Source organism: Cornus florida, unplaced genomic scaffold, assembly GCF_030987335.1.
Source record: "Cornus florida cultivar Cherokee Brave unplaced genomic scaffold, ASM3098733v1 CherokeeBrave_3.0.0_Hap2_Chr03, whole genome shotgun sequence".
Lineage (NCBI taxonomy): Eukaryota > Viridiplantae > Streptophyta > Magnoliopsida > Cornales > Cornaceae > Cornus > Cornus florida.
This window is the reverse complement of record NW_026775573.1, coordinates 45,387,043-45,459,131: the sequence shown is the minus strand read 5'-3', so window position 1 is coordinate 45,459,131 and position 72,089 is coordinate 45,387,043. Positions and strand designations below refer to the sequence as shown.

The 72,089-nt window shown below is 37.6% G+C and overlaps 1 pseudogene; it reads left to right on the top strand.

The window, feature by feature from the left end:
* The first annotated feature begins 49,243 nt into the window (after positions 1 to 49,243).
* On the top strand, positions 49,244 to 49,342 carry LOC132302072 (small nucleolar RNA R71; annotated as a pseudogene).
* Positions 49,343 to 72,089: the final 22,747 nt, after the last annotated feature.

Below are 72,089 nucleotides of genomic sequence, written 5' to 3'. Positions count from 1 at the left end.
TCACTCTCAATCTATTACAAAGCTAGAAACCCAAGTAGGGCATAGCTAGCACTCCCAATGCAAGAGAGAAGGGAAAGATGCCTATAAATGCCCCACCTAAGCAACAATGTGTTGTCAAAACCCATTCTTTATCGGAAGGCCACACCATTGAACATGTTAATGCGGTGACTACCTTGCGGAGTGGTAGGATTGTGGACAATCAAGTTGGAATGTCAGATGAAGAGAGTGAACCGGTGCAACCTCAAGTTGTCACCCGTCCCGTTTCATATCCCATTCCTCCTTCATTACATATACATGATCTTGTAAATGAGAAAGTTTTGAAAGATGTGTATGAAAAAGAAGTTTTGAAAAATGATGTTGAAAAGGTTTTATTGAAAAATGATTTGAAAACTTCTTGTGTTGAAGAGAGTTCAAAAGAAAATTTTGAAAAAGTGTCTGAACCAAAGGTTCCATTTCCGGATGCCCTAAAAGGATCCATTTCAAAAGACAAGCAAAAGTTTAAAACCAATGAAATTTTGGAAATGTTTAGGCAAGTAAAAGTTAATCTTCCACTATTGGATGCAATCAAGCAAATTCCGGCTTATGCCAAATTCTTGAAGGACTTGTGCACCCAAAAACGGAAGAACAAGAGCCAAGCACCAAGAAAAGTGGTTTTGACCGAGCAAGTAAGCTTAATTTTGCAACATAACACTCTTCCAAAGTTTAAGGACCCCAGTTCACCCACTACATCATGCATTATTGGCGATCATATCATTAATCGGGCGCTTCTTGACTTAGGAGCAAGTGTTAATCTTCTTCCATACTCAGTTTATGTCAAATTGGGCTTAGGTGAATTGAAACCGACGTCGGTAGTTTTACAACTTGCTAACCGATCCATTAAGAAGCCTAGGGGTGTCATTGAAGATGTTTTGATTAAGATTGACAAATTCTTTTCCCAGTTGATTTCGTTGTCATAGACACAGAACCGGTTCCCAATCCTAAGAGCCAAATTCCCGTTATCCTTGGCCGTCCTTTCTTGGCAACCGCAAATGCCAACATCAATTGTAGGACGGGGGTGATGAAGATCTCTTTTGGCCACATGAAGGTGAAGTTGAATATATTCAATCAACACCCAATTCATTTGATAAGTATGAAGGAGAGATCACTGTTGTGGAAAAATGTCATGAGTTCAATCGTGAAGGAGATGAGTTTTTATATGACTCAAGGGTTTCTAAAGCTTTATCTTCAACATTGCATTCTAATAGCATTGTTTCAAATTCTTGTTTTGAAAGGGTATGGAAGCCCAAAGATTGTTTGGACAAAGGATCAAAAGCTTCTTTTGAGCTTAATCCAACAAGTTCTTCAAAGAACCGTTTGGTTGAAAAAGTTCAAAGTATTTATCACCCCAACAAGGAGGGGATGCATAACAAGATCTTTGATCTGGGCTAAAAGAGCCCAATGTCTTGCTAGAGACGTTAAAGACTAGCAAAAGCATTCTTAGGGTGTCAAAACCCTATTCTCCCCCATTTCTATCTTACATTTCATTTCTTGCGAAGTCTAGATACTTGTTTTTGGTTCATATGCATTGAAAGGAACTTTGGTGAGGATTGCATAAGCTTTCATGTCATTATTGAGCATTCTGAAGTTCAATTGATCTCAAACTTGAGTTTGATTGATCGAACTTCATTCTGCATCCAACACTTACAAAATTTTTTGACCTACAGAAACCAGTATCCAAATCATCTCTCTGTCCCATCATTCGAACTAACTTTAGATTGATCAAGAGACATTCAATCGATCCAACTTCCAAGTTTGATCGATCTCATGACTCAACACTACATATTTCAGCTCTCTGTCTGATCATTCGAAACATTCCAAGATCGATCCGAAAGTTCTTCGATCGATCTAACTTCCCAGTTCGATTGATCTCACGTTCCAACACTTAGCCAATTTTCTGAGCCAAAAACTTGCATATTTTTGCTCTCTGTCTGATCGATCGAACTCTTGTTTCGATTGATCTCAATCTTTATTTCATTATTTTGACTTTGTTTTGACTTTTCAAATTTCCAAAAAAAAAAAAAAAAAAAAAAAAAAAAACTTTAAAGAGAGAAAGTTCGATCGATCGAACTAATCGGGGAATGTTTTTAAAAATAGAATCGAGGGTTCTCATAATCAATCATTTAGATCGATCTAACTCACCCTCATCCTCAAAACCCTAACCTCTCTTCGTCGCCGTCACTGTCCAACCACTTTACCACCTCCGGCGAGATCTCCGGCGAGATCCAGTGAGCATCACTCTCTCTCTCTTCTCGGATTTCACCCTCTTCACATCCACTTCTCTCCTTTCGTTTTGAGGTGAGATCCGAGAATCTCATGTTGATTTAACGCTTTGATCTCATGCATATATGCTTTATAGCTTGAATCCATGCTTTATATATGATGAATTTCCATTATTGATGAGCTTTGAAGCATATTTTGTATATGTGTATATATATGTATATATTTGTATATCTTCTTGATGTTTTTGTTCGATTTGGGAGTATGGGCCATGTTTGGGGGTTGATTGTTGTTGATTTGATGTGTTATAGGGCCCACGAACACGTTCGTGTGGGCCCCGTGCTTCCATCATCACAGATCTGTGACCTTTGAGTTTTCAAATGTCGCACAGTTCGATTGATCGAACTCTTATCTCAGATCGATCTTGAAAGATCGATCGAAGTTATGAGATCGATCTCACTTACTTTCGATCGATCCAACTTTTGTGATCGATCTCACTTATTTTCATGATCGATTGAACTTCACAGATCTCACACACACACACACTTCATTTATCATATCTTATATTCATGCTATCTTATTTATGCCCAATGCTTGTGATATTCCACATTGGATGCATTTTATACTTATATTGCTTAGCACAATTCATATCATGTCACCTGCATAGATTCATGTCATATCTATTTTGTCTGTCTTATTTGACATGCATGTTTCTATATTGTGCTTAAAATTTCTTATTTTGGCACTAACTCCCATTGCAAGTTTTTCTTTTTCTTTTTATAGGCATGGTTAAGAGCAAGACTATTGCCAACAGGCAACACGGGCCTCAGAGACATATCCGACCTTGGATACAAGAGCCAGCAGAGCCATTTTATGCACAGCGGGAGCCAGCACAGGCTACCCCGCCTCAGTCACCATCTTATGAGCCTGAGGATGACCACATACCATCCGCTTTTGCGGCTCATCCTACTTTCACTCCATCACCATCTCCACCGCATCATGGAGCTGAGCATTCACATATACCAGCTCAGCCAGCTCATCTAGAATATGATAGGTCCACACCTCGATATGCACACATGACGGTCGACCTTGAGTCAGTGTTCGACACAGCCTTCTTCTCTCAATCAGTGCTGACCCGATCTGCCAACCAGGATATTATTCAGATGGGCCTAGCCGCTATTCTTGCCCCCGTCATAGAGCCGATCTACCCACGGCTGGTACGGTTGTTCTACCAGAACCTCCGACCATCGCCGCGTACCACAGCCGAGATGGTCACTTTTGTAGATGGCCATCAGATCACCATCACAGTGGACTCATTAGCCCGTTCTTGTCACTGCCCATACCGCTGTCCACAAGAGCTTCAGGAGACCTATCCGAAGCTACGCAGGCCTTCTTATGCCGACATGGCAGTTTAGTTAACAGGTCACCATGCTACTGGTGAGACCTTCGCTACCTGCACATACTTTCCAGACGACTTATGGTTTACTGATTCTGTTCTCTATCAGAATATCTACATGGCGGGACACAAGATTCAGAGGAGGGGTGATTATTTGACAGCCATTTACTCTTTCTACACCGGGCACTGGGTGTCCATTCCTGCGCTCATCTGGAGCGTGATGAGGAAGCTGTAAGACGAGTACATCAGTAAGGAGACACCCGGATGGGCTAAGTCTCTTCCTTTTAGCCACTTTATCACCCAGATCCTCATCAACCAGCGCTACCCCATCCATCCTCAGGAGCATCCAGAGAAAGGTTCCTGTCACTTCCTCAGGAAGGATTGGAACAAGACCTACCACTCCCTTATTACCAGGTTGTAGGACCACACGGCACTGGCTGTAGCGGAGTTGGAGTTGGACGAAGCACAGGCCCAGGCCCAGGTAGAGGCAGAGACACCAGCAGAGGCAGCAACAGCACATCCCGCAATGGATGCCGCACCAGTCAATCCAACTGCCGAGCATCTAGACATAGACTTAGAGTGCCCTGTAGATGACGTAGAACAGGACTCTCCAGCTGGGTCACCCATTCACGAGTAGGAGCAGACTCAGGAGCTCTCTTTTGATTCATTTATGCCTGAGACTCTAGATATGAACCCCGGCTTTGGAGTACGCCTGTAGACTCTTGAGGATGCTGTTGTTGCTATACGAGATGATCTTATTGCCCATAGAGCTGATTTTGCCATCTTCTGCACGGATGTCATGACCATGTTCAGAGATCTATCTAGAGACATCCGCGGAGCCAGACCTGCCCGCCCTATCTCATCCTTCTGAGCTTCCAGTCCTTTTGATCCCATGATCCCTCTCTCCTATTGATACTTTACTATTGTTATCGTACATTATTATTTTTACAGCCGGTCTGTCGGCTTTGATATTTTTGTTGTACCTGCACTTTATCTATTTTATATATCTGTTTTATTATGGATGTCATATATTATATTCTCATATCTGTATGTTTGACTCCATCAGGTACATTACAGTGACTTCAGTGAGAGAGTGCTACCCAATTTTTTAAGACCACCCTTAAACCTCTTTCATTCCTTTATCTATTTATCCTATTTACACTTGCGTGTCCACTGTGCACTGATTATCCCATTTTGTTATCTGATGAATTTATCCAAGTGCCAAATTTCAGGACCATAGTTCATCCTAAGTTTGGGGGGGCCATACCACTCACTTCGGATACTTCAGTCCCGATCATTCTTGCTTAGTTGCACTGGTATACTCTTTCCTTTATTCTCTTTGCACATTGAGGACATTGTCCAATTTAAGTTTGGGGGCAATGGTACTTTACAGTGTTAGTTTTAAATTTAAATTTTGAGCATGACTTGTGTATTTGAGGGATATTTCTATGATTGTTCCATATCTAGTTATGATTTTGATCTTTCAAAAAATTTACTCCTAAGCAATATAGTCCTCAAGTCAAGCAATTTTTAAATTTTTCGAAAGATTGATATCTTGCTTGCATTCGTGGTCCACATCAGCTTGATTTTGTGATTATTTTGATATTCACTCTAGTCTTCTATACTAGCACCGGCGCACACTAGCATTCATTTGTGGGGTACATGCTTTGTTAATTATTGGATTGGTTATATCCCAATTGAGCTAGTATTGCATTGAAACCTTTCATTCTTGATAAAGGTGGATAACAACCCCTTTTCACTAAGTAGCCAAGATTTTAGCCTCATTAAGCACTGAACTTCTCGCGCCGAAATGTGGAGGGCCCAAATTCTAGGTTAACAATTGTTTGTTCAAAAAAAAAAAAAAAAAAGGTGAGGACTTCTCCCAAAAGGTGAGGAGTAGGAAATGATTAGATGGTTGTTATCTTGATTTGTAACATAGTTTATTTGAGTTTTTAATTCCGTAGGGGTATTTGAATACCTAATGCCCTAAAGCCATTTGGTTTGGGAGTCATTGACCTAACGCTCGACCTCATGAATCGCTAGAAAGCTTAATAGATCAACACATTACGCTATACTTCCATCTTTCATCCTCAATAAAAAAAAATAAAAAAAAATAAAAAAATAAAAATTCAAGTGAAAAGAATAAGCACACTTAGATGAATGAAGCTTTAATAAAAGGTCCACTTTTTGTCTTAATGATCGGTACTAGATTTGTGTGCTAGTTTGAGGGTAAGGATGTGATCAATTTTTTAGTTGGCTTAGATAGCAACACATTTGATGCCGGTCCACTCAAAAGGATTCTAGAGTTATTTTGATTTGCATGATCATTTTCTTGATGTGTGGAGGACCATACTTGCTTGCTTGATGTTGAAATTTTAAGAGGTTGCTTAGAAATGTTTGAAAAATTGCATGCTTGAGGTAGTTTTCTCCCAATGTCTGTTTGCAATATTGGTGCCTCTTTTAAAAGAATGAGCTTAATGTTTGTGGGTACCATTTCTGGAAACTCTCACGAGACTTCACTCGTCCACTAGGGGTAACCTAGGGGTTTAAAAGGCTTGTTGCATGTGCTAATTGCAATCGTGTTCCCTACGAAAGTGGTGTTATCCATTTATTACTTTCTAGTTCATAGTTGTATAGTTGTTCACTTCATTCCTTTACTTTCTAGTTCATTACTAGGGACTAGCAATATTTAAGTTTGGGGGTATGATGAGCGCTGAAAAGTGCGTATTTAAACCCTTTAAGCTTAGGCATTCTAGTACCTTTATCTATCTTACTTTACCGTTTTAGATTGATTTCGTATTATTTCCATTTTCAGGCACTTATCCCGAAAATAAGCTAACTCAGCCAAATAAGAGCTTAATTGAAGCAATTCTAGGATTAAACAAAGAAATGATCAAAGTGGAGAAAGAAGGAAGTAAATGAAGCCAAAGGAGGAAAGCAGCAAAGTTTGATCGATCCAAGACCAAAGTTCGATCGATCGAACAATCATCGATCTCAGCACTTCAAGATAGATCCAAACCTTGACCCAAAGCATGAAGTCCAAAGTTCGATTGATCCAACACCATCCTTCGATCGATCGAACACTTTTGTCCTTATTTAAATGATTGATCCGATCCACAGCTGTACCACCCACTAACCACTTTTGTCCTTTTCCCATAAATATCTCCCAAAATATCTCAGATTTATTTATTTTCCAAAAAGCTCAGCCAGTTGGATCGATCCAGCCTAAGTTCGATCGATCCAAGACTAAGGTTCAATCGATCGAACTTCCTCCAGTGCGAAAAAGTTAAATTTCCATCTCATTGAAAGTTTTCCTTTATCCAATCATTACGGAATATTGTGTGTACGACCCCAACTCATTTTGGGTGTCATTTTGACCTACCTATATAAGGATAAGGATTGCTTTTTATAAGGGGAGCCAACATTATTTTCATATGATCTATTGGAGAGGAAGTTGAGATGAGAGGAGGCTAGAGACACCATTGGAGTTCTTCATCAACAAGGAGCAGATTTCAACCATGGAATTATCCCTTGAGGGTTGGAGCATCATCACCATGAGTGGCTAGACATCCTCTTGGGGCTAGAGTTAGCCCCAAGCATGCTTTCTATATCTTAATCTTGTGTATCATTGGGGGATTAGTGTTGTAATTAATGTTTTAACTCTTTGATATACTTAGATCTTATTTATTCAATGATTTATGTAGTTTAATGCTTCCAATTGATCATTTCATTCTATCCATTTGTCTATGTATGCTAGAATAGATGTTCATGTGCTTGTCTCTAGATTTTGTGTAATTGATGCATGTCTATGTGTATTGATGCTAGAGATTTGGAGATTGTCAAAACATAATACTTTGCTTAAAGGAATGCTCTTGTGATTCTCTTGATGGTTCATAGTTATTCCTTGATGGATTGTGCCTCTCCCCTAGTTTATTTTCATGCTAGTAATGTAGATGTAGTGTAGTTGTAGTGTAGTGTTAAATGGGAGGACAATCTATGCTTGTTGTTTGATGATCCAAGCTTTTGAATGCAAGTAGCATATGTCTCTATCCTTGTGTTGTATTTGGATTATGAGCTTAATGAAAGGATTAATGACTTATTTTGATCTATTGTGCCTTTCACATATTATTTAGACAATATATGCTTCATTGCTTAGATATATTGTGCCTTTCACATGATGTTTAGACAATACATGTTGAACTAGTCATCCTTGTTTGTTGAATCAACCAAACACACACACATACCAATATTGCAACACACACTTTACCCTCATTAATCACTTGTTAAAGATATAGAAATGCATTGCTTGGTGGTGATCTCTAAACCCCAAGATCTCTCTCTCTTACTTACTCTTAATTACATTCTTTTGCTATCACTTAGTCTAATAGTCTAATTTAGTTGTTCTTCAATCAACCAACCAACCAATTATTTGATCACTCAACCTACTAACCCTAATAACCATTCCACGATATTGCTCGATCCTCACAATCCCTTAGGATGATCCCTACTCATTCTTGCTACGTTAGTAGTAGTGTTGGTAGTGGTTTTTATAAATTTAAATTTGACCTAAAAAAGGCTTTTCTTGAACTGCACCTTCATTACATCAATCTTGACGTATAGGAACTGCCAGTCGTCATATGCCCCCACAAAATGATCTTACACCAATCAACTCACGCTGAGCACTACAGCCGTCAACAACCACGGCAAAAACTCCCCAAAGGAAGACACGAAAGAAAGGGAACCACTAGTCCTAAAAAAGACAACACCACGACTCCATCTCTGTAACGAAAAACAACAAGGCCAAAGACTTCACCCCCTACACGGAAGTGAGTCGACCAAAATCCATCAAATCCTCACTAAGGACTCAAGACAACGATGGTGACCCTCATGGATCATTCAACCCCAAAACAGCGCACAACACAACGGAGAAAAGAGACTCACTCCTTGTAAAGTCCCTTACACGAACCAAACACGAAACCATTGTGGAAACCCGCATACATGCTATGTACAACCGGGGGAAAACAAAAGGGAATACCAAACCTGGAAGTCATGCATATGACAAGGAATACAACTACCAGAAAGAAAATCTACTCACGCAGATAAAAATTAAAAGTACATGCTGCACGTTGATCGGTTGGTCAATTAAACATCAACCTTCGCAATAGCACGAATCATTGTAAAATAGGGCTATTGGTCGGGTAAGTCGAACCACTGGGACTGCGCTAGTTTAAGGCAACCTAAGTGTCTAGAATCGTTTTGGAATGATAAGGGGGAATAGGGTGTTTGCTTGGTTTGTCACTAAAGCTATGAAATTAAGATGCATAAAATAAAACTTGCAAGAATTTAAAAGAGATAAAATGTCGGTAAAAGAGACTAGGGAAGTAACTTCACCACCTATAATATAAACATGCTAGAATATGATTCATTCGGGGAAAAACAACATAAATATGTGGCTATGATAAGTAGTTACTCATGGTTACTACATTACCTTCAAAGGATTCATGGAATCAATAGGCAAGAACAATTTATCAAAGATTTTACATGCTCAATTACCTAAACTAAAGTGTAATTTAAGACATGTTCACTAAGCTAGAAATTGTCAAACCATCAATCACATGATAAGAGCACATGAAGCTAAGAATTAAGAATAAGCCATCAAAGGAAGAACCTAAGCTATGGCCTATCAAATCTCTCAACAACATGCCATTAAAACCATTCCAAAAATCTCATCTTCATTGTCACCATGAAAATGTAAACCATACAACCATGAAAACATACATTCTAAGACAAGAAAGTAGGTCCAACATGATCATTAAATCAAAATCAATTCATTACATCAAGTAAGAGTTCTAGATTATGGAATCACCACAAAAATACATTATTTTTCCCAAACTAGAATCAAAAGTAAAGCATGCTTACAATGAGGGGTTCCATTACCTCCCTAGAGGAGGAGTTAGTTACGCATGGGAGCCTTAGAATGAAGAAGAACCATGGATCCTCCTTCCATTTTTGAGCTCCCCTTTCTTGCTCCAAGAACTCTCCTTCCTTTGCTCTATCCTCCTCCCCTCTCTTCTCAAAATGAAGCTTAAGAGATAATGAGTGGCTTTGCTTCCCTTATCTAGATCACTTATCCACCCCAAAAGCTACCAACCAACATCTCCAGCCACTTCATAAAGGAGGCAATCCAAAAGGGCTAAAATCTGAGCACAAGTGGGCTGAGTTGTGTAGAATTCTGCCCTAATTTCGAGTGCTAGAAATAGGGCCTCGAGCACTCAAAAATTGGGCAGAATGCCCTATGCTTGGTTTGCTCTGCCCGGACCTACTTTGGTAAAATGTCCATAACTTTGTACTCCAAACTCCGAATGATAAACCGTTTAAATATTTGGAAAGCTAATTCAGAGCGCTAAAAACTTTATGTTTTGGTGGAGATCCAATTCTCAGGTATGGTTGGTCGAAATTGAAGAACAAGGCAGACTTTCATTGCTGCCAGGCAGTTCTGAGCACCTCTAATAAGAAGATCATAACTCTCTGCTCCGAACTCCGAATGATGAACCACTTAAAGATTTAGAAAGCTGATTCAGAGCTCTAAATCTTTCATGTTATGATGGAAGTCCAGTTCTTGAGTTTTCTAGGTCGAAAATGGAGACAAAAGTCAGGTTCTACTTCTGCCAGAATTTCAGAATTGGCACCCTTTTTGTTCAAAATTCCACAAGGCATCATTTTTGCTACCTTTTTGCAATTTAACCTGAAAATGTACAAAAACATGCAAATGGAGATAATCTACATAAAATAATCAATTAATGGACTTTGTTAATGTAATTTAGGGTGCTTGAATATACAGTATTCGGCGCTTATCACACCCCCAAACTTACATTTTGCTAATCCCTTAGCAAAACCAAAATGCAAAGCTCAATGGAATGAAAAACATGGGACTGCTACTACAAAAATATTTACCATGGTAAAATAAAATAGATACATAGCTCAAATACAACTTGAAACAGACAAAAACTGGAGATGGGGTCATTGGGAAAACTACCTTGCATATATGAAGTATTGATACAAAAATTGGCCAAATACATTTCCACATACATGCATCAACATCAAAGTCTATATAAATAACTCAATTATCATCTCTTGAATGGAAATCAACTCTAGCTTCAGTGAAAGTGAATTGGATTCTCAACATGCGGCTTTTACTTTCTTTTCCAATTCCCAAGCACAAGTTTTCAAATCATTGAATTCCCCTTTAAATGAGGTCCCTAAGGCATGATTTTATTTACAAGACAACTTTTGTTGCTTGTTAACAATTTATTGCAACTCATAAGCGAAACATAGAATGGTTGTGCAATGCTGAAGTCCCTTAAGCTTCCTAACCAACCTATGTAGCAAGCGTTAGGCCAACAACTCCCAAACCAGATGGCTTTAGGGTGTTAAGTGTGAGACACTCCAAAGGGCTTAATAGCTCAAGTTGGAAAAGCTACGAACTCTAGCGAACCATGTTTATTATAATTTTTTTTTTAATGACCGTGTAATGTTTAAGTCCTTTAAGCTTTCTAAACAACCCTTGTAGCAAGCGTTAGGCCAACAACTCCCAAACCAGACGGCTTTAGGGTGCTAAGTGTAGAGACACTCCTAGGGTTTAATAGCTCGAGTTAGAAAGGCTACGAACGTCAACTGGTCATTTTTTTCTTTCTTTCTCAGTTTTTTTTTTTTTTTTTTTAGACAACTTAAATCATGCCAAAGATATTCATCTATCAGGTTCATTAAGTCAAATTAACTAGGCCAAGGTCAAGGTCAATCAAGTTGCATGCCTCACAGTTAAGTTTCCAATGTGCATCTGTGCATTGTGAAGCTTAAAAGAGTGTCAAATCCAGCGAGAATCTAATTGAGACATTTATATAGACTGATTTGAATCCACATGATCATTTCAACTCAAATTTTTCTTTATTTTCAAAAATGTCAATTGCTTCTATACACAAGGTATTAAACATATGCTTTATCCCCGACAAGTTCAAATCATACTATCATTGCTTAGCAAAAATGTGAAACAAAAAATGTCCTGTTGCACCCCCAAACTTGAATGTCACATTGTCCTCAATGTGTGAAGACAAGTGAAACAAAATAAGAGTAAAGAAGGTAAAAGAACAATATTACCGAGTAGAGTGACGAATGCAAAAATATCCATCGATGTAAATGCGCAAACGCGTCCCTCAAACTTGGACCCGAAGACCTGCCAAAACAGCACTAATATACACAGGTAAAAGCATAGGTTTTGGAATGAAAAACTAAAAGAGAATGAATAACACAAACATGAAGTCTAGTACAAATCCAAACAAAACATAAATTAGCACACATTAGTCATAAGGTTACAATGGATAACAAAACAATGCCAAGAATGGGGCCATTTAGTGAGATGAAGCTGGTTCAGGCATTGTGTCGAACAGGTAGTGTGCATGACAAAAAGGAAGAGGGCCAAAGGTTGATTAGAGTGATAAAAACCCAAAAAAAAATTTTAGACAAAAATGCTCTCTAGCATAGAGCATAACAACAATCACACTCAAACTCCACAATTTCCATGCCCATACTCCTCAAAAGGATAACAACAACATAAAAAAAAGAATAAAATAAAAAGGATGAGAAAGCATACCTTGAGAGAAGAATGGAGAGAAGGGAAAGATGGAATTAGGAAGGAGGATGGAGGTGCATGCATGAGGTGGTGGGTTGATTGGTGCCGAGGGTGGAGGGTGGTTGGTTTGGGGTTGAGGATGGTGGAAGCCGAGAGGAGGGTTGTGGTGAATGCCGAGAGGAATTGTGTTGGGGAAGGTGATGGTTAGGGAGTGAATTTGCCGAGAGGGGGGTTGAGTGTGGGAAGGTGGTGGAGGAGTGTGCATGGTGGTTCATGCAGGAGGGTGAGAGGTGTTTGGTTGGTTTGAAGGTTGGAGAGGAGGATGGTGGAGGATGGAGAGAATGCCGAGAGAGGGAAAGAAGAGTGAGGTGGGTTGGTTTTAAAAGAGAGGTGGCTTGGTTCGAGCACTCGGAGTGTGTCTTCGAGTGCTCTAAAATGGGGCAGTGGGCTCGGTTGGTTTGTTGTGTGAGGAGTGGGTGATTGCGAGCACTCGAAGTGTGTCTTCGAGTGCTCTAAAATGGGGCAGTGGGGTGAGAGGGGGGGTTGGCATGGAGTTGTAGGTTGTGGGGTGGCTTGGGGTTGGCATGGAGTGGGTTGTAAGATGCAGAGAGTTGGTTCTTGTGAGCATGGTGGTGATGGAGTGGGTTGCAGTGTGTTTGTGTTGAGGTGAGGGGTGGCATGGAGTGGGGTGGATGAAGGAGCTTGAAATTGCCGAGAGAGAGAGAGAGAAGGTGAGGTTGGTTTGGTTGGTATGGTTGGTGCATGGTTGGTGCATGGTTGGTGCGTGGTGAGGGGCATGCATGCATGCAAGGCGTGGGAGTTGGTGGTTTGCATGGTTTTTGGGTTGATGAGGTTGGGAGGAGGATGGTGAGGTAGGGTGGTGAAGTTTGTGGGAGGGGTGGTGGGATGCAGAGAGTTGGGGGCTGAGGGTGAGAGGGTGGTGGCTGGTTGAGTTCGAGCATGGTTTGTGAGGTGGTGGTTCGGGTGAGGGGTGGTTTGGTTGGTTCAAGCATGAGAGGGAAGTGGGTTTGCCGAGAGGGGTTGTGGTTTGCTTGGGTTGTTTTTAGCAAGTTGGTTGATTGAGTTGGTGGGTTGCTTGGGTGAGCAAGCTCGAGCACTCCAAATAAGAGCTTGGGGTGCTCGAGATTTTGGCAGAGGCATGCTATGGAATTGGTGAAGCTTCGAGCACTCGAAGCTTGGCCTTCGAGTGCTCGATTCTGAGGCAGTAGCTGCGGAAGTTGGGCTGAAAATTTGGAGCAATCCAAAAGGAATTTAGAGTGCTCTAAAAAGTGGGCAGTGGTGCATGCAAGATTGGTTCACAATTGGAGCACTCTAAAATGGAAGCTAGATTGCTCGAAATGAAGGCAGTGACTTCGGCAAGTTGGTGTGGTAATTTGGAGCAATCCAAATGGAAGCTAGAGTGCTCCAAAAATGGGCAGTGAGCTTGGGATTGATGGTGAAGACATTTGGAGCAATCCAAATGGAATTTAGGGTGCTCCAAAATGAGTAGTAGCTCATAGAATTTTGGTTAGATTATTCGAGCACTAGAATCTTGGCCCAGTGAGCATTTTGAATCGATGCAATTGCTAAAACAAATGTGTCAAACTTTGCAACATCTTGCTAATGCATGAATCAAATTGGCAAAATTTTCAAAATGCAACACATTTCCAATGCATGGATGAATGTAGGAAAATTTTTAAACCTTTGCAACATCACACAATGCATGAATTAAATTTCAGAAAATTTTTTAACACTTTGCAAATTCATTCCAATGTAACGCATGGATGGAAAATTTTGAAAACTTTTCAACTTCTTTCTAATGCATGGACAATTTTTAAACTTTTGAACTTCAATCCATTCTAATGCAAGGAGGGAAAATTGTCAAACTCTACACTTCATTGCAATGCATGGAAAATTTAGAAAAATTTTCAAACTGTGCAATTTTTTTTTTTTTTTTTCAATGAGTGCATGGATGATTTCAAGAAGATTTCCCAACTTTTGCAACCTCACACAATGCATAGATGATTTTGAGAAAATTTTCAAGCTTTGGAACATCTCTTCAATGCATGGATGAGATTAAGAACATTTCAACAATGCATTAAAAATGAGAGATTGCACATGAGTTGCATGCCAAAGATCCTATGAAATTGCTCGAAAGCGATGGAAATTTCCGGGAATGAAAATTAGAGCTGAGAAGGTCTAAGAGGCCAGTCTAAAATTGCGAAACACAACTGAAAACCATTTCAGAAAAATCAAATTTTTGGCTTATCGAAACCATTTCCCAGAAAATTTCAAGGCACGAGTAATTTAAGAAGGTAGAGAAGCTTGGAACATCGAAAGAATTTATTCCCTTACTTTGCTAAATTTAATGTCGATAGCTAGACAAAGTTAGAGCAGGTACTAATCCTCAAAAATCTCGATAGCTAGACACACCGAGATTAGGTTAGTCCTCCTTACCCTATACCATGTCTCTCAAGAGATTCAAGCTTCCCCAAATAGGATAATTCTTTTAAAAGCGAAGGAGGAAGAGCTTGAAGACAAAAGTGGAAAAGAGGTAGCGGAAAGAACTCAACCCACTCTTCATCCTCAATGAAGAACTTTGGATTATGGGGCTTATTTTGATTATGGGAAGATAGATTAGGTGAAGGTGCACCAAGCAACGACTTATGAAGGGTCATATTGAGCACGGGAATGCTCAACAAGTTATCCTTCAGACTTTCAACATCCTCCTCACACTTATCCGGCGGTTCGGGCTCAATAGCTTGAGATAACTCAGGAGAAGGAATGAGAGGAAGTGCAAGCTCCCAAGAGAGGGATACATTTGATGTTGCCCAAGGAAGAGAGAGAATAGGTGGAGGAATATCAAACAAAGAATTTACCTCCAAAATAGAATTGTCAACATCAAAATCCTCATAATTGAAATGAGCTAAGCAAGCTTTTAGAGGATCCTCCATTAAAGGAGGTGCATCAAGCAAAGGATTATGTAGGGGCTATTTTGGAGTAGGGTAGACAATCTCTATATCATTATTTTTCCCATTTTGAGCCACAATTGCTTCATTTTGATGTAGGGCAACAATTTAATCTTCAACCACCATTTCATCATTTTCACATGTAATAACCACTTGATCATTCTCATGATGAAAGTTACTAGGAGTAATCTCATCATTCATGGAATTTTCTTTTGGATTGGCCATAAATTCAAATGAAAATGTTTCCTCCTCTTCATGATTTTTAGCATTAATCCTTTGTTGAATTTGAGATATTTGGTTATCTATCATTGCACTAACTTGGGACTGGTGATATGGTACCACTTGATTGATAGACTCTACTGTGGATTGCATGCTAGCAAGGGAAGCCAATAGTTGATTGTTGGAGTCCATCATTTGCGTGTGCATAGACTCCATCATTTGTTTGTTAGCAACAATTAGCTCATCCAATGGAGACGGTGGAAAAGGAGAAGAGGGCTGGAAATAATGATCATTGGGTTGAAAATTGGCTTGAAAATGTTGCCCATGAGATTGTGGGGCTGAATTTTCCATGTCATGCCACAAGAAATTTTGGTGATCTCCCCTACCCGAGTCATAACCATTGAAGTATGGATCACTACCCAGTTCAGAGAAATTCTCATTTGGTTGCTCTAGATAAAAGTCTAAGAATTGTCTCCTTGGAAGACATTCTCTTGTATGATGTGTATGACTAGAGCAAAAGGCACAAAACTCATGTGGTGTGTAAAATTGAGTTGAAGGAAAATTACTCCCCATTAAGGACTAATTCAGCCACTTAATTAGATACATTAAGGTGAATTCACACAAAATATATACAACACAATTAAACTACACAGCAACCCTTCACCAAAACATCCACATGCAATGATCCCTTTCTCCTCAATTATCAAGACAAAAATGTAAATGGCCACGACAAGGACCGATGCTTGAACACGAAATATAAACAAGATAAGAGCCTCAACAAGGGCTTCACAACTAAATTAAACACATACAAAATATTCACAATGCGAAACTAGAAGTCAAGAGACTTACCTGGGGTCCTCTAGACTTACAATTTGCTAGCAATCCCACGGCGAGCTTCGAGTCCCTAGAATCTTACAACACGAAGATGATCAAAACACACAAGGAATATTCACAAGACAGAATATTAACAATCAAACTAAAATTAACCCTAGAACCTTGGTCGCTAAACCGTATGCAAGTCCCCGGCAACGACGCCAAAAATTGATCGGTTGGTCAATTAAACATCAACCTTCGCAATAGCACGAATCATTGTAAAATAGGGCTATTGGTCGGGTAAGTTGAACCACTGGGACTGCGCTAGTTTAAGGTAACCTAAGCGTCTAGAATCGTTTTAGAATGATAAGGGGGAATAGGGTGTTTGCTTGGTTTGTCACTAAAGCTATGAAATTAAGATGCATAAAATAGAACTTGCAAGAATTTAAAAGAGATAAAATGTCAGTAAAAGAGACTAGGGAAGTGACTTCACCACCTACAATATAAACATGCAAGAATATGATTTATTCGGGGAAAAACAACATAAATATATGGCTATGATAAGTAGTTACTCATGGTTACTACATTACCTTCAAAGGATTCATGGAATCAATAGGCAAGAACAATTTATCAAAGATTTTACATGCTCAATTACCTAAACTAAAGTGTAATTTAAGACATGTTCACTAAGCTAGAAATTGTCAAACCATCAATCACATGATAAGAGCACATGAAGCTAAGAATTAAGAATAAGCCATCAAAGGAAGAACCTAAGCTATGGCCTATCAAATCTCTCAACAACATGCCATTAAAACCATTCCAAAAATCTCATCTTCATTGTCACCATGAAAATGTAAACCATACAACCATGAAAACATACATTCTAAGACAAGAAAGTAGGTCCAACATGATCATTAAATCAAAATCAATTCATTACATCAAGTAAGAGTTCTAGATTATGAAATCACCACAAAAATACATTATTTTTCCCAAACTAGAATCAAAAGTAAAGCATGCTTACAATGAGGGGTTCCATTACCTCCCTAGAGGAGGAGTTAGGTACGCATGGGAGCCTTAGAATGAAGAAGAACCATGGATCCTCCTTCCATTTTCGAGCTCCCCTTTCTTGCTCCAAGAACTCTCCTTCCTTTGCTCTATCCTCCTCTCCTCTCTTCTCAAAATGAAGCGTAAGAGATAATGAGTGGCTTTGCTTCCCTTATCTAGATCACTTATCCACCCCAAAAGCTACCAACCAACATCTCCAGCCACTTCCTAAAGGAGGCAATCCAAAAGGGCTAAAATCTGAGCACAAGTGGGCTGAGTCGTGTAGAATTCTGCCCTAATTTCGAGTGCTCAAAATAGGGCCTCGAGCACTCGAAAATTGGGCAGAATGCCCTATACTTGGTTTGCTCCGCCCGGACCTACTTTGGTAAAATGGCTATAACTTTGTACTTCGAACTCTGAATGACAAACTGTTTGAATATTTGGAAAGATAATTCAGAGCTCTAAAAACTTTATGTTTTGGTGGAGATCCAATTCTCAGGTCTGGTTGGTCTAAATTGAAGAACAAGGCAGACTTTCATTGCTGCCAGGCAGTTCTGAGCACCTCTAATAAGAAGATCATAACTCTCTGCTCCAAACTCCGAATGATGAACTTCTTGAAGATTTGGAAAGCTGATTCAGAGCTCTAAATCTTTCATGTTATGATGGAAGTCCAGTTCTTGAGTTTTCTAGGTCGAAAATGGCGACAAAAGTCAGGTTCTACTGCTGCCAGAATTTTAGAATTGGCACCCTTTTTGTTCAAAATTCCACAAGGCATCATTTTTGCTTCCTTTTTGCAATTTAAGCTAAAAATGTACAAAAACATGCAAATGGAGATAATCTACATAAAATATTCAATTAATGGACTTTGTTAATGTAATTTAGGGTGCTTGAATATACAGTATTCGGCGCTTATCACACGTCTCCACATAAACACAAAATCATGTCAGTAAAGCACATAAACAACATGGCATCTCTATGCATATAAAGAAGGCGTGCTAATGCCACACAACAAAAAGGCAAATGTGGATACACCTCCACTTACTCATGCATCACAATATCATAAATCATACTACTAACATGGTAGTAAATGAAATTGCATAAGACAACATGATGCAACAATGAATCCTATGGACATTGTGTTTTAGAGTGTCTAAGAAAAGAAAGGACAATTCCTAGTCATACTGTCTCCAAAACCAATGCGACAACAACTTATCTCCAAACAAACGTGAGTCCTTACCACAACGGTAAGACTCTAACAATCTAACTCCGAATCTAGAGGTGACACTAACAGTGCAGTGCTCTCACTACCTATAACATCAATCAATCGACTTGATCCCAAAAGCGTCATCACACAAGAACTCTTTAAAGAAAATGGCAACTACAGCCATACCAATAACAACTAAATCAATTACCACGACTGATCCCCAAAACAACCATCATCATCATCGATCAAAGGACAACACCTATCAAAACAAAACCAACACTGATTCCATCTGAATTGCGCTTGTAGCTCGCCAGTATGGTAGCATGACAATGCCATGCACCCGCTCACAAACGTACCCGCCCACGAAAATGCAAGTTCCAGAGGAATCTTCTTGGACAATCAAGGATCCTAAGAGGTCCATAACCTCATAATGGCCCAAAACCAACAAATCCACCACTACGGTAACGCTAAATGACTCATCTCATAAGAGCCTAAACAAAAGGTGACCATCCACCTACCTCAAAACTAATGCTAGGTCGACAACAACCTACATCACCATGAGACTATGACTACAATCACCTCCACCCTAACTCGTGCTTCAATGACTAATCCCGTGTCATGCCAAAAATGCAACCCAATTATGCATATACAAATCTGATCTAGCATACATCATATGTCATGCTCTTTACAATAAATTTAAATTATGCTACACAAACGGCATACCTCATATACCACATAAGTACATAAACACATAAACATGTTATCAAACCAAAACATGTTATCATGAAGCATATAAGCATATAAAGCATGGCAACATAAGCATGATATGCACCCAAAACCCGTCTTCCAAGGTATTCAAACCAAGGAGCTCTGATACCACTTGTGACGGGCCAAGTTTTTCAACTCGGTGCGTCAGTGATGAACTGAAATATGACCCAATAATGGATCCAAAATGCGGAAGCAAAAGAAAAAAATGGTCTCTAGAGATACAACATGACTCTAAGACGCCAATGTGACCCTCAACGAGGTCACGGAACCCAAAGGAATAAAATGCGGAAGCAACGTTTTAAAAATGAACAAGAATGAACCTAGGGGTAAAAATGTCATTTCCAGCTTAATAGGGTGCTACTGAGCACACCATTGGAAAGACAACGAAAAATCAATGAACTTAGACTTAAAAATCACTTGATTCGGAGTCCGGATGAAAAAGATATGGCTAACGGAAGAAACAGAGGCAAAACGGTCAAAAAGTACCAACCCAAAAACATCTAACCGGTTATCACATCTTCCTAACCGGTTAGAATACCAAAAAACTCGACCAAAACACAACCCACACTCATCTAACCAGTTACGAAACCCCATCTAACCGTTTAGCTGTAAAGGAGGTAGAATGGGCAGCAAGAAACCCTAGCAGCATGGGTTTTTCCGAAACAAAATGGGATTTTGAGGCCCTAGATGACATTTTCTGGAAAAACACAAAGATGAAACTCCTTTCAAAATTGATTTTTCTACGTGACTCTCGAGACAAATTGAAAAATACACACTTTGAAATGCCCAAAATTCCCTCCCAAGAAATCTAGTCCAGAGGGTCGAAAAAGCTGCTAAATGGAAAAACAGAAGCTGAACTTCAGAAATGGTTTCTGATGCCAAGACGACATTTTCAGGAAAAACACGAAGAAGAAACCCCCCCTAAAATCACATTTTCTAAGTGACCATGTGAATAATGAAATTTATTTCCAAAGAAAATTCCCAAAATATCCTTAGGTCAGATTTTGCAATAAAAGTGTAAAATGAGTCCGTAGGAGGGTCATTTCACCAAAGAAAAAGCTTTGCCAGGAAACGACCATGCATGAAAACGTAACTTACCTAACAAGATATGCTACAATGATCCACAGCTTAAAAATACCGCTGATACAAAATATGACCCCCCAACGGCCAAAATGCCAAAAACGAAGTTTAGAACGAAAACTTGTAATTTAAAATCATGAGATGGTTTGAAAATACCATTTGGCCCTTGGCCACACTTCATACATGATTAATGAGACCCTATGGAAGAATCAAAATGGAATTCCCACACCCAATGCAAACATGGTGAAGCAAAAACTCAATATTTTTCAATAACTTCATAATATTCTATGAAGTCAAAAATTACATATGATACAAATTACATGTCATTGGCCTTCGGCCTCATCTCATACATGTCAAATACATTGTAAAGAGTGTACTCATGTACACATTACATATATGGAATCAAATGTACACATGTTAACATATAAGGCAACAATTGGCATTCCAAGCCAACCTTCACAAAAATGGAAGTCACCAAGTCCACAAACCATCCAAGCATAATGAGAATCTCAACTTTGATTCTTGTACCTGAAAATATGCCCCAGTAACTTTGGGGTGAGTAACATAAAGCTACTCATAGGAAATGAGCATGCATCGACCTACGTTTTACAATTCTGTCACCTTAAGGTGGAACATGTTAAAGAGGTTCATGCCACCTAACGTCTATATCAAAATGAGACTCAGGGAGCATCCTAGCTACCTAAGATCATTTCTAGCATCAATCACCTCATTCATGCAATTTTAACAATATAGGGTCATGCCTACCCAAAGCAACAACATATGAGCATGCTTACACAAAGCAACAACAAAGGAGCATGCTTACACAAAACAACATAGAGATTCTCAAGGTTATCAACTTGAAGTCTAAAATGCAACATCAACTAAATATAACAATTTAGTATAATTAGAATATCTAATACCACACATCAAGACATAGATTCTCTAGGTTATCAACTAGAAATCTAAAAGTGTGAAATCAACTAAGTATAGCAATTTAGTATGAATGTACTTAACAACATCAAAATCGCCAATAGCCAAAACCACAAGTCAACAAGGTAAACATGATTGTCAACTTGGAATTGAATGCGAAAGCAATTAGTGGAAGACTTGGACATCTATGCTCGAAATTCTGCGAAGACCGCAACGGTTATTCCAGGCATTAACCCGCAGGGAAGACCACCCTAAGTGCGCACTATCTCAATGTCTTAGAGGACTCATATCCCCGTACTAGAGCGAAACCCTAGCCATCTTAACTCAACAATGTCCCAAGATTCCAAAATAAGCCAAATAAGTTTACAACTTATACATATTACTACTACATAGTAACAAGTTAGCAATTTAACTCCCAATAGTGCATAATAAGCATTTCATATTCATAATGTTATGAAATCACAAGCCAACAACATATTCATATTAGAAACATACTCTCATGAATATAAATTTAACAACAATGCTCTTCAATGCATATAACACAATCAAGTAAATACATCACAAGTCTAAATCCATGCTCTTAAAATAGAAACAACTTCTAAAACATGACTAGATCCATGGATAAACAAGATAGAATTTAATTACATCATAATAATTAAACTCTCTAGATTTCAAATCATTTCCAAATGGACTCAATTTAATATATGATAAAAGACATATCATGGTCATTACATATATTCACACAAAAGCTTAATTAGGCCCATGAAACAACAAAATAGATTTTAATTAATTTTCTTAATTAAAGTCTCTAGATTTCCAAACTTAACCAAATGCTCTCAAATTATAGTATGTTAAAGAACATGCCATGACTTAATTTAAAAGCATATTACAACTCAATTTCATGTAGGGTACGGCCATGAACTTTAATCTTTCAAAAAAGATAAATATTAATTAAAAAGAGTGATTCTTATTTAATTGATCCCAATTTAATATATGTTAACCAACATATTAAAATAAGAGTTTCTACTATGCCACAATTCAAATCCAAATTTCTCATCATCATGAAAATTAAATCTTATACAAAGAATTAAATATTTCAAATTTCCTAAATTTGAAACAAGGCATGCGTATAGGTTGTATAAATATGGAAAACACATAATACAACACATATAAAATCCTAAAACATTCCCTACCTCCATTTGAGATGAAATCTTAAATCCCCACCAAAATAAATCGGCTCCGAATCCGACGAAACTCCTAGGTTTTGTCGGAGATAACACCACGAACATCAATCCCAAGGAAGCCCAATCAAAACACAACTTGACTTCAAACCCGAACTCAAGAAATAGCCAAAACGAGATTCCAATCAATTGGAATCTAAGGCCTCGCCAACACGAACATAAAACACTAAGGCATCACCACTTTTCATTGAAGGGAAAAAGCTCAAAAGAGGAGAGAGAAGATGGCAGCCATGGCTGCCATGAGATCCGTCCAAGAGAGGGGAGAGAGAGAGTGAAATCTGATTTTTCACTTAAAGACCCCCTATTTATAGAAAAACTCAAAAAGTGCCCCGAACGGGCCCTGCCGGGTCCGAAAAGTGAAATTTGAGCAGACGGGCTCAAACAGCAACCCTGAAACTGGAAAACATCGACCAGGAGAAAATTCTAAGAGTCCACGACTCGACGAAATGTCAAAATGAATCACATACGAGAATCCAGACCCAAAACAAGACAATTAGAAATAATTTTCATTAATTGCACAATGGCCCCTCCAAAAAGTAAAAACTGCAAAACTGTCCCAGAATGAAAATATCTTCCAAAAGATATTTTCTTAGATACCCCTGAAATAAAATATCTTCAAAAGATATTTACGAAAAACACCCCAAGAAAGGAAAATGTTTCCAAAGAAATATGCATTCGTGCCCTATGGGCACCGGGAGCAACCAGAGTGCTTTGTCACAAAAGTAAAGATACGTATCTCGTGGAAACCATTGAGAATGAAGATACGTGAAGTCAGAAACGAACTCCGAACACAAGAAGTGTGGTTACGCAAATAAAGTGACAAATGAGGAAAAGACGAAATAGGGAAAAAGACAAGATAGGGAAAAGACAAAAAGTGAATAGTGTCGAAAAACGAAAAATGTGGAAACGACTCGGTCCTCAAAGAAAGTTGTCAATCCACAGAAAAGAGTCTCAAAAATCACTCCAGGGCACTTAAGATGACACTAAGCGACATAAAACTGAACTCAGAAAGGAAAAAGATCAACGGAAAAAAATATATCCGTGAAAATCTGAGGAAAGGGAAAGGAATGAAAATGATCGGGTCATTACAATTCCTCCCTCATTTCTTTTTATTTTTCATTCTTGTGTATATTCTTCCATCCATTTTTCAATCTCCATTCTTGTTACCATCATTGGGGCTTAGCATTGGCTTTTCTGCGCTTTCATCTCGAAATTAGGCATTTAGTGCCCTGTTCGATCGATCACAGGAGATTTTCGATCGATCAAACACCAGCTTTGCATATTCTCATCGCTCGGTTCCATCATTTGAGATTCTCTACATATTTCAATTCTCTATCCACCGTTCGAACTTTATTGTTCGATCGATCTTAGTATCCTTCGATTTATCCAGTTGTCCCTGTGATCGATCTCACTTCTATATTTAGAAAAATTTTTGAAGCTCTGCAAATTTCATGCCTCTGTCCCATCGTGCGAGCATAGAGATCGATCATAGTATGATTGATCTAAGTTAAGATCGATCACAGCTTTGCCCCTTTGACTTTTTGACTTTTTCCTCTTTCTATTTTTTTTTATTTTTCATTTTTTTTTCTACAAAAAAAAAAAAAAAAAAAAAAAATTGCATTCTTTATTTCATTGTATTTTCATTTATTGCATCTTCATTTCTTTTCATTTTATTGTGTGTGTGTACATACTTGTTATGTCATAAAAAAAAAATGAAAAAAAAAGAGTTTTTATTTTTTTTTTCAATTTTTTTTCTTTCATCCTTTCTTACTTTTTGTTTTTCATTTCTTATATTACAAATATTTTTTCATTGCATTTTGCCTTCTTTATTTTTCTTTTTGCATTTTATACTTTATTTTTCTTACATTTTGTATACACTTGCTTTCATTAAATGAAAAATATAAAAAAATTCACCATTGTGCCCTTATATATAGTCATGCTACTTTCATATTTTCTATTGGGCTTGATCTCATATCTCTCTTTCATCTTGTATTATATTGCCTTAGAATGCTTGATTTACTATTCTTATCCCATTTGATATTTGATGTGAGTTTGCTAGTGTGGTTATTTAAGTAGGTTGTTGATTCCAAGTTTGGGGGTGCACTCTTTCCCAATAGATCCTTACCGGGCTTCATGTCTTTACCAACACGGTATATTCTTTCCATCTTTTTCATTTTTCTCATTGCACATTGAGGACAGTGTGCGGTTTAAGTTTGGGGGTAAGGTGTCTTTGTCGCATTCTACTTAAAGTTGAGTTTTAAATGTATGATTGAGAATTGAGATCGATGTTAGCGATGATTTTGATCTTTTGAGGACTATATGGCTTAAAATTTTAAAATTGCTTGACTTAAGAGTCCAATACTCCTTGTACGCCTTGTGGATACCATTTAAGAGTAAATTTTTTTGAAAGATTGATATCTTGCTTGCATTTGTGGTCCACATCATCTTGATTTTGTGATTGTTTTGACATTCACTCTAGAATCTACACTAGCATAGGCACACACTAGCATTCATTTGTGGGGTATATGCTTTGTTGATTATTGATTTGGTTATATCCCAATTGAGCTAGTAATGCATTGAAAGCTTTCATCTTGACAAAAGTGGATAACAATCCCTTTTCATTGAGTAGCTGGGATTCTAGTCTCATCAAGCATTGAATTTCTCGCGCCGAAAAGTGGAGGGCCCAAACTCTAAGTTAATAATTAAACATGCTAGAAAAAAAAAAAAAAAAAAAAGAAGAAGAAGAAGAAGAAGTGAGAAGTGGGAAATAATTAGATTGAGGTTATTTTGATTTGTAGCCAAGTTGATTTGAGCTTGTAAGTCCTTAGGGGTGTTTGAATACCTAATGCCCTAAAGACGTCTAGTTTAGGAGTCATTGACCTAATGCTCGACCTCATGGATCGCTAGAAAGGTTAATAGATCAACACATTGTACCATGCTTCCATCTTTGATCTTAGGGTTAGCAAAAGAAAAAAAAATCAAGTGAAAAAAATAAGCTTACCTAGATGAATAAAGTTTTAATAAAATGTTCATTCTTTGTCTTGATGATCAGTACTAGAATTGTGTGCTAGTTAGAGGATAAGGATGTGATTATTTCTTTAGTTGGCTGAGATAGCAACATATTTGATGCCGGTCCGCTCAAAAAGGATTCTAGTGTTGTTTTGATTTGCATGATCATTTTCTTGATGTGTGGAGGACCATATTTGTTTGCTTGATGTTGAAATTTTAGGAGATTGCTTAGAAATGGTCAAAAAATTGCATACTTGATGTAGTTTTCTCCCAATACTTGTTTGCATTATTGGTGTCTCTTTCGTGAGAATGAGCTTAACGTTTGTGGGTATCATTTTTGAAAACCCTCACGAGACTTCACTCGTCTACTAGGGGTGACAGAGCCGCTTGTATACCTCAAAATAATGTAGTGAATGTGCTGTTCAAGAAAAGCCTTTTAGTTCAAATTTTAATTTACAAAAATCACTACCACCACTACTACTAATGTAGCAAGAGTGAGTAGGGATCGTCACAAAGGATTATACGTATTGGAATTTAATTTCGACTCTAATGTACCAATTGATTGCAAAAGAGAGAGATTGATTGATTACTCTAGAAAACAATTAAAATGCAATTAAAATAAAACTAAGTAGAGATATGGATTTAAGAGATGAGAAGTGAGGTCTTGGGGTCTATTGGAATTGCCACCAAGCTTGTTCACCAAACCACACACTTTCAACTAATTTGGGGAAAACATTCTTGTGAGTTAAATGTGACTACCAATTGCAATATTAAGCATGGACTATCAAATTTAAGAATGAATTGTTTACCTAACCGACAAATAAACTAAGTGTAGCACAACCCATCAATTCTAAGCATGACCTATCAAACTGGTCACAATTGTAGCACATATCAATCTAGAGAATCATGGAATTTGCAATAATAAGCCATGAAAAATCAAAGCAAGTAAAGATTGTCTACCTACCTACAAACATGAATTAAATTGTAGAACAACCTATCAAGCATAAGTATAATCTATCAAATTAATTGACAAACCTATCTAAAAAACCATGTCTAGCCACCACTCGATTCTCAATCAACCACACATAGACATGCAATTAATATAGAAAAACTAGTGTAGAGATCAATTATCAAATAATCACATATAAGACAATATGTAATTAAAATAGAGAATCAATAGAAAGAATTAATCCATATGATTCATGTGAGACATAATTCCAAAATTTAATCGCACATAGACATGTAAATAAACTATAGAATTCATAGGAAGAATTAAACTATAAAAATATACCAAGATTAATTAAATTCACAAGGCTAGAACATTAATCACAAGATTAATTCCCCAAAAAAGTATGAAAAAGATAGAGGTTTAGATTACAAACTTGGGGCTCATCTAAGCCCCAAGGAGAAGTCTAGCCAATCATGGAGGAGGTAGATGTGATCTTGGAACCCTCAAAGGTAATCGCCAAACATGGCTCCATCTTCTTCCTCTTCTTCTTTGTTGAATTCTAGAGAGAGAGAGTGTGTAGATCTTGAATGTGTTCTTGGAACCTCCACTCTTCTGTTTTCTTTTAACCCTAATCTCTAACTTTTCTAGAGAGAAAAAAAAAATTATAATGTAAAAATAAAATGATAAAAAACTCTCTTACAAAATGGGTCACTTCCCTTTAAATAGAAAGTCCTTTTCTTAGTCATTAAGTCAGAAATATAGCCCCAAAAATATCTAATCCCACAACTATGTGGTAGGTAGAAATCTACGCGCTCGGGAATTAGACAGCTCACTGCCAGCATATTTTTGATCAATCAGACTTTTCTTCGATCGATTAGAGTTTGTTCGATCGATCCAACTTTTGATCAATCTGGGTTTGATCGATCCAACTCTGATCGATCTCACTTTTCTCAGATCTATCAGACTTTTCTCAGATCTATCCAACTTGGCAGTTTTTCAACATCAGCCTCCTTTTGCTCCAAATCAACCTCCTTTTGCTCCAAATTCTCACAAAGACTTAGTTTGACTCCAAAAAGGCCTTAAGAAAATATTTTTAGCTCGTTTTAACTTTATTGACCTAAAAAGGGAAATAACACGAAATTAGTCTAAAACAGAAAAATAAGATAGATAAAAGTCCTAGAACACTCAAGCTTAAGGAGTTTAAAAGCGCACTTTTCAACGCTCATCACACACCCAAACTAAATATTACTAGTCCCTAGCAATGAACTACAAAGTAAAGAAATGAAATGAACAACTAATCAATTATGAACTGGAAAGCAATAAATGGATAACACCACTTTCATAGGGAACATGATTACATTTAGTGTATGCAGCAAGCCTTTTAAACCCCTAGGTTACCCTTAGTGGACGAGTGAAGTCTCGTAAAGGTTTCCAGAAATGATACCCACAAACATTAAGCTCATTCTAACAAAAGAGGCACCAATATTGCAAAAAAACAATGGGAGAAAACTACCTCAAGTATACAATTTTTCAACCCTTTCCAAGCAATCTCCCAAAATTTCAACATTAAACAAGCAAATATGGTCCTCCACACATCAAGAAAATGATCATGCAAATCAAAACAACACTAGAATCCTTTTTGAGTGGATCGACATCACTTATGTTGCTATCTAAGCCAACTAGAGAAATGATCACATCCTTACCCTCAAACTAGCACACAAATCTAGTACCAATCATCAAGACAAAGAGTAGACCTTTTATTAAAGCTTTATTAAACTAGGTGCACTTATTCTTTTCACTCGATTTTTTTATTTTTATTTTTTTTAAATACTATCCTTAGGATCAAAGATGGAAGCATGGTGCAATGTAGTAATCTATTAAGCTTTCTAACGATCCATGAGGTCGAGCGTTAGGTCAATGACTCCTAAATCGGACGGCTTTAGGGTATTAGGTGTTCAAACAAGCCTAAGGACTTACAAGCTTAAATCAACTAGGCTACAAATGAAAACAACCTCTATCTAATCGTTTCTCACTTCTCACCTTTTGGGAGAAGTCCTCACTTTTTTATTACTTTTGCAACTTTTTTTTTTTGGTCAAGTTATTAACCTAGAGTTTGGGCCCTTTACCTTTTAGCGCGAGAAATTCAATGCATGATGAGGCTAGAATCCCGGCTACTCAATGAAAAAGGGTTTGTTATCCACTTTTATCAAGATAAAAGCTTTCAATACACTACTAGCTCAATTGGGATATAACCAATTCAATAATCAACAAAGCATGTACTTCACAAATGAATGCTAATGTGCACCTGTGCTAGTGTAGAATCATAGAGTGAATCTCAAAACAATCACAAAATCAGGATGATGTGGACCATTAATGCAAACAAGATATCAATCTTTCAAAAAATTTACTCCTAAATGGCATCCACAAGGCATACAAGGAGTATTGAACTCTCAAGTCAAGCAATTTGTAAATTTTAAGCAATATAGTCCTTAAAAGATTAAAATCATTGCTAGCATGGTTTTCACATCTCAATCATGCAATTAAGTCTCAAACTTAAGTAGAATGTAACAAAGTCACCTTACCCCCAAACTTAAACCTCACATTGTCCTCAATATGCAATGAGAACAATGGAAAAGATGGAAAGAGTATACCGTAGTGGCGAAAACATGAAGCTCGGCAATGATCTAATATGAAAGGGTCTCCCCCAAACTTGAAATCAACCACCTATTTGAATAACCACACTAGCAAACTCACATCAAATATCAAATGGGATAAGAATAATCAAACCATGCATTCTAAGGAAATATAACACAAGATGAAAGAGAGATATGAGATCAAGCCCTAGCTAAAGCATGAAAGTAGCATGACTACACATAAGGGCACAATGGTAAATTTTTTTTATATTTTTCTTTGTATGAAAGCAAGTATATACAAAATGTAAGAAAAACAAAGAATAGAATGCATGAACAAAATACAAAAAGGAAAATAAAGAAGGCAAAATACAATGAAGGAATATGTATAACACAAGAAATGAAAAACAAAAAGTAAGAAAGGATGCAAGAACAAAATAATGAAAAATAAAAATAAAAATAAAAAATCTTTTTTTTTTTTTTGTTTTATTTTATTTTTTTTTTTTTTTATGACATAATAAGTATGTACAGACACATAATAAAATGCAAATAAATAAAAATGCAATAAATGAAAATGCAATGGAATAAAGAATGCAAATTTTTTTTTTTTTTTTTAGAAAGTATGCACAATGAAACAAAATGGAAGAAATATGCACAATGATTGCTAAGTTTAACGTCTCTAACAAGAAGGAATGCCACTTTGAAAGATTATTATTATTATTATTATTTTTAATTATTTTGTAGAGAAAACAAATATTTACACAAACAAAGATAAAAAGGCAAGTAAATAAAAATGCAAGAAGTAAAAATGCAATGAAATAAAAAAAAAATGCAAAAAGAGGACTTTTTTTTTTCATAAGAGAAAAGAAATTAAATAAAATAAAAGAAAATGACAAAAGTAAAAGAAAATGAAAAACAAAATAAAAAAAGAAAAAGGAAAAATTCAAAAAGTCAAAGGGGCAAAGCTATAATCGATCCTGACTTGGATCGATCATACCATGATCGATTTTCGAAAATTTTCTAAGTATGGAAGGGAGATCGATCACGGGGGCTCCTGGATCGATTGAATAGTACTTGGATCGATCGAACATAAAGTTCGAACGATGGAACAGAGAGCTAAAATATGTAGGGTATGTTCAAACGATGGAACCGAGAGATGAGAATATGCAGAGATGATGTTCGATCGATCGAATCTCTCTTGTGATCGATTGAACTGGCACCAAATGCCTCATTTTGAGATGAAAGGGCAGAAAATCCTATGCTAAGCCCTAATGATGGTAACAAGAATAAAAATTGAAAATTGAATGGAAGAATGTACACAAAAATAAAAAATAAAAATAAAAATAAAAAGAAATGAGGGAGGAATAGAGTTTTGAAACTCTACGAATACTAGTGTTTAACGTCTCTAGCAAGACGGTGGACCAACTCACTAATCAAAAGAATCAAAAACTGGATATGAAACATCCTTATTGATCATCTTTTTACTTTTCTCATTTAGTGTCCCACTTATGACAATGAAATCATCATCCAAAAGAATGACTTGAAAAGAAATGAAAGAGATGATATGGTTCCTTTCATCCACGGTCTTGAAAACAAAATCAATCATGGTTAAGCTTGCCTCTTTGTTGTGTTCTGGAAATGCATTTAAAGAATCACTTCCTATATGACTTAGCAAGTCAATGTCTTTCAAAGACTCAGTTGGAATATCAAGAAACACCTTCTCTTCATCTTTTTTCTCTTCCTCAAAAATCACCATTTCCTCACCTTCCAAGTTAACTAAGGAGTCTATTAGAGAGTTCACTTCATTTTTGGAGCTTTCAAGGTCAAAACCACAATTTTTATACATTTCAAAAAGGCATGTCTCAAGAGGGTCTTTGGAGATAATAGAAGGAAGGTCCTCTTCAACAAGTTCTTCCTCCTCTTCTCCTACCTCAAGTGTGGTCACCGTCTCCTCACTCTCTAAAGTAGCAATAGTGGAGATAAAATCATAATCAAAACAACGAAAGTCCTCATTAATCATATTGTGCTCTATTGGATTAACCACTAACTCATTTGCCACTTCCTCCTCTATACAAGATAGAGTGCTAGGCATTAACTCACTTGTTTCATTTTCCCCTTCACTTTCATCATCCTCATCTATATACATTGAAATTTTTACCATTTTTTCATTTGCCTCTTCCTCCTCCTCTTGATGAGAAAGAGTGCTTGCAATTTGCTCAACTTGAGCTTCTAACTTGGCTAACATTTGAGAATGAGAATTAATAAGTGGAGCTTGTGAAATATGCACATCAAGAGCTAATACTTTTTCTTCAAATCTGGGTGAATACCTAGAAGGTGGTGGAGTTGGTTCATCATAAAATGGTGGGGAAGGGTAGTAGTCACAAGGACGATAATGAGAATAGTCAAGTCCATAATAAGATGATGATGCTTGAAATGAATTAGACTTAACCTCATAAGGATTAAAATATGATGGAGAAGCATAAGGCGAAGGGATATAATTTTTCCCCAAACTTGGATCAAACAATTCCTCCATTCACAATCAAAATTCAAATGCAAGAAAAAAAATTTGGCCTCCACACGGGCCGATGCATGGACAGAAAATTAAGCAATATAATGAGTCTCAACAAAAACTATCACAAGCATGCTAAGAAGTGAAACAATTAAACTGCGAGATTTTCAAGAAATGCTTACAAAGGTCCTTAAGCAACTTCAACTCCAATCCTAGCTTTAAGCTCTAATGATTGCTTCAAGTTCCAAAGATTACCTTCCTTATAATCAAATACCTAATTGAACAAATAATAACGAGAACAAGAGAAAAGAATATACTATGGAAAATAAAATAAAAATAGAAGCAATCAAATGAGCACTATTATCTAGTTTAATTTCAACAAAACCGTTAATCCCCGGCTACGGTGCCAAAATTTGACGGAGCCGTTTATATACGTCAAAATAATGTAGTGAATGTGCGGTTCAAGAAAAGCCTTTTAGGTCAAATTTAAATCTATAAAAACCACTACCACCACTATTACTAACGTAGCAAGAGTGAGTATGGATCGTCCCAAGGGAAAAATCAAAACAAGTAAAGATTATCTACCTACCTACAAACATGAATTAAATTGTAGAACAACCTATCAAGCATAAGTATAATCCATCAAATTAATTGACAAACTCATCTAATAAAAACCATGTCTAGCCATCACTAGATTCTCAATCAATCACACATAGGCATGCAATTAATATAGAAAAACTAGTATAGAGATCAAATCCCAAATAATCATACATAAGACAATATGTAATTAAAATAGAGAATCAATAGAAAGAATTAATCCATATGAATTATGTGAGACATAATTCCTAATTTAATCACACATAGACATATAAATAAACTATAGAATTAATAGGAAGAATTAAACCATAAAAATCACAGAAATATACCAAGATTCATTAAATTCACAAGGTTAGAACATTAATCACAAGATAAATTCCCCGAAAAAGTACGAAAAAGATAAAGGTTTAGATTACAAACTTGGGGCTTCATCCAAGCCCCAAGGAGAAGTCTAGCCAATCATGGAGGAGGTAGATGTGATCTTGGAACCCTCAAGGGCAATCTCCAAACATGGCTCCATTTTCTTCTTCTTCTTCTTTGTTGAATTCTAGAGAGAGTGTGTGTGCAGATCTTGAGATGTGTTCTTGGAGTCTTCACTCTTCTGTTTTCTTATAACCCTAATCTCTAACTTTTCTAGAGAGGAAATAAAAATTACAATGTAAAAATAAAATGATAAAAACCTCTTTTACAAAATAGGTCACTTCCCTTTAAATAGAAGGTCATTTTCTTAGTCATTAAGCCAGAAATATAGCCCCAAAAATATCTAATCCCGTAATTATGTGGTAGGTAGAAATCGGCGCGCTCGGGAATTAGACAGCTCACTGCCACCACATTTTCGTTCGATCAGACTTTTCTTTGATCGATCAGAGTTTGTTCGATTAATCCAACTTTTGATTGATCTGGGTTCGATCGATCCAACTCTGATCGATCTCACTTTTCTCATATCTATCAGACTTTTCTCAAATCTATCCAACTTGGCAGTTTTTCAGCATCAGCCTCTTTTTGCTCCAAATCAGTCTCCTTTTACTCCAAATTCTCATAAAGACTTAGTTTGACTCCAAAAAGGCCTTAAGAAGTCATTTTTAGCTCGCTTTAACTTTATTGACCTACAAAGGGAAATAACACGAAATTAGTTTAAAATGGAAAAATAAGATAGATAAAGGTCTTAGAACACTCAAGCTTAAGGGGTTTAAAAGCGCACTTTTTAGCGCTCATCAAGGGATAACTTAGGGGTTTAAAAGGGTTGTTGCATGTGTTGAATGCAATCGTGTTCCCTACGAAAGAGGCGTTATCCTTTTATTGCTTTCTAGATTATAATTGTTTAGTTGTTCATCTCATTCCTTTACTTCATAGTTCATTGCTAGGGACTAACAATATTTAAGTTTGGGGGTGTGATGAAAGCTAAAAAGTGAGCTTTTAAACCCCTTAAGCTTGAGTGTTCTAGTACCTTTATGTACCTTATTTTTCCGTTTTAGACTAATTTCATGTTATTTCCTTTTTTAGGTCAATAAAGTTAAAACGAGCTAAAAATGGCTTCTTAAGGCCTTTTTGGAGTCAAACTAAGTCTTGGTGAGAATCTGGAGCAAAAAGGAGGCTGATCTAGAGTAAAAAGGAGGCTGATGTTGAAAACTGCCAAGTGAGATAAATCGAAGAAAAGTGAGATCGATCGAATCCAGATCGAGCGAAGAAAAGAGAGATTGATCGAACTGTTTGCGAAAGTTATTAAAAAGTAGATCTAAAGCTCATTTCAACCCAACTTGGGATATGCTTGAAAGAGGAGATTCTAAGGCCGAGTTCTCACATATTTGGGCTCCAAAAGCCTTGTATATAAGAGGGATTCAACCATTTTTGTAGAGAGATTTATATTTTTCGTTATAATTTCTATATTTTCATTACTTTCTCTCTCTAGAAAGTTAGAGATTAAGGTTAGAAGAAAAAAGGGAAGTGGATGCACATCTTAAGAACCCATCGCTAGATCCACACACACACTCTCTCTAGAGCTTCAAAGAAGAAGAATAAGAAGAGGAAGAAGAAGATGGAGCCATGTTTGGGGATTGCCCTTGAGGGTTTCATGACCACATTCACCTCCTCCATGATGGGCTAGATCTATACTTAGGGCTTGGATAAGCCCTAAGTCTTGTATAATCTAAACCCTTGTATTTCTATTTTTGGGGATTTATATATATATTGTTATGATTAGCGCTTAGCTTTGTGATTGTTGATTTAATTCTTCATTATGATTCTCTATTTTAATTACATGCTGTCTTATGTGTGATTATTTGGGAATTGATCTCTACACCAGATTCTTTATCTTGGTTGCATGTCTATGTGTGATTAATTAAGGATTTAGTGATGGCTAAGCATGGGTTTTCATTAAATGGGTTTGTCAAATAATTTGATAGATTATACTTATGCTTGATGGGTTGCTCTACAATTTAATTCATGCTTGTAGGTAGGTAGACAATTTATACTTGATTTGATATTCCATAGCTTATTATTACAAATTCCATGATTATCTAGATTGATGTGCGCTACAATTGTGACTAGTTTGATGGGTCATGCTTAGATTTGATGGGTTATTCTATACTTAGTTTATTTGTTGGTTAGGTAGACAATTCATACATGAATTTGATGGTCCATACTTAATATTGCAATTGGTAGTCCCATTTTGTTCACAACAATGTATTCCCCATTAATGGAAAGCAAGTGGTTAATTACATAATTTTAGTGGTGATTCCAATACCCTAAGACCTCTCGTCATATCTCTTAAATCCCTATCTCAACTTAGTTTATTTTAATTGCATTTTAATTTTCTTGCATCTTAGTTTAATCAACCAATCTCTCTCTTTTGCAATTAGTTGATACATTAGAGTCAAAGTTAAATTCCAACACGTATAATCTCTGTGGACGATTCTTACTCGCTATACTTCATTAGTTGTAGTAGTGGTTTTATAAATGTAAATTTGACTAGAAAAGCTTCTTAAACCACAATCATATTTTGACCTTGCGAAGCGATCTCTCGCATTAAAAAGTCCATTTTCTAAACACATAGGACGGGCCTCGTTAATTTCTATGGATTAATTTTTTTTATTGATTCTCTATGTGATTACATGTTGTCTTATGTGTGATTATTTGGGAATTGATCTCTACACTAGTTTTTCTATATTAATTGCATGTCTATGTGTGGTTGATTGAGAATCTATTGATGGCTAGACATGGTTTTTAGTAGTTGTGTTTGTCAATTAATTTGATGGATTATACTTATTCTTGATGGGTTGTTCTACAATTTAATTCATGCTTGTAGGTAGGTAGACAATCTTTACTTGATTTGATATTCCATGGCTTATTATTGCAAATTTCATGATTCTCTAGATTGATGTGTGTTACAATTGTGACTAATTTGATGGGTCATGCTTAGAATTGATAGGTTGTTCTACACTTAGTTTATTTGTTAGTTAAGTAGACAATTCATTATTAAATTTGATGGAAAATGCTTAATATTGCAATTGGTAGTCGCATTTAGTTCACAAGAAGGTTTTCCTCAAATTAGTTGAATAAGTGTGTGGTTGGTGAACAAGCTTGGTGGCAATTCCAATAGACCCCAAGACCTCCCTTCTCATCTCTTAAATCCTTATCTCAATTTAGTTTATTTTAATTGCATTTTAATTAATTAGTTTCTAAAGTAATCAACCAACCAACCCTTATTTGCAATCATTTGGTATATTAGAGTCGAAGTTAAATTCCAACACGTATAATCTCTTCGGACGATCCCTCTCTCACTCATACTACATAGTATAATTGTTAAGCGGTTTATAAATTTAAAGTATGATGCCCACTTGACATTAATTTTCAAATTTAAAGTGTTGTGCATTATTTTGTGCACACGCTCGGGTCGCATCATAATTTTGGCGCCGTTGCCGGGGATTAACGATTTTATTGGAATTAAACTAGACAATAGTGTTCATTGGATTGCTTTTATTTTTATTTTTTTTTCTATTGTATATTCGTTCCTTATTTATGATATTATTTGTTCAATTAGGTACTTGACTACAAGAAAGACAAACTTTGGAACTTGAAGCAATCATTGGAACTTAAAGCTAACATTAATATTTGAACTGCTTAAGGACCTTTATGAGCTATTCTTGGAACTCTTGTATTTTAATTATGCACTTCTTTGTATGCTTGTGATAGCCCTTTTTGAGGCTAATTTCATCGCTTTATTTTAAGTCCAAGCATTGGCCCGTGTGGAGGCCAAAAATTTTTCTTGCAGTTGGATTTTTAATGTGAATGGAGTTATTGTTTAATCTAAGTTTAGGGGGGAATTTCTTCCCTTCACTTTATGCTCCTCCATCATATTTTAATTCTTATGAGATTGAGTCCAATGTTTAATATGCATCATTTTATTATGGACTTGATCACTCTTTTGATCATTCTTATGACTATTGCCCTCCTCCACCATTTTATTATGAACCAACTCCACCACCTTCTAGGTACTCAACCGAATTTTAAGAAAAAGTGTTAATTCTACTTGATGTGCATAATTCACAAACTTAACTTATTCTTTCACATTCTTAAATCTTAGCCAAGCTTGAAGCTCAAGTTGAGCAAATTGCAAGTACTCTTTCTCGTCAAGAGGAGGAGGAAAAGGCAAATGAAAAAATGGCAAGAACTTCAATTTATTTATATGAGGATGATGAGAGTGAAGAGGAAGAAGTAGTAATTGAGCAATTTGAGTAATTAATGAGTCCACCAATGGATAATCCAATAGAGCATAACATGATTAACGAGGACTTTCCTTGTTTTGATCATGATTTTATCCCGGCCATTGATACTTTAGAGAATGAGGAGATGTTGACCACCATAGAGGTAGGAGAGGAGGATGAGGAACTTGTTGAGTAGAGTCTTCCTTTTATTATCTCCGAAGACCCTCTTGAGACATGCCTTTTTGAAATGTATAAAAATTGTAGTTTTAACCTTGAAAGCTCCAAAAATGAAATAAACTCTCTAATGGACTCCTTAGCTAACTTAAAGGTGAGGAGATGGTGATTTTTGAGGAAGAGAAGAGGGATGAAGAGAGGGTGTTTCCTATTAATCCAATTGAGTCTTTGAAAGACTTTGCCTTACCAAGTGCAAGGCTGCTCATCATTGATTTTATTTTCAAGAACGTGGATGAAAAGAACGAAATCATCTCTTTCATTTCTTTTCAAGTAATTCTTTTGGAGGATGATTTCATTGTCGTAAGTGAGACATTAAATGAGAAAATTGAAAAGAGGGTCAATAAAGATGTTTCATATCCGGTCTTTGATACTTTCGACTAGTTAGTCGACTCAACGTCTTGCTAGAGACGTTAAATACTAGTTTTTTGTAGAGTTTCTAACTCTACTCCTTCCCCATTTCTTTTTGTTTTTTTATTTCTTACGTCGTCTAGATATGTCAAAAATCAGGTTTTTAGACCATATTCATGCATTTTGGGGACTTAGAAAATTTTTCAAAATTTAGCATTTTGTGCCCAGGCAGCGCCTAGTTCGATCGATTGAAGACTTTCTTGATCGATCAACGCTTATTCCGATTGATAAAAAATGGTCTCAATTGATCGAAAGTAATTTCAATCGATTGAAATTGTGTCAGAAATTTATGTTCCCAGGGTATCATTCTACAAGTTTTTCGATCGATTGTGGAAAATCTTGATTGATTGTTGACAATTTTGATCGATTGAATTAAAAAAAAAAAAATTTGTATATATATCAGGTGCCAGGTGATCATTTGCCAGGCCTTGGGCGACCATTGCCTGGGGAAAAAAATTAAATAATTTTTTTTTGCATTCTTTATTTCATTGCATTCTCATTTATTGCATTTTTATTTGTTTGCATTTTATTGTTGTTTATGTACATACATGTTTTGTTCGAAAAAAATAAAAAATAAAAAATAAAAAATAAAAAAAGAATCTTTAAAGTAGCATTCCGTCTTCCTAGAGACGTTAAACTTAGCACCCACAAGACACGTTGTGTCTTTTATCCCTTGTATAGGGCATGTTTACTTTCATTTTCATTTTTTATTTTTCTTTCATTTTTTTTCTTTACATACTTTCATAAAAAATAAAAAAATAAAAAATAAAATAAAATATTTTTATTTTTCCATTGCGCCCTTATGTGTAGTCATGCTACTTTCATGTTTTATCTAGGGCTTAATCTCATATTTCTCTTGTATATTGTGCTATATTGCATTTGAATGCATGATTTGGTTATCTTTATCCCATTTGATATTTGATGTGAGTTTGCTAGTGTGGTTACTTCAAGTAGCTTGCTAATTCCAAATCTGGGGGTGCACTCTTTCTCAATGGATCACTACCGGGATTCATGTCTTTTCTACTAATGTGTCTAATTTTATCACTCGCAATAGAACGATTCCGTGTAGGATAGCTCTACGTAAAGAGGATGTTGAACCCACAGGGAGATGAGATTAGTATTTAATTTTTACTTTAGTCCTAACGATTTACAGGTAACTGATTGGAAATTTTATTGGTTATCACGATTAAACAAACTAAAATTAAAGCAAAATATTAAACAAAAGTAAATTAAACAATCAGAGAGAGAAATCTTAGGGCTTTGACTTCACCACAATCATCATATTATGGTTAACTGTACCAACTCTAAGGATTTAATAATTATGTTTTTCAAATGAATTGAAATCAATAACATTCATTCAATTTGGGTTTTAAAGAAAGATATTTTACAAAATTCAGTTAACTAACCTATCTGCGGTTAGCGTGGACTGTCCACCTACCTACTTTAACTACTCTAACTACTTTGTAAACAATCCACATTCACTAAGCATAGACAATGAAAACATTCTTTTGCAAAAAAACATTCGAACACCATTATATGACCTCTATTCTCATGTCCGGCAGGGCTTCGCTAGATACTGTACAGTAAGATAGGTTGAGAATAGAAAATAAATAATTATATCTAAGACAAGGTAATAATAGTTTGTAATCTATTAAAGCATGAAAACCAATTGAGTTATCTTAATTGCTCATAGTCATATAATCAAGTAAACACAATATATTAAAAAAATTCCCAGAGTTAAAACAATTAAACCATAATACTAGATTGGGTTACATCAGTGCCCTAAGAGAGGAATTAGATATTCATGACGATGTCGGATATCATCTGTGTAGGAGTTATCTCTATCATCATGGACAACACTTCTCTTCTCAGGATCTTCACTTTCTAAGGTAGAAGTCACCATAGTATCAGCCTTCTGAATAACGCGGCAAAAGGACTTGGAATTTTGGACCTCTTCTATCAAGGCTTAAGCCTTCTTTTATAGAAGAAAATTGAGGATTTGGTGGGCTTTTAGGCTTTCTGGCCCATCTGGAATGAGATACGCCTTGAAAAGGAAGCAATCCCGTAACTTAATCTGACATGTCATGGAAGGCTCGAGCTTTAGGAACAAAGGCTTGAGCTTTAAGGTTCAAGGGTCGAGCTTAAGAACAAGCCTCGAGCTTCTCTGGATTGATGCTCTAGCTTCAAGAATTGGTGCTTAATCTTCACTTTGACACTTAGCCAAATTTCTTCAATTACTTTTTGAAGCGTCATTTTCTTCAACACTTAGAATATTTTGGGTTGAAATCTTTTAACATTGCTCGATCAAAGCTTCATGGGCTTGAGCATTTAGTTCCCAAGGCTCGAGCTTAAATAGATGGTGCTCGATCCTTGGGTTGAGGCACGAGGTCTAGGAACTTGGAAATCAGCTCTTCAAATTCCAACGCCTTGTGCTCGAGCTTAAGGGTCAAGGCTCGAGCACCCTATGGTCAGGCTCGAGCCTGAAGGTACAAGGCTCGAGCATTTAATGCCTTGTTGATTTTTGGTGGTGGCGGTCGCTACACCATAAGCTTAAGAGTGTGTATTAAGGCGAGGGCCAAGTTTTATATTTATAAAAGCCACTACTACCTTCACTAAAAATATAGTTAGGGTGAATAGGGATCGTCCCAAGGGATTGGAGTCGAATTTGGATGTGGAATCACTATTAGGGTTAGTAGGTCGAGTGATTAAACAAATAGTCAGTTGGTTGATTAAACAAGAGAGTAAATTAAACTAAATAATTGAATGCAATAAAGAGTAAGTAAGAGAAAGAGATCTTGAGGTTTAGAGGTCACCACCAAATAATACTTTTCTACACCCTTAACAAGTGACTGATGAGGGAAATGTGTGTTGTAATATTAATGTGTGTGCGTGTTTGGTTAATTCAACTAGCAAGGATGACCAATTAAGTATATATTGTCTAAGTAACATGTGAAAAGCACAATATATCTAACAATTAAGTATAGATTGTCTAAGTAGCATGTGAAAAGCACAATATATCTAGCAAGTCATTAATCATTTCATTAAGGTCACAAGCCAAATACATTACAAGCTTAGAGACATATGCGACTTGTATTCAAAAGTATGGAACATCAAACAACAAGTATGAATTGTCCTCCCATCTAACAAATATACTACCACTACACTAATATTAAGTTAATGACATGAAATTAAACTAATTAAGCTAAGGGAGAGGCACAATCCATCAAGCAATGAGCATGAACCATCAAGAAAATTACAAGAGCATTCCATTAAGCACTATGTTTTGACAATCTCTAGATCTATGGAATTAATACACATAAGCATGCATTAATAATAGAAGAAATAGAGGCGAACACATGAACATCTATTCTAGCATACATAGACATATGGATAGAATGAAATGATCAATTAGAACCATTAAACCACATAAATCATTGAATAAACAAGATCTATATATATATAAGTGCCAAAACATGTATTATAACACTAATCCCTCAATAATACACAAAATCAAGATGTAGAAAGCATGCTTGGGGCTACCTCTAGCCCCAAGAGGATGTCTAGCCACTCGTAGTAATACTTCTCCAACCCTCAAGGGCAAACTCCATGGAAGAAATCTACTCCTTGGTTGATGAAGAGATCCCAAGCTTGTGTCTCTAGCCTTCTCCTCCTTTCTTCCTCCCTAAGAATAGCCTCTATTATGATAGATCAATCTTTTTGTATCCTCCTCAAAAAGTGTATCATATATCATATATAGGTAGATCAATTGACACAAAAAATGAGCTAGGGTCGTGCACAAAATATTCCCCAATGATCGGATAAGGACAGCTTTCAATGAGCTGGAAATTTAACTTTTTTGCACTGGAGGAAGTTCAATCGATCGAACCTTGGACTTGGATCGATCGAATATAGTTGAGATCTATCGAACTGAAGTTAGATCGATCCTCAATGGTGGTGCCTTTTTGGATAAAAACAAATCTGAGATATTTCGAAGATATTTTTGGGAAAAGGACAAAAGTGGTTGGTAGGGTGGTACAACTAGATAAGATCAATCATTTGGATAAGGACAAGGTAGTTCGATTAATCGAAGAATAATGTTGGATCAATCGAACTTTGAGATCTCTGAAAATGTCATTATAGCGCAGATCCATCTTGAAGTGCTGAGATCGATCATGTTGGATCGATTGAACTTTAATATGAGATCGATCGAAGATGTTGAATTCCACCTTTTGCTTCATTTTGCTTCCACTAGGAACCTTTCTTTGATTCATCCCAGAATTGCTTCATTTTTGCTCTTATTTGGTCGAGTTAGCTTATTTTCGGGATAAGTGCCTGAAAATGAAAATAACACGAAATCAATCTAAAACAGTAAAGTAAGATAGATAAAGGTACTAGAATGCCTAAGCGTAAGGGGTTTAAATACACACTTTTCAGCGCTCATCACACCCCTAAACTTAAATATTGCTAGTCCCTAGTAATTAACTACAAAGTAAAGGAATGAAATGAACAACTAAACAACTATGAACTAGAAAGCAATAAAAGGATAACGCCACTTTCGTAAGGAACACGATTGTACTTAGTATATGCAACAAGCCTTTTAAACCCATAGGTTACCCCTAGTGGACAAGTGAAGTCTCAAGAGGGTTTCCAGAAATGATACCCACAAACATTAAGCTCATTCTTTCAAAAGAGGCACCAATATTGCAAACAAGCATTGGGAGAAAACTACCTCAAGTATGCAATTTTTCAACCATTTCCAAGCAATCTCCCAAAATCTCAACATCAAGCAAGCAAGTATGGTCCTTCACACATCAAGAAAATGATAATGCAAATTAAAACAACTCTAGAATCCTTTTTGAGTGGACCGGCATCAAATGTGTTGCTATCTAAGCCAACAAAAGAATTAATCACATCCTTACCCTCAAACTAGCACACAAATCTAGTACCGATCATCAAGATAAAAAGTGGACCTTTTATTAAAGCTATATTGTTCTAGGTGCGCTTATTCTTTTTACTTGACTTTTTATTTTTTATTTTTATTGGTTGAAAGATGGAAGCATGGAACAATGTGTTGATCTCACTTTCTAGCGATTTATGAGGTCGAGCGTTAGGTCAATGACTCTAAACCAGACGGTTTTAGGGCATTAGGCGTTCAAACACCCCTACGGACTGACAAGCTCAAATCAATTAGATTACAAATCAAGACAATCTTCATCTAATCATTTCCCACTTCTCACCTTTTGGGAGAAGTCCTCACTTTTTTATTACTTTTGCTTTTGCTCTTTTTTCTTTTTCTTTTTTTTTTTTCTTTTTATTATTATTTTTTTTTGAATAAACAATTATTAACCTAGAGTTTGGGCCTTCCACTTTTCAGCATGAGAAATTTAGTGCTTGATAAGACTAAAATCTTGGCTACTCAGTGAAAAGGGGTTGTTATCCACCTTTATCAAGAATGAAAGATTTCAATGCACTACTAGCGCAATTGGGATATAACCAATTCAATAATCAACAAAGCATGTACCCCACAAATGAATGCTAGTGTGCGCCTGTGCTAGTGTAGAATCCTAGAATGAATCTCAAAACAATCACAAAATCAAGAAGATGTGGACCACAAGTGCAAGTAAGATATCAATCTTTCGCAAAATTTACTTCTAAATGGCTTCCACAAGGCATACAAGGAGTATTGGACTCTCAAGTTAAGCAATTTTTAAATTCTAAGCAATATAGTCCTCAAAAGATTAAAATCATCGCTAATATGGACCAATCATAGAAAATCTCTCAAATACACAAGTCATGCTCAAAATTTTGAATTTAAAAGCAAACACTGTAACATACACCATTACCCCCAAACTTAAATGGCATAATGTCCTCAATGTGCAAAGAGAACAAAAGGAAAGAGTTTACCGGTGTAATTAAGGCAAAGAATGGCTGAGACTGAAGTATCCAAAGTAGGTGGTATGGCCCCCCCAAACTTGGGATTAACTGTGGTCCTGAAATTTGGCACTTGGATAAACTCATCAGATAACAAAAGGGATAATCAGTGCACAGTGGACATGTAAGTGTAAATGGGATAATCAAATAAAGTAGTGAGGGAGGTATAAGGATGGTCCTGAAAATTATATAGCATTCTCTGTCACTATAGTCACTGGAATGCACCTGATAGAGTCGAACAGATGGATATAAGAACATAATAGATGACATTCATAGCAAAAAATATATAAAGAAAATAAAGTATAGAGTACATCAAAAGATCAAAGCCGACATATTCGGCTGCAAATAATATACAGTGACAAAAATGAAGTATAAATGACAGAGATATAGTATAAAAAGGTAGAAGAGACTAGGAATCTTAGGTGGACGAGGTAGGATGGGCAGGGCGAGCTCCACGGATATTGTGAGATAAGTCTCGGAGTGCAGTCATGACATCCGTGCGGAATGTAGCAAAATCAGATCGGTGGGCCACAACATTGGCTCGAATGGCAGCAGTATCAGCTCTGATAGCAACCACTGCATTCTCCAGAGCCTGAAGACGCTCTCCAAAGCCGGGGGTCTGACTAGAAGCCTTAGGTACAGATGAATCAGAAGAAAGATCCTGAGTCTGTTCCTCCTCGTGTACTGGCAACCCAGCTAGAGAGTGCTGTTCTATGTCATCTGCAGGTCGCTCTAAATCAATATCCATACGCTTGACAGCCGGATCAACTGGTGCGTCGTCCGCTGCTAGGTCTACTACTGCTGCTGGCTCCTCAGCCTCTAAATCGTCTAAATCTAAGTCTTCTGCCGCCTGAGCTGCAGCCTCCTATAATCGGGTAACAATAACATTATAGCTTTTGCCCCAGTCCTTCTTCAAGAAGTGACAGGAACCTCTCTTAGGGTGCTCCCAAGGATGGAAAGGATAGCGCTGATCAATCAATATCTGGGTGATGAGGTGGCCAAATGGGAGAGACTTAGCCTTTTTGGGCTTCTCCTTGCTGATATGCTCATCGTAGAGCTTCCTCATCACGTTCCAGATGAGCGCGGGGATAGATACCCAGTGGCCCGTGTAGAATGTGTAGAGGGTTGTCAGATAGTCTCCTCGCCGCTGAATCTTGTGCCCGTCCATATATATGTTCCGAAAGAAAACGAAATCAAAGAACCATAGATCATCTGGAAGATAAGTGCGGGTGGCGAAAGTCTTGCCATCGGCATGGTGACCTGTTAAGAAAACTACTATATCGGCATAAGAAGGCCTGTATAGCCTAGGATAAAGCTCCTGTAGCTCCGGAGGGCATCGGTGTGGACAATGGCATGATTTGGCTAGTGTGTCCATAGTAATAGAAATCTGGTGGCCATCTATGGTAGTGACCAGCTCTGCCGTGGTACGCGGGGATGGTCAGAGGTTCTTGAAGAACATCCGTATGAGCCGCGGGTAGACTGACTCGGTAACTAGGGCAAGAATAGCTGCAAGGCCCCTCCAGATAATATCATCATAAGCTAATCGGGTCAGCACCGATCTAGAGAAAAAATCTGTGTCGAAAACTGACTCATGGGCCACTGATATCTGTGCATATCTAGGTGCGGGCCTGTCACGCTCTCGAGCTAGCTGAGGTGGCCAGTGTGGTGGAGGAGATGGAGATAGTGTAAATGCAGGCTGGGCCTGAAAAGGAGATGGAGAATGCTCAACCTCAGCCGCATGAGAAGGTGACTGAGGTGGCGTAGGCTCTAATGGCTCCTCCTGTGCAGGGTCCTGTGCATGAGAAGGACCAACCTCAGCATCAAAAGTGTGCCTACCCCGGTGGTGATAATGACCGCGGGCTACAGTCTTGCGCTTAGTCGTGGCCTGAAAATAATTTAAAAACTTGCAAGGGGAGTCAGTGCCAAAATAAAGAATTGAAAGCATAAAATAGAAATATGCATGTCAAATAAGATAGACAAAACATAAATGATATGAATCTATACAAGTGATAGGAGGTGAACATGCTAAGCAATATAAGTGTAAAATGCATCCAATGTGGAAAATCATAGGCATTAGGCATATATAAGATAGCATGGACAAGATAAGATGCATAGTATGTGTGTATGAAATCTATGAAGTTTGATTGATCACAAAAAATTGTGAGATCGATCTCAAAACTTAGATCGATCTGAGAAACTGGAAAAAATGAGTTTGATCGATCTCACCAGATCGATTTGAGATAAAAGTTCGATCAATCGAACTTTGCGAAGATGAAAGTCGACAAGTCACAGATCTGTGATGTGGATGGCACGGGGCCTTCAAGACATGGTTGTGGGCCCATCAACACAACATATAATCAATCCTATTCACTTTACAAAGCCCATACTCCCACAAATCGAATCAAAACACATAAATGTATACACAACATATATACACATATATAAGCATATAAACACGGTGCTTCAAGCTTCATCAATGGAGGAAATTATCAACAATATATCATGCATTCAACATTTAAAACATGTATTTAACAACTTGAAGCTTGAAATCAAAGATGGGGTTCAGATCTTACCCAAAATCGAAGAAAGAATATAAGATGCGAAGGGAGTGATGCAAACTTAGATCCGAGAGGAGAGAGAAGAGAAAGAGAGAGTCGAAGCTCACTGGATCTCGCTGAAGATTCGCCGGAGATGATGATGAAGATGGGTGCACAGTGGTGACGGGAATGAGGGACTGAGGGTTTGGAAGAGGGTTGGATCGATCTAATGAATTGATCTTGAGACCCTCAGGTTCTATTTTTTAAAAACTTTTCCCATCCAGTTCGATCGATCGAATTGAGATAGATTTCAAATCGATCGAACTGTGATGATCTCTCTTCAAAGTATTTTGGAATTTTTGAAAATTTTGAAAAATTAAAAACTAAAATTAAAAATTAAAAATTAAAATTGAAAAATAGAAAATATTTTTGAATTTTTGAAAATTAAAAAGTCAAACAAAGTCAAAGATGGTGAGATGAAGAACTGAGATCGATCTAAACAAAATGTTCGATCGATCTGACAGAGAGCAAAAATATACAGGTTTTTGGTTCAAAATTTTGGTTAAGTGTTGGAACACAAGATCGATCGAACTTGAGATTTAGATCGATCGAAAAAGTTATGATCGATCTGAGAACAAGTTCGAACGATGGGACAGAGAGGTGATTTGGATGCAGGTGGATGCAGGTCAAAAAAATTTCTAAGTGTTGGATGCAGGTAGAAGTTTGATCGATCGAACTCTCATTTGAGATCGATTGAACTTATATAAAATGATCAACTCCAACATGAAAGCTCATGTAATCCTAACCATAGTTCCTAGCAATGCATACGAACCCAAAGCCAATATCTAGACTTCGCAAGAAATGAAATTAAAGATAGAAATGAGGGAGGAATAGGGTTTTGACACCCAATGAATACTTTTGCTAGTTTTTAATGTTTCTAGCAAGACGTTGGGCTCTTTTAGCCCGGATCAAAGATCTTGTAATGCATCCCCTCCTTATTGGGGTGATAGATGCTTTGAACTCCACCCAACAAATGATTTTTTGAAGAACTCGTTGAATTTAGCTCAAAAGAAACTTTTGATCCCTTGTCAATGCAATCACAATCTTTAGGCTTCCATGCCCTTTCAAAGCAAGAATTTGAAACAACACTTTGAGAATGCAAGGTTAAAGATGATCCTTTTGAATTTTTTGTTTTACACAAAAGCTCACTTCCTTGACATTGAAGATCACGACATTTATCTATAACATTAACCTCTCATTCATAGTTGTCAAATGAGTTGGGTGTGGGATTGAAGATATTCAACTTCACCTTCATGTGGCCAAATGAGATCGTCATTATCCCCATCCTACAATTAATGTTGGCATTAGCGATTGCCAAGAAAGGACGGCCAAGGATAACGGGAATTTGGCTTTTAGGATTGGGGACCGGTTCCGTGTCAATGACAACGAAATCAAAGGGGAAGAAAAATTTGTCAATCTTTATCAAAACATCCTCAATGATACCCCTAGGCTTCTTAATGAATCGGTCAATAAGTTATAAAACTACCGACGTCGGTTTCAATTCACCTAGGCCCAATTTGACATAAACTGAGTATAGAAGAAAGTTAACACTTGCTCCTAAGTCAAGAAGTACCCGATTAATGATATGATCACCAATGATACATGAAGTAGTAGGTGTCCCGGGGTCCTTAAACTTTGGTAAAGTGTTATGTTGCAAAATTGAGCTCACTTGCTCGGTCAAAACCACTTTTCTTGGTGCTTGGCTCTTATTCTTCCGCTTTTGGGTGCACAAGTCTTTCAAGAATTTGGCATAAGCCAGAATTTGCTTGATTGCATCCAAAAGTGGAAGATTGACTTTCACTTGCCTAAACATTTCCATAATTTCATTGCTTTTTGCCTTTTGCTTGTCTTTTGAAATAGATCCTTTAAGGCATCTGGAAATGGAGCTTTTGGCTTAAAAACTTTTTCAGCATTTTCTTTTGAAAACTCTTCAACACGAGAATTTTTCAAATCACTTTGTTTCAAATCATTTTTCAACAAAACCTTTTCAAATTCATTTTTCAGCAAATCTTTCTTCAAATCATTTTCAAAATCATTCTTCAAATCACATTTTGAAGCTTTCTCATTCACAAGATCATATATATGCAATGAATGAGGAATGGGATGTGAAACGGGACGGGTAATAACTTGAGGTTGCACCGGTTCACTCTCTTCATTAAACATTTTAACTTGATTGTCCACAATCATACCACTCCGCAAGGTAGTCACCGCATTAACATGCTCAATAGTGTGGCCTTCCGACAAGGAATAGGTTTCCATAACACATTATTGCTTAGGTGGGGCATTCATAGGCATCTTTCCCTTTTCTCTTGCATTAAGAATGCTTGTTATTTGCCCTACTTGGGTTTCTAGCTTCGCAATAGATTGAGAGTGGGAATGAAGCAATTGTGTGTTTGCCTCAAGAGTGCCCAAAGCATTTAAAACTTTTTCTTCAAAGGCGGGACTTGTAGCATTTCCTTGGGAATAATATTGGTTGGGAAAATGAGAGTTAGCAAATTGATTCCCTTGTGATTGATAAGGTCTATAACCTTAGGATCCTTGGTTTTGAAGTGGAGGTGGAATGTACTTCCCTTGAAAACCGCCTTATGAAGGGTTTGAGCCCTCTCCTTGGTTTTTCCAAGAGAAATTCGGATAATTTCTCCAACTTGGATTATAATGAGTACCATAAGGATTGTTCCCTTAGTTCACAAAAGCTGCATTGACTTGTTCATTAGGTTCATTTTGCACTTGTCCGTGAGGACAATGAGAAGTAGAATGAAGAACACTAGAACAAGTCATACATGATTCATTTAATGCACAATGAGAATGGTTAGGGAAGGAAGATACTTGGTTCGCCGAGTTTTGGTTAATAAAAAATTGATCAAACCTTTGAGATAAAGACTTCATTTCGGCGGCTATTTCATTTGAATGGTCGACTTGATGTAAGCCACCACTCTTCATACCTTGTGAATTTCTACCATTCTTAGATGATAATGTTTTATGCAAAGAATTTTCACTCATGCTTTCATAAAGGCGCCACACGTCATCCTAATGCCTATCAATGTAAGAGCCACCCATGGAAGCATCAACTATGCCTTTGTAATTGTCCAATAAGCTCTTAAAGAAATATTGAACTAATTGCCATTTGAGCATGTCATGATGTGGACACTTCCTAAGCAATTCATTAAAGCGTTCCCATGCCTCATGAAATGTTTTTCCATCCCCATGTGAAAATTCTCGAATTGAGGTTCTCATGGCATTGGTCTTAGAGACCGGATAGTACTTCTTTAAGAACTTTTGTTGCATTTCCGCCCAAGAAGTGATTGAAAAAGACCTAAGATTGTTAAACCAATATTTTGCCTTGTCCTTTAAAGTGAATGGAAAAAGTTTGAGTCTTAAGACCTCTTCCGGCATGTCCGTATATTTTACGGTGGAACATATTTCAAGAAACTCATCCAAATGCTTGTAGGGTTCTTCACTTGGAAGTCCATGATAGTTAGGAAGCATTTGAATAGTTTGTGGCTTAATTTCATAGTGATGTGCTCTAAATGGTGGCAATTGAATGCACGTGGGTGCATTATATTCATTAGGCACATAGTGATCTCTTAAAGCAAGTGGGGGATTAGCAATTTGAGGTGCAACATGGGCACCTTGATTTTGATTTCTGATCGGTTGGTCAATTAGCATCAACCTTCGCAATAGCACGAATCATTGTAAAATAGGGCTATTGGTCGGGTAAGTCGAACCACTGGGACTGCGCTAGTCTTACGGCAACCTTAGTGTCTAGAATCTTTCTAGAATGATGAAGGGGAAATAAGGAGTTGTTTGTTTGTCACTAAATTGAATATGTGAAGTGCATGAAATAGAAACTTACAATAATTGAAGCGAGATAAGATACGAGTAAGAGAAACTAAGGAAGTGAATCCGTCTCCATCCCTATACACATGCTAGGCTAAATTTAAATTCGGGAAATCAACATAAACGATGGTCATGATACATAACAACCCTTGGTTGCTATGATATCCTCAAGAGGGTCATTGAATCAAAAACAAGAATAATCCATCAAAGAAATACATGCTTAAACTACCTAAACTAGGGTGTAGTCTTCAACATGCTCCCTAAGCCAAAGATTATCAAGCCCTTAATTGAATGATAAAAGCACATAAAGTAGGAATCAAGAATAGACCATCAAAGGGGGAACCTAAGCAATGGACTATCAAATTTCTCTAACTTCATGCCATTAAAACTATTCCATGATCTCACTACCATTGTCACCATGAGAGTGCAAGCACTATGATTAAAAGAATAAACCATCTAAGATAGATAATTAATTCAACAATAATCATTAAAATACATGAAGATCCATTACAAGAAGCAAAATGCTCTAGACCATGAAAAGACCATAGGTTATACATTGAAATCCCAAAATAAAATCTACACTAGAACATGCTTACAAGGGAGGGACTTCATCACCTCCCTAGAAGAAGAGTTAGTTACCCATTGGAGCCTTAGAATGAAGAAGAAGCTTGAAGACCTCCTCCATTTTCGTGCTCCCTCTTCAAGCTTGGAGAACTCTCTTCCTCTTGCTCTCTTCTCTCTCCTCTAATCTTGTAGAATATGGGATAATGATATGTGTGGCCTTCCTTGCCTTATCTACCACCAAAAGGTCACCAACCAACATCTCCAACCACTTCATTAAAGAGGAAAGCAAAGTGAAGAAACCAAAGTGCAAGTGGGCTGAAATGAGCCATTTCCGAAGGGCATTCTGCCCAAAATTCGAGCACTCTAAGCAAGGCCTCGAGCACTCGAATTTAGTGTAAAAATGCCCATGCTTCACTTGCTCTGCCCAGACCTACTTTGGTTAAACAGCCATAACTTTGCACTCCGAACTCCGAATAATGAACCGTTTGAAGATTTAGAAAGCTAATTCAGAGGTCTAAATATTTCATGTTTTGGTGGAGATCCAATTCTCAAGGATGGTTGGTCGAAAATGAAGATCAAGGCAGAATTTCATTGCTGCCAGGCAGTTCTGCGCGCCTCTGGTAACAAGGCCATAACTCTCTGCTCCGAGCTCCAAATGACAAACCGTTTGAAGATTTGGAAAGATGATTCAGAGCTCTAAATCTTTCATGTTATGAGGGAAGTCCAGTTCTCAAGTTAGGAAGGTCAAAATGGAGAGCAAAGTTCAGGATCCACTGCTGCCAGAAATTCAGCCTTGTGCCTTTTGATGGCCAAAACTCCACAAAGCCTTGATTTTGCTCCTTTTTTGGCAAATGGACCTGAAAATATATACATACACACAAATGAAGATAATCTACTTAATTAAACAAACAACGGACTTAACTAATGCAATTTAGGGCGCTTAAATATACAGTATTCAGCGCTTATCACACCCCCAAACTTACATTTTGCTAGTCCCTTAGCAAAACTACAATGAAAAACTTAATGAAAAGACAACCATGGGCATGCTACTACAAAAATATCATCCATGGTAAAATGAGATAGATACACAGCTCAAATACAACTTGAAACAGACAAAAACTAGAGATGGGGTCATTGGGAAAACTACCTTTCATATATGAAGCATTGATACAAAAATTGGCTAAATACATTTCCACATACATGCATCAACATCAAAGTCTATATAAATAACTCAATTATCATCTCTTGAATGGAAATCAACTCTAGCTTCAGTGAAAGTGAATTGGATTCTCAACATGCGGCTTTTACTTTCTTTTCCAATTCCAAAGCACAAGTTTTCAAATCATTGAATTCCCCTTTAAATGAGGTCCCTAAGGCATGATTTTATTTACAAGACAACTTTTGTTGCTTGTTGACAATTTATTGTAACTCATAAGCGAAACATAGAATGGTTGTGCAATGCTGAAGTCCCTTAAGCTTTCTAACCAACCTATGTAGCAAGCGTTAGGCCAACAACTCCCAAACCAGATGGCTTTAGGGTGTTAAGTGTAGAGACACTCCATAGGGCTTAATAGCTCAAGTTGGAAAGGCTACGAACTCCAACGAACCATGTTTATTACCAGTTTATTTTTTTTGAATGACCGTGCAATGTTTAAGTCCCTTAAGCTTTCTAACCAACCCCTGTAGCAAGCGTTAGGCCAACAACTCCCAAACCAGACGGTTTTAGGGTGCTAAGTGTAGAGAGACTCCTAGGGCTTAATAACTCGAGTTGGAAAGGCTACGAACGTCAACTGATCATTATTTTCTTTCTTTCTAAGTTTTTTTTTTTTTTTTTTTTTTTTTTAGATTCATGCCAAAAGTATTCATCCATTAGGTTCATCAAATCAGATTAACTAGGGCAAGGTCAAGGTCAATCAAGTTGCATGCCTCACAGTTAAGTTTCCAATGTGCATCTGTGCATTGTGAAGCTTAAAAGAGTGTCAAATCCAGCGAGAATTTAATTGAGACATTTATACAGACTAATTTGAATCTACATGATCATTTTAACTCAAATTTTGTTTATTTTCAAAAATATCAGCTGCTTCTATACACAAAGTTTTAAACATATGCTTTCATCTCCAACAGGTTTCAAATTCCATTATCATTGCTTAGCAAAAATGTAAAACCAAAAATACATAAATGCACCCCCAAACTTGAATGTCACATTGTCCTCAATGTGAGAAGACAAGTAAATCAAAATAAGCGCAAAGAGGGTAAAAGAACAATAATACCAAGTGGAGTGACAACGACGTAGATGTTCAGCCATGTGAGTGCGCAATGGCGTCCCCCAAACTTGGACATGAAGACCTATCAAGACAGAACTAATGTACACAGGTGAAAGCATAGGTCTCTTAAGAAAAAAATCAAAACAGAAATGAAAACACTAAGACGAATGTGATTGCAAGGTAAAAATCCATACAAAATACAAATTGGCACACATGAGTCATAAGTGTAAAATGGAAAACAAAACAATGCCAAAAGCCGTGCATTTAGAGAGATAAAGTTGGCTTAGGCAATTCGTCAAACACGTGGTGTGCAAGACAAAAAGGAAGAGGGCCAAAGGTTGATTAGAGATGAGAAAATCCAAAAATTTGGCCCTGCAAATGCAATACACAACTCCCAAACAATCACAAATCCTTCCCACAAGCAATCCCATCCTCCATTGATCAAAAATTAAAAGAAAAAGAGGGTTAGACACTTACCCAACAATGGAGAACACAAGGCCCATTATTTATGGTTAATGGAAGATGTGGATGAGAGGTTAATGATGGTGCTTGGGTTAGAGGAGAGTGGGGAAAAAGGTGGAGGAGGTGAAGGTGGGTTTGCATGGGGTGGTGAGGTTGAGGGTGGTTGGGTTGTGAAGTTGGTGGAGGAAAGGGGTTGGCAGCCGAGGAGAGGAGATGAGGTTGAGTGAGAGTGGTGGGCTGGGGTTTTAAAAGGGAGGGAGAGAGAGGCTTGGTTCGAGCACTCGAAGGGTGCCGTCGAGTGCTCGAAATGGGGGCAGTGGCCTCGGCTGGTTGGCATGAGAGAGCCCGGGCAATGGCGAGCACTCGAAACTTGGGGTCGAGTGCTCTAGAAATTGGCAGAGAGGGGTGGGTTTGTGCATGAAAATGTAGGTTGTGGGGTGGCTTGGGGTTGGCATGGAGTAGGTTGTTAGAGAGTTGGGGTGGTGGATGGAGATGCCGAGAGGGTGGTGGTTCACATTTAGAGCACTCCAAATGGGAGCTAGAGTGCTCTAAATGAAGGCAGTAGCTTGGGATGAGATTGGTTCACATTTAGAGCACTCTAAAATGGAATTAGAGTGCTCTAAATACAAGCAGCAGCCTCGGAATGATGGTGGAGAAGTTTGGAGCAATCCAAATGGAAGCTAGAGCGCTCCAAACTTGGGCAGTGAGCATGCAAAATTGGTGTGGTAATTTGGAGCAATCTGAATGGGATTTGGAGGGCACGAAATTGGCTCAGTAGGCTAGGGGGTGAGCTCGGCTGTGAGGACTGAAACAAGGAGTGAAAGGGAAAACATGCAAGACAGTGAGCACCATGGAAGTTGAATTTGTTGCAATGGAATATGGAATGTGAGCAACATGGAAATGGAAGCTATTCAAAATGGAGTCCATGCATGGAAATTCCATGCATTTGCATTTGCAATCTCATTCCATGGGAGACAGTGAGCACTATTGCATGCACTTTCATGTATTTTGATGCATTTGCAACATCATTCCAGGAATTTTGCAAGTTGGCGACTTGGAAACAAAAAAATTTTGCATGTCATTCCCATGGAATGGAAGAATTTCTGAAAATTTTCAAATTGTCTCATAATGCTTGAATGAACTGAAGAAAATTTTCAAATTGCATCATCTTTGGAAAATTTCCAGACTTTGAATGAATTTGAAAATTTTGGAATTTTTGAATATCTCTTCAATGCAACATCACACAATTCATGGAAAATTTTTAAAACTTAGCACTTTATCTCTAAAGCATGGAAAAAATTTTAAAATTTGCAAATTCAGTCCATTCCACTGCATGGATGGAAAATTTTTGGAAAAATTATCGAATTGCTCAACATTTCTAATGCCTAGATGAAAAAATTTCAAACTTTGCATTTCATCTCCAATGCATGGAAAATTTTGGGGAACCATGATCCAACAATGCGTTGAAAATGAGAGGTTGTGCACATGAGTTGCATGCCAAAGATCCTATGAACGTGCTCGAAAGCGATGGAAATTTCCGGGAATGAAAATTAGAGCTGAGAAGGTCTAAGAGGCCAGTCTAAAATTGCGGAACGCAACTGAAGATCATTTCAGAAAAATCAAATTTTTGGCTTTTCTAAACCATTTCCCAGAAAATTTCAAGGCACGAGCAATTTGAGAAGGTAGGGAAGCTTGGAACATCGAAAGAATTTCTTCCCTTGCTTTGCTAAATTTAATGTCGATAGCTAGACGAACCAGGATCAGGATCCATTGGAGAGATGGATCCTTAACGCTCCGTATGCAACTTGCCTCCTTCATATGGTCTCAAACTTAGATCAATGAATGGTGAGGGATATTGATCCTTCCGAAGAGAAACAAGTTTGGCCTTAGAGGATTTGAGCATCGCTTTTAATCTCACTTCTTTTATTTTCAGATTTAAGCAAAGGTGTTGCTTGTTCGAGATTATGGAGGCTCGTTGAATGTCATTGTTTTGACTAACAATGGTAGGATCATGACCTTCCATATTTGCAATCTCCAAGTCATATACCTCATTGTACTCAAATGGTTTGTTCACAGGTTGAGTATCATGGACAATGATTCTAGATTGGGCTGGAATGATTGGAAGAATTTTCAGCAACTTGTCAACATTCTCCTTACCTTTGTCTGGTGGTTCACCCTCAAAATGTTGAGGTAACTCCGGTGAAGAAATGGAAGGAGATGGACAATCCCACGATAGAGATGGATTTGGTGCTTCCCATAAAGGAGAGGAAAATGGTGATGGAATATCAAGCAAGGAGTTGACTTCCCGAATGGATTTGTCCACACCAAAATCCTCAAAATCAAAAGGGACTAAGCAAGCATGTAGGGGATCCTCCGTTGAAGGAGGTGGGATTGGATTTTGAATGTGTTCATCAGCAATAGTGATTTCAAAACACTCATTGTCATCTGAAGGAAGTTGCACAGCATTGAAGATATTGAGCTTAACATTCATATTCCCAAAAGAGATATCCATCAATCCGGATCTACAGTTAATGGAAGCATTAGCTGTAGCTAGAAAAGGACGTCCGAGAATTATGGGAATGTGTTTTCTTGGATCATGGACTGGTTCCGTATCAAGAACCACGAAGTCTACCGGGAAGTAGAATTTGTCCACTTTTATGATCACATCTTCAATAATTCCCCGTGGTTGCTTAATAGATCGATCAGCAAATTGCAACACTATCGGAGTTGGCTTTAGATCTCCCAAACCAAGTTGTAGGTAAACCGAATATGGAATCAAATTCACACTAGCTCCTAAGTCAAGGAGGGCCCTCTCGATTTTGTTGTCACCAATGACACAAGAGATTGTGGGGGCACCCGGATCCTTATACTTCGGAGGAGTGCTGTGCTGAATGATCGCACTAACATTTTCGGTTAACCTCACTTTCTTTGGTAAATGACTTCTGGAAGTGCGCTTTTGAGTGCACAAATCCTTAAGGAATTTTGCATAGGGAGGAATTTGCTTGATAGCATCCAAGAGAGGAAGATTGATCTTTACTTGCCTAAAGACCTCCCACATGTCTTGAATTTTGCAATTCTTATTCCCAAAATGTGTCGACTCTTGAAGACGTTGAGGGAACGGAGCTTTTGGCTCATAAGTAGTTTCCACATTTGGGGTAACATGCGTGGGACTTCCGTGAATGGTATTTGGACAAGAAGAACTTGGATTTGGACTTGAAGAGCTTGAAGAGCTTGAATTTGGATTTTTCAACGGAGGGTTTTTCTCACTTGTGTCTCCATCAACCTTGTTGTCAACCACTCTACCACTCCGAAGGGTGGTGATAGCTTGAACTTGTTCATGAGTCGGCCCACTCGGAGGAGGGGTTTCATCAATCACATGCATTCCTCTAGGATTTTCAAATGGTTGAGCGGGAAGCTTACCCTTGTCTTTTTGAAGAAGTTGGTTCACTTGGTTAGCTATTTGTCCCATTTGATTTTCAAGCCTAGCTATGGATTGAGTATGGGAGTGAACCATTTGGAGAGTAGGTTGCAAGGATGTCAAGAGATGCTTGTTGGAATCTATGATTTGCTTGTTTAATGATTCCATCATTTGCACATTTAATGATTCCATCATTTGCTTGTTTGCAGCCACTATCTCATCAATTGGATTCACAGGAGGTTGAGTGGAGACATTTGGATTGTATGGAGGTTGGTAGTTTGAAGAGGCTTGGAAAGGCCTACCTTGATATTGAGAAGAGGGCTGATTTTGAGGCCCTTGATTTTGAAGTTGGGAATTTTGTGGGGCTTGTTGCCTCCACGAAAAATTCGGATGGTCTCGCCAACCCGGATTGTAGGTGTTGGGATATGGATTGTTCCCGGGCCGTGAGAACATGGCATTAGCTTGCTCTTGGTTGGGATTGGGAAATTGCTCCGGTGTGGGGCAATCTTCCGAGAGATGAAATGGACTATTACATGAGGCACAAACCGAACTTGCCGAATTTTGAGACAATGAAGGAGGAAGATGTGGTGCCATCAATTGGTAGAATTTATGAGCGATGGCATCCACTTGAGATGATTCCTCCCTTATTGACTTTGGTTGACAAGGGTTGGTGTTGTTTGGAGTGGTTGCGGTCGGAGCCCTACGAGAATTGTGTTGAAGTGAATTTTCACTCAAATTCTCAAGTAAGGTCCAAGCCTCATCCGCATTCTTGGACATGAACATCCCACCACAAGAAGAATCAACCATGAATCTATGGGTTTCGGTCAAGCCAGCATAGAAAGCTTGCACTAATTGCCATTTTGGGATCAAATGATGAGGACACTTCCGAAGAAGATCTTGTAACCTTTCCCAAGTCTCGTGGAGTTGTTCTCCATCAACTTGAGAAAAGCTTAGAATGGAACGCCTCATTTGGTTGGTTTTACTCACCGGATAATACTTCTTAAGAAATTCTTGTTGCAATTGAGCCCAAGAAGTAATAGAGTTGGGAGCGAGGGAGTTCAACCAATATTTTGCCCTATCCTTTAGGGAGAATGGGAAAAGATGGAGATGAAGTGCATTGTCCGGAAAACCTCTCAACCGGATGGTCGAACAGATTTCAAGGAACTCATCAAGATGCTTATATGGATCTTCATTATCAAAGCCATGAAATGATGGAAGCATTTGAATGGTACTAGACTTGATCTCATATTGAGCTGCATCGATGTTTGGCATCACTATGCAAGATGGAGAAGCATAGGTGGTAGGGATGAAATGATCTCTAAGAGTCATTGGCTCGATATTAGGAATTTCAGCCCTTTCATTCCCCGGATTTCCTATGTTATCCCCCATTATATTGAATTCAATTCCAAGGTCCCTTATAAGAGTGGGTTCCCTAAGGTTCTGTCTAAGAGTTCTTTCAAGAGAGTTAATATCAATGGGAGAATCGATTATGGGTAAGGAAAGTGACCTACGACCAAACATCAACAACAAAGCATATACTCAACAAAGCAATTCATCAACCACAACTCCACATACGATGTTCCCTTTCTCCTCAATTATCAAGACAGAAAATGTAAATGGCCACGACAAGGACCGATGCTTGAACACAAAATATAAAACAATTGAAATAGCCTCAACAAGGGCTTGTAATTTAACTACTTCTAAGCTTAACACATGCACAATATCCACAATTCAAAACTAGAAGTCACGAGACTTACCTGGGGGCCTCTAGACTTACAATTTGCTAGCGTTCCCACGGCGAGTTTCGAGTCCCTAGAATCTCACAAACACGAAGATGATCAAAAATACACAAGGAGTATTCACAAGACACAATATTCACAATCAAACTAAAATTAACCCTAGAACTTTGGTCGCTAAACCGTTTGTAGTCCCCGGCAACGGCGCCAAAAATTGATCGGTTGGTCAATTAGCATCAACCTTCGCAATAGCACGAATCATTGTAAAATAGGGCTATTGGTCGGGTAAGTCGAACCACTGGGACTGCGCTAGTCTTACGGCAACCTTAGTGTCTAGAATCTTTCTAGAATGATGAAGGGGAAATAAGGAGTTGTTTGTTTGTCACTAAATTGAATATGTGAAGTGCATGAAATAGAAACTTACAATAATTGAAGCGAGATAAGATACGAGTAAGAGAAACTAAGGAAGTGAATCCGTCTCCATCCCTATACACATGCTAGGCTAAATTTAAATTCGGGAAATCAACATAAACGATGGTCATGATACATAACAACCCTTGGTTGCTATGATATCCTCAAGAGGGTCATTGAATCAAAAACAAGAATAATCCATCAAAGAAATACATGCTTAAACTACCTAAACTAGGGTGTAGTCTTCAACATGCTCCCTAAGCCAAAGATTATCAAGCCCTTAATTGAATGATAAAAGCACATAAAGTAGGAATCAAGAATAGACCATCAAAGGGGGAACCTAAGCAATGGACTATCAAATTTCTCTAACTTCATGCCATTAAAACTATTCCATGATCTCACTACCATTGTCACCATGAGAGTGCAAGCACTATGATTAAAAGAATAAACCATCTAAGATAGATAATTAATTCAACAATAATCATTAAAATACATGAAGATCCATTACAAGAAGCAAAATGCTCTAGACCATGAAAAGACCATAGGTTATACATTGAAATCCCAAAATAAAATCTACACTAGAACATGCTTACAAGGGAGGGACTTCATCACCTCCCTAGAAGAAGAGTTAGTTACCCATTGGAGCCTTAGAATGAAGAAGAAGCTTGAAGACCTCCTCCATTTTCGTGCTCCCTCTTCAAGCTTGGAGAACTCTCTTCCTCTTGCTCTCTTCTCTCTCCTCTAATCTTGTAGAATATGGGATAATGATATGTGTGGCCTTCCTTGCCTTATCTACCACCAAAAGGTCACCAACCAACATCTCCAACCACTTCATTAAAGAGGAAAGCAAAGTGAAGAAACCAAAGTGCAAGTGGGCTGAAATGAGCCATTTCCGAAGGGCATTCTGCCCAAAATTCGAGCACTCTAAGCAAGGCCTCGAGCACTCGAATTTAGTGTAAAAATGCCCATGCTTCACTTGCTCTGCCCAGACCTACTTTGGTTAAACAGCCATAACTTTGTACTCCGAACTCCGAATAATGAACCGTTTGAAGATTTAGAAAGCTAATTCAGAGCTCTAAATATTTCATGTTTTGGTGGAGATCCAATTCTCAAGGATGGTTGGTCGAAAATGAAGATCAAGGCAGAATTTCATTGCTGCCAGGCAGTTCTGCGCGCCTCTGGTAACAAGGCCATAACTCTCTGCTCCGTGCTCCAAATGACAAACCGTTTGAAGATTTGGAAAGCTGATTCAGAGCTCTAAATCTTTCATGTTATGAGGGAAGTCCAGTTCTCGAGTTAGGAAGGTCAAAATGGAGAGCAAAGTTCAGGATCCACTGCTGCCAGAAATTCAGCCTTGTGCCTTTTGATGGCCAAAACTCCACAAAGCCTTGATTTTGCTCCTTTTTTGGCAAATGGACCTGAAAATATATACATACACACAAATGAAGATAATCTACTTAATTAAACAAACAACGGACTTAACTAATGCAATTTAGGGCGCTTAAATATACAGTATTCAGCGCTTATCAATTTCCTTGAATGATGGGAGGTTATGGAGCTTACATTGGCCTTGGCATTCCCAATCGACCTTGGCCTTGTTGTTGTTGTGGTTGGTGAATAAATGGCCTAGGCATGTCTAATGGTGCTTGAATGTTCTCATGATGCACAGTTGGATGGAAGATACCTTGTTGGTTTATGTGACCAAGGTCCTCTACATGCTCTCCATTATGGCCTTCCATTAATGTAATGGATTGGGTAGGACTAGAACTTCCTCTGCCCCTAGGATTTCTAACTATGGATTCAAGATGCAAATCAAGAGGGACAAGAGTTGGTCTTAGTGATTTACGACCATGCATGGACAATGTAAAGCACACAAACACAACGAATGAACAAGCACTTCGACTTCACAACAATTCAATGAAACTTCCTCCACAAACACTTAACCCATACTCCTATGCTTTAACAACAATGATGCAAAGAACAATTAAGAATGCCTCCACGCGGGCTCACGATTTATCTAAGAATTTAAAAACAAGTCTCCTCGCGGGCCGACGATTTAACTAAGGGATTAAGTAAAGAAAGTCTCACAAAGGTCCTTTAGCACTTCAACTCCAAATTTATAGCTTAGCTTAGCAATTTTTAAAATTTTTAGCATTTTTCTTTGCTTGCTTCGCTTCTTTGCTTGAATGCTCCTTTGCTTGCTTCCTAGCTCAATGCTCCTTGTCAATCAAGAACAAACACAATAAGTAATCAAAAAGAAAAATTAAAACAAAGTAAAGGCACAGTCAAAAGAGTACTAATTCCTAATGAATTCCATAAATATGACGTTGCCTAATCCCCAGCAACGACGCCAAAAACTGGTGGTGGCGGTCGCTACACCATAAGTTTAAGAGTGTGCATTAAGGCGAGGGCTAAGTTTTATATTTATAAAAGCTACTACTACCTTCACTAAAAATATAGTTAGGGTGAGTAGGGATCGTCCCAAGGGATTAGAATCGAATATGGTTGTGGAATCACTATTAGGGTTAGTAGGTCAAGTGATCAAACAAATAATTGGTTGGTTGATTAAACTAGAGAGCAAATTAAACTAAATAATTGAATGCAATAAAGAGTAAGTAAGAGAGAGAGAGATCTTGGGGTTTAGAGGTCACCACCAAACAATACTTTTTTACACCCTTAACAAGTGACTAATGAGGGAAATGTGTGTTGTAATATTGATGTGTGTGTGTGTTTGGTTGATTCAACTAGCAAGAATGACCAATTAAGTATATATTGTCTAATTAACATGTGAAGAGCACAATATATCTAACAATTAAGTATATATTGTCTAAGTAGCATGTGAAAAGCACAATATATCTAGCAAGTCGTTAATCCTTTCAATAAGCTCACAAACTAAATACACCACAAGGTTAGAGACATATGTTACTTGCATTCAAAAGTATAGAACATCAAACAACAAGCATGGATTGTCCTCCCATCTAACAATAATACTACCACTACACTACAATTAAGCTAATGACATGAAATTAAACTAATTAAGCTAAGGGAGAGGCACAATCCATCAAGTAATGAGCATGAACCATCAAGAAAATTACAAGAGCATTCTATTAAGCACTATGTTTTGACAATCTCTAGATCTATGGCATTAATACACATAAACATGCATTAATAACAGAAGAAATAGAGGCAAACACATGAACATCTATTCTAGCATACATAGACATATGGATATAATGAAATGATCAATTGGAAGCATTAAACCACATAAATCATTGAATAAATAAGATCTATATATATATAAGTGCCAAAACATGTATTACAACACTAATCCCTCAATAATACACAAAATCAAGATGTATAAAGCATGCTTGGGGCTAACTCTAGCCCCAAGAGGATGTCTAGCCACTCATAATAATGCTTCTCCAACCCTCAAGGGCAAACTCCATGGAAGAATCTACTCCTTGGTTGATGAAGAGCTCCCAAGCTTGTGTCTCTAGCTTTCTCCTCCTTTCTTTCTCCCTAAGAATAGCTTCTATTGTGATAGATCAATCTTTTTAAATCCTCCTCAAAAAGTGTATCATATTCTATATATTGGTAGGTCAAGTGACACACAAATTGAGCTGGGGTCATGCACAAAATATTCCCCAATGATTGGATAAGGACAGTTTTCAATGAGCTGAAAATTTAACTTTTTCGCATTGGAAGAAGTTCAATCGATCGAACCTTGGACTTTGATCTATCGAACATAGCTGAGATCTATCGAACTGAAGTTAGATCGATCCTCAATGGCGGTGGCTTTTTGGATAAAAACAAATTTGAGATATTTCAAAGATATTTTTGGGAAAAGGACAAAAGTGGTTGGTAGGGTGGTACAACTAGATAAGATCAATCATTTGGATAAAGACAAGGTAGTTCGATCGATCGAAGAATGATGTTGGATCAATCGAACTTTGAGATCTCTGAAAATGTCATCATGGCTCAGATTCATCTTGAAGTGCTGAGATCGATCATGTTGGATCGATCGAACTTTGATTTGAGATCGATCGAAGATGTTGAATTCCACCTTTTGCTTCCACTCGGCTCCTTTCTTTGATTCATCCCAGAATTGCTTCATTTCTGCTCTTATTTAGCTGAGTTAGCTTATTTTTGGGATAAGTGCCTGAAAATGGAAATAACACGAAATCAATCTAAAATGATAAAGTAAGATAGATAAAAGTACTAGAATGCCTAAGCTTAAGGGGTTTAAATACACACTTTCAGCACTCATCAATTTTTGTTTTCTTTGGCTTGTAAGGCTTGAGCCTCAGGGCTTAGGCTCGAGCTTTGGGTATTAAATTCTTCAAAACTACACCATTTAAGCTCTCAGCTTTCTCTGGATGACCGGCAACGACTCTGTAAGCTTCGATATCATTATAGATTCCCGGTTTTAACTATTTTTCTGGGAAAGTACCTACAAACACACATTAATCATAAATCAATCTAAAACAGGATAGAAGTATCGTTTTAGGCTGCAACATATATCTATTTAGGGGCTCGAATATGCAAATATTCAGCGTACATCACACCCCCAAACTTACATATTGCTAGTCCCTTAGCAATACAGAACTAAAAAGCCACTTTTGTAGGAATCACGGTTACATTTAGCCTATGCAACAAGCCTTTAAACCCCTAGGTTACCCCTAGTGGATGAGTTGTAGTCTCGTGAGCATTTTCAGTGAAGATGCCCACAAACTTCTCAGATCAGTGCCTTAATTGCACAGAAAGCTTATTCAAGCCTGCTTTCAAATTATATTATCCCTGTAACTCATCAATCAGTCAAACATAGCAAGTACAACCAATCATGTAATTAGAAAAACTTTCAACTTCTACTTTCAATTTAACAGCCATAGTCCCCATATATCAGTTTAATTAGTCATTCAATAATCTTAATCTCCAAAACACTTTTTTAAAAGTGACCCTATAATTCAACGTGTGGCTTACTATCCATATTTGCATTCATTCATAGCTATTCCTCAATTCACAACAAATATTTCAAATTCCAACTCCTATGGCATTTATTATTATTATTATTATTTTCTTTTTCAAGGTATGTTTTTTTCAAAAAGGATACTGTGCAATGTTTAGGTCTATTAAGCTTTTTAAATCACCCTTGTAATGAACTTTCAGCCAATAACTCCCGGACCAGATGATCTTAGGGCATTAAATGATAAAACACCCCTCAGGACTTAATTGTTCAATTAATCTAGGCAACCTAAACCCCTTATGTAACAAGCTTTTAGCCAACAACTCCCAGACTAGATGGTTTTAGGGCATTAGGTGTCAGAACACACCCCTAAGGACTTAATCACTCAAGCAATCTAGGTGCAAAACCTGAACTTGATCATCTTCTACTTCTTTTCTTTATTTTTTCTTTCATTCACATTGGTGAAGAATATTTTCATTTATTACATATATACCAATATTTTCTATTTTTTTCAATTTTTTTCTTTTTTTTTCTTTTCTTTATTTCTATGCCTTGGTTACCAAAATCCTCAAATCCATCTATTCATCTCAGTTTAACTTGAAACAAAACAAGACTTCTAGAATTTACCCCACAAAATTCATGCAAGTGTGAATATGTGCAAAGTGTAGTAGTTCAGAGATTAATTTCATTAAACAAAGATCATCGTAACAGAGTGGACCATAGGCCATCAACCAATTTCAAAATTTTCAATCCCTGTTTACAATAATTTAGCATACAAACCATATCTAACCAACATCAGACTGTAGAACGATATCATAATAATCAACAAACTCAAAATCATTCTATGTCACATGCTCTCAACTTTATCATGTAAATTTCAAAAATTTATTTCACCCAAACCAAACTTGCAATTATATTGCCTTACCCCCAAACTGGAACTTCGCAGTGTCCTTAATCTGCAAGGAGAACAAAACTAGACAAAGGGTTAGAGCAATATTACCATAGGAACGAGGAATGTCAAAGTAAACTGTCCATAGCATAGCCAATTGTCAAGCTAGGTGGCGCCCCCAAACTTAAATGCAAAAACCTTTTAAGGAAAACAACTAGACACCACCATATGAGAGTGAACAAAGAATGAAATAATAAGTAATTACTTCACAAAATCAAACATGTAGAGTCAAGAGACAAGAAATTGTTTTATTTTTGTATTAATTTTTTTTTAATCAAAACTAATCTAATCTAAAAATAAAAGAAAAAAACACAAATGAACGGTGCTCTCGTCGTCCTACACCATTAAGCTTGAAGGAGTGTGTATTAAGGCGAGGGCTAAGAGTTTTACATTTATAAAGGCCACTACTACCTTTCACTATAAATATAGCTAAGGTGAGTAGGGATCAAACCAAGGGATTGTGAGGATCGAATAAGGTCGTGGAATCGCTATTAGGGTTAGTAGGTCGAGTGATCAAACAAACGGTTGGTTGGTTGATTAAACTAGAGAGCAACTAAATTAAACTAAATAATTGAATGCAACAAAGAGTAAGTAAGAGAAAGAGAAATCTTGGGGTTTAGAGATGACCACCAAGCAATGTATTTCTATACTATTGGCAAGTGATTAATGAGGGAAATTCTGTGTTGCAGTATTGGGGTGTGTGTGTTTTTAGTTGGTTCAATAAGCAAGGATGACCAATTAAGCATGTATTGTCTAAACATCATGTGAAAGGCACAATAGATCAAAATAAGTCATTAATTCTTTCATTCAGCTCACAATTTAATTACACCACAAGGTTAGAGACATATGCTACTTGCATTCAAAAGCATGGAACATCAAATAACAAGCATGGATTGTCCTCTCATTTAACACTACACTACAACTACACTACATCTACACTACTAGCATGAAAATAAACTAGGGGAGAGGCATAATCCATGAAGGAACAAGTATGAACCATCAAGAAAATCACAAAAGCATTCTTTTAGGCACTATGTTTTGACAACTTCTAGATCTATAGCATCAATACACATAGACATGCATCAATAACACAAAATCTAGATACAAGCACATGAACATCTATCCTAGCATACATAGACATATGGATAGAATGAAATGATCAATTGAAAGCATTAGACCACATAAATCATTGAATAAACAAAATCTATATATATCAAAGTATCAAAACATTAATTACAACACTAATCCCTCGATAATACACAAGATTAAGATATAGAAAGCATGCTTGGGGCTAACTTTAGCCCCAAGAGGATGTCTAGCCACTCATGGTAGTGCTCCTCCAACCCTCAAGGGCAAACTACATGGTTGAAATCTGCTCCTTGGATGATAAAAAGACTCCAATGGTGTCTCTAGCCTCCTCCTCTACTCTAAGAATTGCCTCTAAGGTTGTCTCTCTAATTCTCTAAGAAGCTCGCTCAAAAAGTGCATCTTATTCCTTTTATAGGTAGGTCAAATAACACACAAAATGAGCTGAGGTCGTGCACACAATATTCCCTAATGATTGGATAAAGGACAACTATCAATGAGCTGGAATTTAAACTTTTCGTACTAGAGGAAGTTCGATCGATCGAACCTTGGACTTGGATCGATCGAACTGGCTGAGATCCATCAAACTTAGGCTGGATCAATCCAACTAGTTGAGCTTTTTGGGAAAAGACAAATCCGACATATTTTGGGGGATATTTTTGGGAAAAGGACAAAAGTGGTTAGTGGGTGGTACAGCTGTGGATAGGATCAATCATTTGAGTAAGGACAAAAGTGTTCGATCAATCGAAGGGTGGTGTTGGATCGATCGAACTTTGGACTTTCTGCTTTGGGTCAAGGTTTGGATCTATCTTGAAGTGCTGAGATCGATCAGTGTTCGATCGATCGAACCTTGAAGTTGGATCGATCGAACTTTGTTGTTTTCCACCTTTGGCTTCATTTGCTTCTTTCTTTTTCCACTTTGCTCCTTTCTTCGTTTAATCCCAGAATTGCTTCAATTAAGCTCTTATTTGGCTGAGTTAGCTTATTTTCGGGATAAGTGCCTGAAAATGGAAATAATACGAAATCAATCTAAAATGGTAAAGTAAGATAGATAAAGGTACTAGAATGCCTAAGCTTAAGGGGTTTAAATACTCACTTTTCAGCGCTTATCACACCCCCAAACTTAAATATTGCTAGTCCCTAGCAATGAACTATAAAGTAAAGGAATGAAATGGACAACTATATAAGTATGAACTAGAGAACAATAAATGGATAACGCCACTTTCGTAGGGAACATGATTGCATTTAGCATATGCAACAAGCCTTTTAAACCCCTAGGTTACCCCTAGTGGACGAGTGAAGTCTCGTGAGGGTTTTCAGAAATGCTACCCACAAACATTAAGCTCATTTTTTCAAAAGAGACACTAATATTGCAAACAAGCATTGGGAGAAAACTACCTCAAGTATGCAAGTTTTCAAACATTTCTAAGCAATCTCCCAAAATTTCAACATCAAGCAAACAAGTATGATCCTCCACACATCAAAAAAATGATCATACAAATCAAAACAACTCTAGAATCCTTTTTGAGTGGACCGGCATCAAATATGTTGCTATCTAAGCCAACTAAAGAATTAATCACATCCTTACTCTCAAACTAGCACACAAATCTAGTACCAATCATCAAGACAAAAAGTGGACCTTTTATTAAAGCTTTATTGATCTAGGTGCGCTTCTCTTCACTCAATTTTTTTTTTAATTTTTAATTTTTATTTTATATAGGATCAAAGATGGAAGCATGGTGCAATGTGTTGATCTATTAAGCTTTCTAGCGATTTATGAGGTCGAGCGTTAGGTCAATGACTCTGAAACCAGATGGTTTTAGGGTATTAGGCATTCAAATACCCCTAAGGACTTACAAGCTCAAATCAACTAGGTTATAAATCAAAACAACCTCCATCTAATCATTTCCCACTCTCACCTTTTGGGAGAAGTCCTCACTTTTTTATTACTTTTGCAACTTTTCTCTCTTCTCTTTTTTTTTTATTTTTTTATTTTTTTTTATTCAATTATTAACCTAGAGGTTGGGCCCTCAACCTTTCGGCAATAGAAGTTCAATGTTTGACGAGGCTAAAATCCAGGCTACTTAGTGAAAAGGTGTTGCTATCCACCTTTATCAAGAATAAAAGCTTTCAATACACTACTAGCTCAATTGGGATATAACCAATTCAATAATCAACAAAGAATGTACCCCACAAATGAATGCTAGTGTGCGCCTATGCTAGTGTAGAATACTAGAGTGAATCTCAAATCAATCACAAAATCAGGATGATATGGACCACAAATGCAAGCAAGATATCAATCTTTCAAAAAATTTACTCTTAAATGGCTTCCACAGGGCATACAAGGAGTATTGGACTCTCAAGTCAAGTAATTTTTAAATTTTAAGCAATATAGTCCTCAAAAGATCAAAATCATAACTAGATATGGACCAATCATAGAAACATCCCTCAAATACACAAGTCATGCTCAAAATTTTGAATTTAAAACTAACACTATAACGCACCATTCCCCCCCAAACTTAAATGGCACAATGTCCTCAATGTGCAAAGAGAATAAAGGAAAGAGTATACCAGTGCAACTAAGCAAGAATGATCGGGACTGAAGTATCTGAAGTGGGTGGCATGGCCCCCCAAACTTAGGATGAACTATGGTCTTGAAAATTGGCACTTGGATAAACTCATCAGATAACAAAATGGGATAATCAGTGCACAGTGGACATGCAAGTGTAAATGGGATAAACAGATAAATAGATGAGAGAGGTATAAGGGAGGTCCTGAAAATTGGGTAGTACTCTCTCACTGAAGTCACTGTGATGCACCTGATGGAGTCAAACATACAAATATGAGAATATAATATATGACATCCATAACAAAAACAGATATATAAAATAGATAAAGTGCAGGTACAACAAAAATATCAAAGCCGACAGACCGGCTGTAAAAATAACAATGTACAGTGACAAAAGTAAAGTATCAAAAGGAGAGAGGGATCATAAGATAGAAGGAACTAGGAACTAGGAACTCAGGAGGATGAGGTAGGACAGATAGAGGATGAGGTAGGACAGACAGGTCTGGCTCCGCGGATATCTCTGGATAGATCTCGGAACATAGTCGCGACATCCGTACGGAAGGTAGCAAAATCAGCTCTGTGGGAGGTAAGATACAGCATCCTCAAGAGTCTGCAGTCATACTCCAAAGCCGAGGGTCAGATCTGGAGCCTCAAGCATAGATGAATCAAAAGAAAGCTCCTAAGTCTGCTCCTACTCGTGAATGGGCGACCCAGCTGGAGAGTGCTACTCTTCGGCGTCTACAGGGCACTCTAAGTCAATATCTATATGATCTGCAGTTGGATCGATTGGTGCGTCATCCATTGCAGGATCTGCTACTGCGGCCTCTGCCTTTGTCTGTGCCTCCAGCTCCTTTGCAGCTACTATTGCGTAGTCCTACAATCTGGTAATAATGGCATTGTAGCTCTTGTCCCAGTCCTTCTTTAGGAAGTGACAGGAACCTCTCTCGGGGTGTTCCCGAGGATGATGAGGTGGCCGAATGGAAGAGACTTAGCCCGTCTGGGCGTCTCCTTGCTGATGTACTCGTCATAAAGCTTCCTCATCATGCTCTAGATGAGCGCGGGAATGGACACCCAGTGCCCGGTATAGAAGGAGTAGAGGGCTGTCAGATAATTGCCTCTCCTCTGAATCTTGTGCCTAGCCATGTATATGTTCCGAAAAAGCACGGAATCATTGAACCAAAGGTCGTCTGGAAGGAATGTCCGGGTGGCGAAGGTCTCACCACCGGCATGGTGACCTGTAAAAAAAACTACCATGTCGACATAAAAAGACCTGCATAGCCTCGAATAGGTCTCCTAAAGCTCTAGAGGACAGCGGTGTGGGCAGTGACAAGAACGGGCTAGTGAGTCCACTGTGAAGGTGACCTGATGGCCATCTACAAAAGTGACCAGCTCTGTTGTAGTACGCGGGGATGGTTGGAGGTTCTAGTAGAACGATCGTACCAGCCGCGGGTAGACTGGTGCTGTGACTGGGGCAAGAATAGTGGCCAGGCCCCTTTGAATGATATCATGGTAAGCTGATCGAGTCAGCACCGATCGGGAAAAAAAGGCCGTGTCGAACACTGACTCATGGTCGACCGTCATGTGTGCATATCTAGGCACGGGCCTATCACGCTCCTGAGCTGGCTGAGCTGGCTGGCGTGGTGGAGATGGTACTGGTGAACGCTCAGCTCTAGCAGGCGGTAGAGATGGTGATAGTATAAATGCAGGATGAGCCTGGGAAGGAGATATGATATGATCATCCTCAGCCTCATGAGCAGGTGACTGAGGTGGTGTAGGCTGTACTGGTTCCTCCTGTGCATGAGAAGGCTCTGCTGGCTCCTGTATCCATGGTCGGATATGTCTCTGAGGCCTGTGTTGCCTGTTGGCAACAGTCTTGCGCTTCACCATGGCCTGCAAAAAAGAAAAAGAAAAACTTGCAATGGGAGTTAGTGCCAGAATAAGAAATTTTAAGCACAATATAGAAACATGCATGTTAAATAAGATAGACAAATCATATAGATGACATAAATCTATACAAGTGACAAGATATGAAACATGCTAGACAATCTAAGTATGAAATGCATCCAATGTGGAATATCACAGGCATTGTGCATATATGAGATAGCGTGAACATAATACATGATGAATGAAGTGTATCTGTGAGATCTGTGAAGTTCGATCGATCACAAAAGTTGGATCGATCGAAAATAAGTGAGATCGATCTCACAACTTCGATCGATATGATATACGAGTTCGATCGATCTCTCAAGTTTGATCTGAGATATAAGTTTGATCAATCGAACTATGTGACGATGAAAACTCAAAGGTCACAGATCTGTGACTATGGAAGCATGGGGCCTACATGAACGTGTTCGTGGGCCCTACAACAAATCAAATCAACAAAAATCATCACTCGAACAAGGCCCATACTCCCAAATCGAAACAAAAATCAAATATATATACAAATATATACACATATATATACAAATGCTTTGAAGGCTCATCAATGGAGGTTCAATCATATGTAAAGCATGAATCAAACATATAAATTATGTATGCACGAGATTGAAGCTTGAAATCGACTAGTAAGGTCTCGAATCTTACCCAATCAAAGGGAGAAAAGTGGATGCGAAGAGGGGAGATGAGAACTTGAGATCCAGGAAGAAAGAGATGATTCATGCTCGGGATTCGCTGGAAATCTCGCTGGAGAAGATGAAGATGATGAGGTTCACAGCGATGAGAGAAAAGGGTGTTAGGGGTTGGAGAGAGGATTGAGATCAATCTATGAGATTGATCTTAAAAACCCTCGATTCTATTTTTAAAAACATTCCCCGATTAGTTCGATCGATCGAACTTCAACTGAGATCGATCGAACTTTCTCTCTTCAAGGTATTTTTGGAATTTTTGAAAAATTAAAAACTAAATTAAAAATTAAAAATTAAAATTGAAAAATAGAAAATATTTTTGGATTTTTGAAAAATAAAAATAAAATAAAATCTTTTTGGTATTTTTGGAAAATAAAATAAAATAAAAATATTTTTGGATTTTGAAATTTGAAAAGTCAAAATAAAGTCAAAGAATGAAATGAAGAATTGAGATCGATCGGAATAAGAGTTCGATCGATCGAACAGAGAGCAAAAATATGCAGGTTTTTGGTTCAGAAAATTGGCTAAGTGTTGGAACTTGAAGATCGATCGAACTTGAAAGTTAGATCGATCGAAGAAGTTCAGATCGATCTTGGAATGTTTCGATCAATGAGACAGAGAGGTGATTTGGATGCGGGTTTCTGCAGGCTCAAAATTTTTCTAGGTGTTGAATCATAAGATCGATTAAACTTGGAAGTTGGATCGATCGAAGATCTCTTGATTGATTTAAAGTTAGTTCGAACGATGGGACAGAGAGGTGATTTGGATGCAGGTCAAAAAATTTTCTAAGTGTTGGATGCAGAATGGAGTTCGATCGATCGAACTCAGGTTTGAGATCGATTGAACTATGCAGAATGCTCGATAATGATATGAAAGCTCATGTAATCCTCACCAAAGTTCCTTGAAATGCATATGAACCAAAAACAAGTATCTAGACTTCGCAAGAAATGAAATGAAAGATAGAAATAGGGGAGGAATAGGTTTTGACACCCTACGAATGCCTTTGCTAGTCTTTAACGTCTCTAGCAAGACATTGGGCTCTTTTAGCCTAGATCAAAGATCTTATGATGCATCCTCCTTGTTAGGGTGATGG